At 39.8% G+C, this 72089-nt stretch overlaps 1 protein-coding gene and 1 long non-coding RNA gene across 2 annotated transcripts; one reads left to right on the forward strand and one right to left on the reverse strand.

Moving 5' to 3' along the window:
- Positions 1–18400: 18400 nt before the first annotated feature.
- LOC107831545 (photosystem II repair protein PSB27-H1, chloroplastic-like) lies at positions 18401–19194 on the reverse strand. Its single transcript, XM_016659326.2, has one exon. It carries the CDS (start codon positions 19092–19094, stop codon positions 18579–18581), a length of 516 nt encoding a protein of 171 aa, XP_016514812.1. The 5' UTR covers positions 19095–19194; the 3' UTR covers positions 18401–18578.
- A 5171-nt stretch (positions 19195–24365) lies between these two features.
- Positions 24366–25988, forward strand: LOC142164916 (uncharacterized). Its single transcript, XR_012696002.1, has 2 exons — positions 24366–24698; positions 25546–25988. It is a non-coding gene; the product is annotated as an uncharacterized LOC142164916 (long non-coding RNA).
- Positions 25989–72089: the final 46101 nt, after the last annotated feature.

Consider the following 72089-nt stretch of genomic DNA (forward strand, 5'->3'; position numbering starts at 1 on the left):
ACGAAATTATAATCGTCATCATTATAATGAGAATAATAAGGATTGTCAAAATAATCCTTCACTCTATGAAAGTAATGTTTTTCATTGATTTGACATGAGATTTTGTAAAGCACATATAGATGATTATGGTCCATTCATGATGTGAATGTGACAACATCTGATTTATGAACACATATTCATTCTTGAAAGAATACAAACATGCTTGTTGTAATGGATATACCACAGTCACCTCTAGAAGGAGGTTTGAGATGAAATAAGAAAATAATATCATTATTATGACATGAATGGTCATTGATCAAGTACCTATTGTGATTATGCCAAAATATAATGGCAATGTGATTATTACAGGGCAAAAGTAATAGAAGCAACATATCTTGCCTATAATAATTTTGACCATGACCATAACTTTCTCCTTGAAAGAGATATTCACTATATGGATGCTGATGAATATGTGACAGTACAAAATTAATTGAAAGCTTTAGAAGAGCCAATTATACCACTTTGAAGAAATAAAATTGATTATCAATAAGACAATGTGTTGTAGTAAGTCTCAAAGAAACTCATTGAGTTTCTAAAGTATTCGCGAAAGCGATTAGTTACATTGAGACTATAAATAAAGGAAAAATTTAATATCTTATATTACTACAACTTGTAGCGGGGTGATATGTATGTGAAAAGCTGCCCGCTTTATTCTCCAGTTTGTACTACACAAACAAAAGAATGCCACAATAAAGTAGAAGTTTATTGATATAAAAACTCATATCATAATAAACTTGGAGTGTATTCATAACTGCACACGTCATGGTGTAAACCTGAAGTTTATCAATATTCATAATTTCTCCAATTGGCATAATTAGTTTAGCCATTAATTTAAGTATGATGTGCAAAATAAAAGAGAATTTATATGGGTAAATATTAAAGAGCTAGAAAGTTCTTTTCTCTTATGTTGTTTGTTCTCATTAATTAATAGACCAATTAAAATTAGGATTGAATACCATGATTACTGGATATATCAAAGGTGAATATGGGCCCATTCACCTGCCATGTATACCACATAATGTTGTTTGTTCTCATTAATTAATAGACCAATTAAAATTGGAATTGAATCCCATGATTACTGGAAATATCAAAGGTGAATATGGGCCCATTCACCTTCCATGTATACCACATAAGATGCATCTATGAGATGGTTATATGTGCGATTATTATTAACCTACAACCTGGTATTTGCGAGGCAACTGCTCAATAATTTAATTTAGAGCATAATTTCTAGATTTTCTATTCAAGAAAGTTTATTGGTAAGTTGGTTTACATCTCAGTTGATTTAGAAAAATAATTATTGAGTGCCTCCACTTAATAGATAAACTATTACTTATGAGGACAAAGTTATCTATATCAGCTTGATATAGGTTATATACTGTCACGACCCGGAACTTTCATCCTCGGAAGTCGTGATGGAACCTACTCATGAAAGTTAGGCAAGTCGAGTATTATAGATTCATTAACCTTTTTACTTAACCTTTTTAACGGTTCAATATAACAGGTGATCAACAGCGGAAATATTATAATAAACAGATATGCGGAAGACGAAACTAATAGTTTAACCATACACTATGCAAAATCCAACATACAATTCTACCCAGAATTTAGTGTCACATTGTCACGGACTATCTATGAATACTACAAACAGTGGTCTGAAAGATAAATACAAAGTTGTCTCTGAAATACATAAAGGAAATAGAATGGAAAGATAGAAGGAGATGTCAAGGCCTGCGGACGCCTGCAGGACTACCTTGGGTCTCCGCCACTGGATTGAAGGCAACAACCTCACTGTGGTCCAAAAGCTGCAGCACCGGGATCTGCACACAGTTTAGAGTGTAGTATCAGTACAGCCAACCCCATGTGCTGGTAAGTGTCTAGCCTAACCTCGGCGAAGTAGTGACGAGGCTAGAATAAGACTACTAAATAAACATGTGTAGTTATATCCTATACAGCAAGTAATAATGACAGAAACTATCAGTTAAAGATGGGAAGGGGAAATATGCTGTGGGGAATATCATGTACAACAAAACCTTAGTAAAGAAGTGAAAGGAACACGACAATCCAATTGTAATAAAAAATGAGGAAATCTATGACAAGTGCACGGCATCACCCTTCGTGCTTTTACTCTCGTCCCCACCATAAGAATCAATATAATCGGCACGGCATCACTCTTTGTGCTTTTACCTCACATAAGCATGGCACAAAATTATCTTTCGTGCATTATCACTCATATCATGGCACATTATACATCGTGCAACACGACATCACCCTTCATGCTTTTATCTCACAATATCATCACGGCATCATCCTTCATATATTAACACTCTCAAAATCATGCACGGTATCACCCTTTGTGTTTTACACTCTTCCCTACCCAAGCAAAAATCACAAAGCAATTTGGGCAAGGGAATCGATAATATCACAATAAAATCCCGGCAAGGGAACAATAGCATAACAACAATATCCCGGTAAGGGAAACAATATCATGAGTAATAACATTCCGGCAAGGGAGATAATATCAAAAGCAATAACATCCCGGCAAGGGAGACAATATCATAAACCTTTTCTCTTTTCCACAATTACTTCAAAACCCAATTCTCAACTTGAGCCAATGCTTTACAATGTTCAATTACCAATAATACTTCCACAAGCCTTGTTCAACAATAGAAATCATCATATAAAGCATGAACAATACGAAACGGAGTCACATCAATCATAGTATAAGAATCACGGGCATGCTTGACACCGATGTATAGATACTCATCACCACACCAATACGTCGTACTCAACAATTAACACATAGCAAATAAGACATAACTCCTAATCCCTCAAGCTAAGGTTAGACCAAATACTTACCTCAATGCCACGAACATAAGCCTCAACTACCGCTTTACCTCTTGTTTCCACCACCAATTAGCTTGTATCTAACCACAATTTACTTAAAGATATCAATAAATGCTAAATGAATCAATACTAATGCATGAAAATAGGTTTTCTAAAATTTTCCAAAAAAGTCAAAAATCGACCCCGGGCCCACATGGTCAAAACCCGAGGTTCGAATCAAAACCCGATTGCCCATTCACCCACGAACTCAAATATATAATTTATTTTGAAATCGGACCTCAAATCGAGGTCCAAATCCCCAAAATTTGAAAATCCTAAGTTCTACCCAAAACACCCAATTTCCCCCATGAAAACCCTTGATTTTGAGTTGAAATCATGTAAAAAAATGTTATAGATTAAAGAAAATGAGTTGGAAATGACTTACTAATGATTTGGAGAAGTTTATGTCTTTGAAAAATCGCCCAAGATGTCTTTAGGGTTTGAAGAGTTGTAAAAATGTTGACTATGGACCCTACGATTCCGGGGATACGCCCAAGTCTCATATTTTACTACGGACCCTACTAGACCATTGGATCACGGGTCCAGGTCTATTTACTAAGAATATTGACAAAGTCAACTTTATTATATTTTAAAAGCCAATTTCCTTATTTTACTTAGTTTTCACATAAAAGCTTTCCAAAAACACGCCCGGACTACGCACGCAAATCGAGGTAAGACAACAAAGAGGTTTTTAAGACATCAGAATACAAAATGTACTTTCAAAACAAGTGATGACCTTTTGGGTCATCACATCCTCCACCTCTAAAGCAACCGTTCATCCTCGAATGGACATAAGAAAAGTACCTGAGTTGGAGAAAAAATGGGGATATCGGTTTCGCATATTGGACTCGAACTCCCAGGTCGCTGCCTCACCAGGCTGACCTCTCCACTGAACACGAACAAAAGGGAAACTCTTCGATCTCAACTGACAAACCTTCCGGTCTAAAATAGCTACCGACTCCTCCTCATAGGACAAGTCCTTGTCCAATTGAACAGTGCTGAAGTCTAACACATGGTATGGATTGCCTTGATACTTCCGAAGCATAGACACATGAAACACTGGATGAACGGCTGATAAACTCAGCGGTAATGCAAGTCTGTAAGCCACCTCTCCCACTCGATCAAGAATCTCAAACGGGCCAATGAATCTAGGGCTTAGCTTGCCCTTCTTTCAAAATCTCATCACGCCCTTCATAGGCGACACCCGAAGCAACACCCGCTCACCGACCATGAATGCCACATCATGAACCTTACGGTTAGCATAACTCTTTTTCCTAGATTGAGTTGTACGAAGCCTATCCTGAATGATCTTAACCTTGTTCGAGGCATCCTGTACTAGATCCATACCCAACAACCGAGCCTCTCCCGGCTCGAACCACCCAACTGCCGACCGACACCGCCTCTCATATAAAGCCTCATAAGGAGCCATCTGGATACCTCACTAGTAGCTGTTGTTGTAGGCAAACTCTGCTAAAGGCAAGAATTGATCCCATGAGCCTCCAAAGTCAATGACATAAGCTCGAACTGCCCGTCCGTCTAAGGATGAAATGTTGTGCTCAACTCGACCTGTGTGCCCAACTCACGCTGAACTGCCCTCCAGAAATGTGAGGTAAACTGTGTACCTTGGTCCGAAATGATATACACAGGCACACCATGAAGACAAACAATCTCCTAGATATAGATCTCAGCTAACCTCTTAGAAGAATAGGAAACTGCCACAGGAATGAAATGTGCTGACTTGGTCATCCTATCAACAATAACCCACACTGCATCGAACTTCCTCTGAGTCCGTGGGAGTCCAACAATGAACTTCATATTGATACGCTCCCACTTCCACTCAGGAATCTCAATCTTCTGAAACAAATCACTAGGTCTCTGATGCTCGTACTTTACCTGTTGACAATTCAAACACCAAGCCACATATGCAACAATATCCTTCTTCATCCTCCTCCACCAATAATGCTGTCACAAATCCTGATACATCTTAGTGGCGCCTGGATGAATAGAGGGCCTCCTCTAAAATCAACTCTCGAAGTCCATCCATATTAGGCACACAAATACGACCCTGTATCCTCAAAACTTCATCATCTCCAACTGTAACCTGTTTGTCACCTCTGTGCCGCACTGTGTCTCTAATGACAAGAAAATGAGGATCATCATACTACCGATCTCAGATACGCTCAAATAATGAGCGATTGTGCAAGCTAACACACGACTGGGCTCAGAAACATCCAACCTCACGAACTGATTGGCCAAATCCTGAACATCCAAAGCAAGCGGTCTCTCACCGACCGAAATATACACAAGACTGCCCATACTAGCTGACTTTCTACTCAAAGCATCGCCCACCACATTGGCCTTTCCTGGATGATATAAGATGGTGATATCATAGTCTTTCAATAGCTCCAACCACCTTCTCTGCCTCAAATTTAGCTCCTTCTGCTTGAACAAATACTGTAGACTCTTGTGATCCGTGAACACCTCACATGCCACGCCATACAGATAATGCCTCCAAATCTTCAGCGCGTGAACAATGGCTGCTAACTCCAAATCATGAACTGGATAATTCTTCTCATGAATCTTCAACTGTCGCAAAGCATAAGCAATGACCTTACCATCCCGCATCAACATCGTACCAAGTCCAATACGATATGCGTCACAATAAACTGTATATGGCCCTAAACCTGTAGGCAATACCAACACCGGTGCCGTAGTCAAAGCTATCTTGAGCTTCTAAAAGCTCGCCTCACACTCGTCCGACCACCTGAACTAGGCACCCTTTTGGGTCAACCTGGTCATCAGGGCTACAATATATGAAAACCCCTCCATAAACCGACGGTAATAGCCTACCAAACCCAAAAAACTCCGGATCTCTGTAGTTGACGCAGGTCTAGGCCAGTTCTTGACAGCCTCTATCTTCTTCGGATCCACCTAAATACCCTCTGCTGAAATAACATGACCCAAGAATGCAACTGAGCTCAACCAGAACTCACACTTTGAAAACATAGCATACAACTGACTATCTCTCAAAGTCTGAAGAACAACTCCCAGATGTTACTCAAGCTCCTCCCGGCTGCGGGAATAGATCAAAATATCATCAATGAAGACTATCACGAACGAATCCAAATAAGGCTTGAACACTCGGTTCATAAAATCCATGAAAGTTGTTGGGGCATTTGTCAACTCAAATGACATCACCAAGAAATCATAATGCCTATACCAAGTGCAGAAAGTTGTCTTAGGGACATCGGATGCCCTAATCCTCAACTGATAGTAGCCAGATCTTAAATCAATCTTCGAAAACACTTTGGCACCCTGAAGCTAATCAAAAAAATCATCAATCCTCGGCAATGGATACCTATTCTTGATTGTGACCTTGTTCAACTGCCGGTAATCTATATACATCCTTATCGATCCGTCCTTCTTATTAATAAACAACATCGGTGCACCATAAGGTGAGACACTAGGTCTAATAAAGCCTTTATCAAGCAAGTCTTGCAACTGCTCCTTCAATTCTTTCAACTCATGCGGGGCCATACGATATGGCGGGATAGAAATCAGCTGACTTCCCGAAACCAAATCAATGTAGAAGTCAATATCCCTGTCGGGTGGCATACCCAGCAGGTCTAAAGGAAATACCTTAGGAAACTCACGAACAACAGGCACAGAATCCATATAAGGAACCTCAACACTAGAATCACGAACATATGCCAAATAGGCCAAACACCCCTCCTCGACCATACGCCGAGCCTTCATATATGAGATAACCCTACGGGTAGAATGACCGGAGTCCCTCTCCACTTTAAACGAGGTAAACCCGGCAAGGCTAAGGTCACAGTCTTGGCATGACAGTCCAAGATAGCATGGTAAGGTGATAACTAGTCCATCCCCAATATGACATCAAAATCAACCATGTCCAGAAGTAACAAATTTACTCGAGTCTCAAGACCCCCAGTCACAACTATACATGAATGATGGACACGATCTACCATAATAGAATCACCCACCGGTGTAGACACATATACAGGAGCACTCAAAGAATCACTAGGCATGACCAGATACGGTGCAAAATAAGATGACACATAGGAGTATGTAGATCCTAGATCAAATAGAATTGAAGCATCTCTACTATAAACCAGAACAGTACCTGTGATAAGTGCATTGAAAGCCTCAACCTCAGGCCTGGCTGGAAGAGCATAACATCGGGGCTGGGCCCCACCACTCTGAACTACATCTCTTAGACGCCCTCCTACTGGCTGACCTCCACCTCTAGTGGCCTGACTTCCACCTCTAATACCTCTACCTCCACCTCTAGCTGGCAGAGTGGGCGGTGGAACACTCGGTGCCTGAACCATGGCACGGGAACCCTGATGTTGAGAGCTGCTCGGTGCTTGAGGGAAAAATCTAGAAATATGCCTCGTATTGCCACAAGTATAACAAGCCATTGGCTACTGATACTGATGACCCTGACGGCCTAAATAACTACTCCAAAAACTTTGGAACGGAGGTGCACTGATAGGAGCTGGCGGTGCACTGTAGGGAAGTTGATCAAAATATTGCATATAAGAACCACGACCACCTGGAGCACTATGTGAAGCCTGAAGTGCTGAATGAAATGGCTTGGAAGGATGGCCCCTACCAAAAGAATCATTGCCTCCAGATGAGGCACCACTGAACCGGCCCGAATGACGAGGCCTCTTGTCAGACCCCTGACCACTCCCCTGTGATAGAACCATCTCAACTCTCCTGGCCACATTGGTTGCATCCTGAAAAGAAATCTCGCTCCCCGTCTCCTTAGCCATCTGCAATCGAATAGGCTGAACGAGTCCCTCAATGAACCTCCCCACTCTATTTCTCTCAGTGGGAAGTATAAGAAGAGCATGACGGGCCAAGTCAATAAATCTGGTCTCGTACTGAGTAACAGTCATAGAACCCTGCTGGAGACGCTCAAACTGCCTCCGATAGTTCTCCCTCTGAGTGATAGGAAGAAACTTCTCCATAAATAGCTGAGAAAACTGATGCCAAGTCAAAGACGGTGACCCAGCTGGTCTAGCCAAACAATAATCTCTCCACCAAGTCTTGGCGGATCCAGACAAACGAAAAGCAGCAAAGTCGACCCCATTGGTCTCCACTATCCTCAGGTTCCGTAGAACCTCTTGACAGCTGTCCAAATAATCCTGGGGATCCTCAGAATATGTACCACCAAAAGTATTAGTGAAAAGTTTGGTGAATCTGTCCAACCTCCACAAGGCATCTGAAGATGTAGTTGATCCATCACCGGTCTGAGTTGTCGTTCAGCTGAAGAAGCGGTACGTACCCTCGCCATTCATGAAAGAACAAGAGTAGAGGGTTCAATTTAGCAGTGAGAGAGCAAAATCGCACGATAGAAAAGAATAAATGTGAAGTTTTTCCTAACTCTGTAGCCTCTGGGGGATAAATACAGATGTCTCCGTACTGATCCCTCGGACTCTAATAAGCTTGTTCGTGAATTGTGAGACCTAAGAAACCTAGAGCTACGATACCAACTTGTCACGACTCGGATTTTCCACCCTCGGAATTCATGATGGCGCCTACTCATGAAATCTAGGCAAGTCGAGTATTATAGATTCATTAACCTTTTTACCTAACCTTTTTAACGGTTCAATATAATAGGTGATCAACAGTGGAAATATTATAATAAACAGATATGTGGAAGACAAAAACTAAACGTTTAACTATACACTAGTGCAGAATCCAAAATACAACTCTACCCAGAATTTGATGTCACGATGTCATGGACTATCTATGAATACTACAAACAGTAGTCTGAAAGATAAATACAAAGTTGTCTATGAAATACACAAAAGAAACAGAATGGAAAGATAGAAGGAGACGCCAAGGCCTGCGGACGCCTGCAGGACTACCTCGGGTCTTCACCACTGGACTGAAGGCAGCAACCTCACTGTGGTCCAAAAGCTGCAGCATCGGGATTTGCACACAATGCAGAGTGTAATATCAGCACAACCGACCCCATGTGCTGGTAAATTTCTAGCCTAACCTCAGCGAAGTAGTGATGAAGCTAGGACAAGACTACCAAATAAACCTTTGCAGTTATATCATATACACCAAGTAACAATGATAGAAACTAGTAGTTAAACATGGGAAGGGGAAACATGTTGCGGGGAATATCATGTACAATAAAGCCTCAGTAAAAAAGTGAAAGGAACATTACAATCCAACTGTAAGCAAGAATAAGGAAATCAATGACAAGTGCACGGCATCACCCTTCATGCTTTTACTCTCGTCCTCACCATAAGAATCAATATAATCGGCACGGCATTAACCTTCGTGCTTTTACCTCACATAATCATGGCATAGAATTATCCTTCGTGCATTATCACTCATATCATGGCACGGCATTGTACATCATACGGCACGGCATCACCCTTCGTGCTTTTACCTCACAATATCGGCACGGCATCACCCTTCGTCCATTAATACTCTCAAAATCATGCACAGCATCACCCTTCGTGTTTTACACTCTTCCTCACCCAAGCAACAATCACAAAAAAATTTGGGCAAGGGAATCAATAATATCACAAAAAAATCCCGGCAATGGAACAATAGCATAACAACAATATCCCGGCAAGGGAAACAATATCATGAGTAATAACATCCCAGCAAGGGAGATAATATCAAAAGCAATAACATCCCAGCAAGGGAGATAATATCATAAACCTCTTCTCTTTTCCACAATTACTTCACAACCCAATTCTCAACTTGAGCCAACGCTCTACAATGTTCAATTACCAATAATACTTCCACAAGCCTTGTTCAACAATAGAAATTATCATATAAAGCATAAACAATACGAAACGGAGTCACATCAATCATAGTATACGACTCACGGGCATGCTTAACACCGACGTATAGATACTCGTCACCATACCTATATGTCGTACTCAACAATTAACACATAGCACATAAGACACAACTCCTAATCCCTCAAGCTAAGGTTAGACCAAACACTTACCTCAATTCCACGAACATAATTCAAGCCTCAACTACCGCTTTACCTCTTGTTTCCACCACCAATTCACTTGTATCTAGCCACAATTTACTTAACGATATCAATAAATGCTAAATGAATCAATAAATGCTAAATGAAGCATGAAAATAGGTTTTCTAAAGTTTTTCCCAAAAAGTCAAAAATTGACCCCGGGCCCACATGGTCAAAACCCGAGGTTCGAACCAAAACCCGATTATCCATTCACAAATGAACTCAAATATATAATTTGTTTTGAAATCGGACCTCAAATCGAGGTCCAAATTCCCAAAATTTGAAAATCCTAAGTTCTACTCAAAACACCCAATTTTTCCCATAAAAACCCTTAATTTTGAGTTGAAATCATGTAAAAAGATGTTATAGATTGAAGGAAATAAGTTGTAAATGACTTGCTAATGATTTGGAGAAGTTGATGTCTTTGAAAAATCGCCCAAGATGTCTTTAGGGTTTGAAGAGTTGTAAAAATGAATGAAATCCTGTCAAAATCCAAATTAACTGGTCTCAGATGTCGCAATTGCGACCAAGGTTCGCAATTGCGAACCCCTTCAAGACTTGTTGCCTTCGCATTTGCGAGGGATTAGTCGCATTTGCGACACTGCCCTTTTCGCATTTGCAATAAAAAGGTCGCATTTCCGACCAAGGCCTGCCCAGGCTAGGTTCGCATTTGCGACGCTTGGGTCACAATTCCCATGCCTGATGACTTCGCAATTGCGAAGCCTGATCTTGCAATTGCGAGATCAGAGGCCTGGGCAAAAGTCCCAGATACCAGCAACTTTTCCTAAGTCCAATTTCACTCCGTCGCCTATCCAAAACTCACTCGAGCCCTCAGGGATCCAAACCAAACATGCACACAAGTCCAAAAATATCATACGGACTTGCTCGTGCAATCAAATCATCAAAATAACATCAACAAACTATGAATTAAACATCAAATTTATGAAATTACTCAAGAATATTGAAATTACTATTTTCTCAAATAAAGGTCCGGTTTATACCAAACAAACTCTGATTCTTAACAAATTTCACAGATTCAACTTAATTATTATTTCAAACTTATACCGGGTTCCGAAACCAAGATACAGGCCCGATACCATCAATTTCAAACATTTTTTCTTTTCCAAAACTCTTATAATTTTAGTTAAACAATTTCTTTCAAAAATTCATTTCCCGGGCTTGGGACATCGGAATTCGATTTCGGGCATACGCCTAAGTCCCATATTTTACTACGGACCTTACAAGACCGTCAACTCATGAGTCCGGATCCGTTTACCAAAAATATTGACCAAAGTCAACTTTATTCAATTTGAAAAGCCAATTTTCTTATTTTACTTAGTTTTCACATAAAAGCTTTCCGAAAACGCACCCGGACTGTGCATGCAAATCGAGGTGAGACAAAAAAGAGGTTTTTAAGACCTCGGAACACAGAATTTACTTTCAAAATGAGTGATGACCTTTTGGATCATGACATATACGAAAGTATATTACATTCTCCCTTTACAAGTGGTTTATGGTCGGCAACCAAATAATTCCATCTTAATATTATTGTTGATGTGTGGTGTATATTTTGATTAACACCATAATGCACAAAGATGGATTTTCAAAGTTGAGGAAGCAGGTTAGTTTTTCTAACATGAGAGGGAGACATGATAAACAGTTGAGAAAAAATTACGTGGAATGAATTATCATTTGTACCTCTAGATCCTCGAAGATAATATGAACGTGAAGTTCACAAAAAAGATAATTCATCTGCAATATATTGTAAAGCATGCCAAACGTATTTGTTGACTCAAAGAAAGTAACTATATTCTCAACTGTTGTATGCTCCTATTAGAATAATTCTTGATAAAGAAGATGAGCAAATGATCAAAATGATCATAATAAGGAGGCAAATGATCTAGAAGATACATGACATAATACTTCATAAAATCTCAGGACAGGTTCAGGTATCTAAAAATATGAATGAAGAGATCTCTATGTTATGTCTTCATGAAAAATAAGGAGGTTGGAACCGATATAAAATGTTCGTCGACGACATCTACGATAGCGCTAAATATATATGAGGATCTTAAGTCAGGAGAAACAATTTCGAATAGAATTGGTTTCATATGAAAGACATGTAGTTTTGAACATGTAGTTCAAATATTTGAAAGTATAAAGTCAATGGTATGTGCAATCAGTTTTCAATATCTTATTTGTCTAGCATGACATGAAAACTTGATATGCATCTAATTAAAGTCTATTATATGACTTATATGACAATCCTTGAAGGATTTAAATCGCTTGAAGCATATACAATTCTTGGTTCTAAAGTACAATATCCTAAGTGTTATTTACGCACATATGTATCTTGCTATAACTATAAGCATGATAATGTGATAGCGAGGATTTTCAAGGTGCAACATATTTATTAGAGCTAGTATGACTATTTTATTCATCAAATCTCTGCTGACGCCAACCTTCAAGAAGCTAGTGCACAAGATTGAAATGTGAAGGCCCAAGGATGCAAATTGATGCTCTCATCAGGGGGAATTAATACGCGTTGTACTCTTTTTCCCTTGCAAGGCTTTGTCCCACTGGGTTTTCCTTGGAAGGTTTTTTAACGAGTCAACCAAAAGGCCTATTGTTAGATATGTGTACTCTTTTTCCCTTCATTAGAATTTTCTCCCACTGGGTTTTATTTTAGTTAAGGTTTTAATGAGACACATTATCTATTGAATAAACATTCAAGGGGGAGTGTTATAAATAGAATTCTATTTAAGGTAAATGTCTATATTTAGAGAGATTGTAGAGATTTTACTTGGTGGTTAAATCACTCTTTTCCTATAAATAGAGAGGTCTTATTCCATTGTAATTAATCCCAAATCAATAAAAATTTTGTCTCTACTTTTCTCTGCAATGCTATTCTCCTTTTATTGCTTTATAACAAAGCAATTATTGTTTGATTTGGACAGAGTATTTTGCCATACATGTTAGAATCCTTCACTGTCTCTTTTACTTTTAGTGCTAAATTTGGAATCTTAACATTATATAGATAAATGCACACACAGATTTCTTTTGAAAATATCTTGACCTGGCAATAAAAATTGCCGAATTGGAATCCTCCCCTTATAATTTTGATGTTGGGAAAGGATATGAATCCTTGACTGCAAATTCAGTACATTTCTCAGAATTAGATTCCACGACACAGCAATTACCGCATATTATTCTTTTGACCAGTTTCTCGATTCTTCATTTTTCTTTTTTTCGTTCTCTCAGAAACAGCCAACTTTACACATAGCCTTTCTTGCAAAAGGACGTTTCAAATCACGGTCTAAATCCTTTTTGAGCAACTAAAAATCTGACGATGAAACGTTAGACAACAATCTAAAACTTTGTAAGTTATTACAAATATTAGACCTCAACCTAATGTTTTGTGAGCAAATTAAAAAGTATATGAGCAAATATTAGACCTGAGTCTCACGTCGTTGGAAAGAAGTAATTTCACTTGAGCTATATTTGCACAAATTTTTAAAATATGGACTAAATTTAAACAGTAGCCTCAAAAGGTACATTTGGGAAATTGATAGATGCAGATCAGCTTCGTCGGCCCATCAAAACTAATCTATATCTATGTATTATTAAAAGGAAGGAAGTCTAACCCACAATTATGACAATTGAAAGCATAGGAGAATGCCGTGTTAGTTTTTAGGACAAAACTTATTTAATTAGTTAATTAGTTATTAGTTTTTAATTTTAAATTAAAATATTTAAAAATTTATTATTTGAAGTAGGGGTAGTTATTTACTCAATTCAAATAAGTAATTAATAATTAGGAAGTTACCATTAGAAATAAAACTTCCATGGTTGCATAAGAACCTAAAATTAAGGAGCACATCTCACGAACTCCCACCCCCAAAATGTGATCTGCTTCCCCTCTTTTTTTTTAGCCGTGAAATTTCTTAATACATTAACTAAGTATCATTCTAAAAGATATTACAGATTTTTTACATTAACTTTTTAAATTTAAAAATAACTTTTAGTTATACTTTTTAAATTAAAGACAGTTACAACTTCTATTCATGTTTTAGGATTATACACAATCTTCTCTACTTGAAGAAAATTGTAGGCTTCCTTCTTATGTTGCTAGATAATAGCATTTATCAAGAATTTTTAGCAACATAAGGTTAGATATTCTTCTCTAAAAAAATCTCTTAATTAATCTTTGTTATTCCTCTATCATTAGATTTGATTTTATATTTAATTTGAAATTATTGTCCAGTATTTAGCACCATGATATTTAATTTTTGTCTGCAAGAAAAATAAACTTACAACCAAAAGATATCCTTAATAAGTTGGTAACCTATATAGATTGTTCCTTTTAGATTATTAGGTGAGGTGCGTATACTATTTACTTACAAAAAATTTCAAATATAAAAGTCTTTCTATTAAAAGTTTATTTTTCTTCTTGATACTATTTAAAATATACATATATGGAGTAATATCTTTGTAGTAGCAAAATGGATTATGTTCTGTTGAAGAAAACATAATAAATTCAATATATTTTTTCGGGTTATTTAGGTGTATTAGTATTGTACAAAATAGGCTATCAGAAATAGTCTTTCTATTCTACAAAGGTAAGGGTAACATTTGCGTACATCTTACTCTCTCAAGACTCCATTTGTGGGATTACACTAGCCATGTTATTGTTATTATTGTTTTAGTATTAGGGTGTTTAAGTTATTGGTTAATAGTTATACATTGTTACCTTCCTAAAAAAATTATCCGTGAGTGTTATTATAGTTAGCTTTTGAATTAGTACGATCAATTTTTAATTTGTGTGATTGGAGTTATTTTTATTTAGAATAAGATGATGGATAGCGGTGGTAGATTTGTAATGCATTAGCTTGCAATATAAATTTTTGAAATGCAGAAAATGCAAAAAGTCATCAAGAATGTTTCATGCTTCTTTTATATTTTTTTGCTATTAGTTGAACAAATTTAGTGGTGGCATTAATCATAATAGAATAGAAGTTCATATAATATATATTTGCTTAATCCGATTGAACACTTGCTTGGCGATATGCTTAAGACCAAGTAAGTTATTTCGATTGCCCTTCTCACGTAAAGAATGTACACAATCTTTTTTAATTGGGTTTTACCTTAAATACTTTGAAATGTGCTGAACTATATTGTATACATACAGAGTGCGGTTACAATGACTACTTTAACGTCTATTTGTGTCTTTTATACAAAGGTACGTTCTCTTTCTTTTTTCTTTGATTTGTTTAAAAGTTCAACGCTAATAATAATTTATCATTTTTCAATATTTTTGTCGGAGTACATTAATTAAGGAAAGAGGTAAAGATATGGACGAGAAGATTTTGCGACGCAAATAGATAAATAAACGAATTTTGATTACAATTGTATTCATTCAACATGAAAAGAGAAATTGATTCTTCTGTATTAAAATTTTGAAATTCGTCTTGGTAATAGAAGTTCTAAATCTGAAATAAGAGTTCTCGCAGCTGACTGCATGCTTTCATGAGCCAACAAATTTCAGAACAAAAATAAAAATATTTTTTTCATTTCATTTGAACTGTAAACATTATATTTCATTTAGCCTAAATTGTTATGCATGCACTTACTGAAATTTGAGTGCTAAAAGGAATGATTGTAATATTACACGATATGCTATACACGAGATAGCATATTTTTAATTTTATACAATAATTGTGGTTGTCATGTGAAATTTTCAAGTCATCAAACTTTTGTTCTGCTTTCTCTTATTGATTGTGTTGTCTTACGATCGACACGTATTCGGATTTTAAAAAAGGCTTAATCTTTATCAAGAAATTGATTATTTTTTTTCAAATGCTATTTAGTAGTAGATGTTAGTGTTATTTTTTAGCATTGTCTTTTGTAAGTTTTGTCCTTATGGGTTAGTAGTTTTAGCAATTCAAGATGGAAGTGAGGTGTTGTGAAATTTGCAAAGATGACAAAATTAGAGTGGCTTTGATATGATTTCTTATATTTTCTTCTTTCTTTGTGTATCGTCTTGGCTTTTACTTTGTTAAAGACACTATCCATTCATTGTGTAATTTTCAAGTTGTCATGTATAGAAAGGTAACGGGTAATGACTATACTTTATAGAAGTAATTTATGTGTCATTTCATATGGCTCATCAACTATATCAAATTTATAAAGTTGATCTATTTTATAAACTTACGGATGAAGAAAAAAATTTGTGATACTTACACCAAACAAAAGTCATATTATCAGTGCATGAATTGGTTGGATTATTCTTTTTGCAACAACTGATTAGCTTTCACTTTATGATTTCTTCATAGAGAAGGTTACCAAATTTTTTAACATTAAGCATGGATCAATTCAAATTCGCATTTCACATAGGTTTTTGTCAAAAGAACTAGGATTGTTATCTCATATTGTAGAATTAAAGTCTTAATTAGATTTTAAATATCGTATTATTTAAATTATATGTAACTAACTGAAAAAATAATCATCGATAAATAGGAAAAATGCACAAAACATGAGATAAAAATAATGGCGATGTTATATTTTAATTTTAAAAAAGAAAGATGAAGTAAATAACACAAATAAATATTATTGATTATTGATAAATGATCGTGGAAATTTACTGAAACAATACAATTCAATATGTTCAAATAAATCGGATTACAATTTAATATTCTTTGATGTGATCATCGCAATGGCGCGGGTACATATACAAATTTCATCTAATAATATTGTCGTGAATTGTTCATTAATAATGTGAATATCAATATATATTAACTCGTCCTTGTCCGTATGATGGAGATTGCTGTAAAATGGTTTTGAAAGGCAAAAGATTGGGACATAAGTTTAAACCATCCATCTCATGTGATTAATTTATTGATTTTGAGTTAAGTTTGTTATAATTAATAATATATTTTAGAATAGTTGTTGGCCGGTTCTAGTTTGTTCTTAACATCGCTGGGCCTTAATTAGTTACACCTTTGCACAGAGGCTGAGCTCTATGCTGATACATAACGCCCGTATTAATTTGTCAGTTCATACATAGTGTCTTCGTCCAGTAAACTAGAAGTGGATTCGTTTATTTTTGTGAATAATTTTATTTCCTATAAATATTTGAATTTAATCAAAAATGAAAATTGTATTAGATATCTTTGTAATACTATGGGTATGTTTGGTATGAAGGAAAATATTTTTCAATTTTTTCATATTTGATTGGCTTAAATATTTTAGAAATTGTTTTGGGGGAATGGGGTATAAGGAGAGTAGCATAAAAAAATATTTTTTACTCCCTAACCAAAAACTAGAAAATATTTTCGGAAAAAGTTTTTCACTCATCAACCAAACAAGGAAAAATAAGTGATAAAACCACTTATTTTCCATGAAAACATTTTCTATGAAAACATTTTCCTTTCCTACCAAACATACCCTATATCTTTTAGATTCAAATTACTACATTTTTTTCACTTCCTATATCTCAAAATGGTTGTCAGATTCATTTCCTGAAAGTCAATTGAAGATATCTTTCACTTCAATCTTTTAATTTATTTTCTTATCCTTTTGATATGAGAAAAAGAAAAACTAAAACACCTTTCATTCAATTCCCAAAAGTGTAACTATTAATTTATGCTCGGTTTACATCTAAACTTATGTCCAATAGACTCTTCCTAAACAAGTTGTGACAAATAAGTTTAGACGATCAAATAGAGTAGCTATTGGTAGTTTGCTACAAAAACAAAATATTAATACTACCCTTTGTCGATTATGTAGTCGATTACAAGATGATTATAGTCCTGTTTTATATTCTTCTTACAAGATATTAGTAATACAATGCAACTATGCAATCTAGATTATAAGCATAAAGTCAAACTTGTAATTCTATTACAGTTATTTTTGTACAAGTTTAACTCAGGAAAAAAAAATAGCCAGATTTATAACTAATAATTGAAAAATAGTTACAGTTTCAAACTAGTTGAAATTTAGCCACTTTTTTATGTAAAAGTAAAATCTGAACAAAAATACCCTTAAAATCCGAAAATATTCTAGCATAATATGCTGAAGTTCGAATTCCAGCATAATTTGCTGGAATTTCAAATGTGCTGGAATTCCAACATAATATGTTGGAAGTTTACACGTAGGAACTCCATATAGTCCCCCAAATTATACTGGAATTTTCCATATCAACTAAACAGTGGCTATTTTTTAGTGACTTTACAAACATTGTCTATTTTTCGATTACCGATCAAAAGAATGGCTAGGCCATGCTATTTTCACGATTAACTCGGAATAGGTTTGATGTTCGTCTAGCATTCGAGTCAAGTTTGAATTTCTCATAATTCAGCTCAAATCGACTCGACTAAACACCAATTGAATACAATTGATCTCTTAGCAATAATAAATAGAAAAGAGAAATAAGAAGAATTTATCTAAATTACGACTAACCTTTTACTTAGTTTTATAGTAACAAGGAACATAACTTGGAATCAAATAGTGAATCCTCATCTTTATACTTCCAATTTCATAGTCAGAAATTTAAATATAGAAATTTCAGAATTATACCAAAAAAATCACCAAACATCTACAAAAGTAGCTTTCTCTTTTATCTTCCCCTCTGTAAAGCCTTCTCAGCAGTGTCCATCTCTTCCAAGATTCTCTGCTTTCTCTTAGCCGGAATGGGTGTGGTCGGCCCAAAGCTAACATAATGGCCCGAAACAGCATTGAGGGCCGAGTAAATGTCACGGAATGAGGCCCGGCCCAATAAAGCCTTCTCTCTTCTGTACTTAGCAACCCAATAATTAGAAGCCTCTCTCAACTCAGTAACAGAATCAGCTAAGTTCGGATCACTTTTCTCCATAGAGAGCGTGGACCTCACTTTCTTAATCACTTCCGAAGCTTCCCTCACGTACTCCTCGTCGGAAGCAGCGAATGCTGACGTGGCAGGTAGGAGCAATGCCGGAGTAAGGATTCCGGCAGCCAGAGAGAGGAATTCACGGCGGCGGGTGGATGAGACAGAGGTTGAGACGGTGGCGGTGGTGGTAGAGGAGAGTTTTGATCGAATAGGGGTAAGGGGTTTTGGGGTGGAGGTGGATGGGGTTATTAGGGTTGGAGAAGCCATGGTTTTGTTGTTGTTGGAGAAGGAAAGTTGATGAAAGAGAGATTGTTGTAGTTTTGGTGTAAAGGGGAATGATGAATGGAGATGGTTGGATTAATGACACGTTGGCTTATCATCTTATCTAAGATATACTATAGTTTATGGATGAGAAAAGGTCTAATGAGATTGTAGTATGATATGGAATGACCTGGAAATTAATCTGGTCTCAACGAAGTTCTGGACCCATCTTTTTTCATGAAATAAATAGGGTAGTACAGTAGCTTTTAGGAGATCAGACATTTAAATTCAGTCATTTGAAGGGGGTTTTGGCATTGGAGCAATAGTTAGAAATTAACCGATGAATCTTGCATCAGGATAGACGGCCTATATTATACCTTTTGGGTACTATCTTTCCCAGATCCTGCGTAAATACATAATGCTTCGTGCAAGAGAACATTTAAACTCAGGGATATCATGCTTAAAATTTTAATCCATTAGTCATTAGTAGTGGTGATAAAATGAATAAAATAACCAGTTATTCTTACATATTATCCACTAAAAATGTGTTGGATAATGGACTTTTTAAAAACGGGTAAAAAATGGATAAGAACTATATTATCCACTTAGAAAATGGATAACTAGTGAGTTAATTTTTACATTCGTAATGACTCAAATTATGGATTCCTCAAGTTTGGGAAGCTAGGAAATCTCTCAAAAGTGATCATATTCAATAAGATCCATATTATCGGTCGGTAACCCATTTATTATCCATATTAAATATGGGTCGGATCGGATAATTTATCCACTTTATATTACTCATTTTCAACCTGTCTATATCCGACCCGATCTTCCACTTTGTCAACCCTAGCCATTAGATATCAAAAACATTAACCCTGTTATGAATAGTTTGTACATTGGATACTATATTGGATGTCCATGTTGTGAATAACTTAAAGATTAAATTTCCTACTTTATGTCCATCATCTTTACTTTTTATGCTTATAAAAGGCCATGTAATTGCAATGGAAAAATACACCAAAGTGAAAGAAGAAAACATTTCTCCCTTCTTTCTATCTCTTCTTATTTACATTTTACTGCATTACTTTTATTTTATTACACGTTATCAGCACGAAGCTCTAATTTTATTCTTAACTTCCGCTAAGTTGAGCCATATTTTATTAAGGTATGTATCATTATAATCATCTTATTTATGGCAGTACATATCATATGCCCACTGTTTGCAGATTAATGTGCGCTTGGGCATCTTAAATAGTTTAAGTACATTGCAGTGATTAAATAACTATTTCCTTCCGTGCTCAACTCTTAGAGGACCTCAAAGTCATCAAACTAGCTATGCACTAATGTCATGGACTCCCTGGATCAAAACATATCTTTAAGGCATTTTGAAGAACTGTGAGAAATGAATTGACAAGCAATAATTTTTTAATTACTTTATATTTATTGGAACATATAAATAATGTTAGTCACGTTCAATTCTATTAACACATATATATATCAATAATATAAAGTGAAATGAAATATATCAATAATATAAAGTGAAATGAAAAAAGTATGTAATTTCTACTTTATGGCAAGAATAAAATGAAATAGTAGATTGTTAACATGATATAGCTTTATTTTCATTTCTTTTACCTTAATCATTTTGTTTTCATTAATTATTTATTATTATAATTATTTCTCTAACTTATTCATCTTTTATGATAGTTTTCACTATGTCAAATTTATCAAACTTGAATTTGTGGCACTTGACATCATCGGAAGGAACTATTTATCATGGGTTCTTGATGCTCAAATTCACCTTGACGCTAAAGGTCTTGGAAATACTATTATACAAGGAAATGAAGCATCAAATCAGGATAAAGCGAAGGCCATGATTTTCCTTCGTCATCATCTACATGAAGGGTTAAAAACTGAATATTTAACCGTAAAAGATCCACTTGAATTATGGATTAATTTGAAGGATCGATATGACCACCTAAAACTTACGGTATTACCAAAAGCTCGGTATGAGTGGATACATTTAAGGTTGCAAGACTTTAAAACCGTAAGTGAGTATAATTCTGCTATCTTTAAAGTAAGTTCTCTATTAAAATTATGTGGAGACACTATCACAGATGAGGACTTATTGAAAAAAAAAATTTCTACTTTTCACGCTTCAAATGTGGTGCTACAACAACAATACCGTGAAAATGGTTTTAAAAAATATTCTGAGTTAATCACATGCTTACTTGTGGCTGAGTAGAATAATACTCTATTAATGAAAAATCATGAAGCTCGTCCCATCGGGTCAGCTCCATTTCTGGAAGTGAATGTTGTAGCAACATATGATAAGTTTGAAATAAAATAAAATAATTACCGTGGTCGTGGACATGGTCATAAACGTGGACGTGGCGGGGGCGAAACAATTATCGTCATTATGGTGGAAATAAATTGGAGAACAATAAGGGTTCTCAAATTAATCATTCAAAATGTAAAGCTAGTATGCGTCACCGATGTGGTATGAGAGGTCATTGCACACGCATTTGTCGTACGCTAGAATATTTTATCAAACTTTATCAAGCCTCCCTCAAGAAAAAAGAAAATAATGTGGATGCACACTTGACCTTTCAAAATAATGATGATGAAGCAGGTCCCTCAAATAAATATGATTCTAAGGCACATCTTGCATATAAAGATGATGATTTTGAAAGCCTAACAAATATTACTCATTTAGAAGTTGGAGACTTCTTTGAGGATATTGACTGAAGAACTAATCATCTTACTGGGGAATGAAGCTATAAAAGTTGTTATTTTTATGTTTGCAACTAGTTTATTTTTTTTGAGTGTATTTTCCTAATGCATCATGTGTTGCTAGTTTCTACATTCCTAATGTATTTCTTAATATATTTTTTTCCGCTTGTCTTTCATATTTCTTACGATGTATTATTTGTTTTTTTATGAAGAATATGAAAATTCTCCAGTCTTCAGTTGGACTCAAGATTAATAAAGATAATATATGTCTTCCGGATAGCGCTACAACACATACTATTTTAAAAGATAAGAGATATTTCTCTTATTTGGTAATGAAAGAAGCGAATGTTAATACAATATCCGGTAGTACAAGATTAATTGAAGGTTCTGGAAGAGCCAATTTATTACTACCAGGAGGAACAAATTTGGCTATTGATGAAGCACTATATTGTAGTAAATCTCAAAGAAACTTATTAAGTTTCAAAGATATTCGCCAAAATGGCTATCATATTGAGACTACAAATGATGAAAAGATTGAATATCTTTATATTACTACAATAATGTCCGGTAAGAAATATGTGCTTGAAATGTTACCTGCTCTTTCCTCCGGCTTATATTACACAAGTATTAGCAGGATTGAAACACATGCCATAGTAAACGAGAAGTTTACTAATCAAGATAATTTTATTATTTGGCATGACCGGTTGGGCCATCCTGGTTCTAATATGATGCGTAAAATAATTGAGAATTCACATGGACATGCAATGAAGAATCAGAAGATTCTTCAATTTAAGGAATTCTCTTGTGCTGCATGTTCTCAAGGAAAATTAATTATTAGACCATTAACTATTAAAGTTAGGATGGAATCCCCTGCATTTCTGGAACGTATACATGGTGATATATGTGGGCTCATTCACCCTCCATATGGACCATTCAAATATTATATGGTTTTGGTAGATGCATCTACAAGATGGTCACATGTGTGCTTACTATCAACTCGCAGTATGGCATTTGCGAGATTGTTGGCTCAAATAATAAAGCTAAGAGCACAATTTCCAGATTATGCAATTAAGACAATCCGTCTTGATAATGTTGGTGAGTTTACATCCCAAGCCTTTAATGATTATTGTATTTTAACTGGGATAACAATTGAGCATCCGGTTGCTCATGTTCATACACAAAATGGTCTAGCAGAATCATTGATCAAACGCCTCCTATTAATTGCTAGACCAATGCTTATGAGAACAAAACTTCCCATTTCAGTATGGGGTTATGCTATTTTGCACGCAACAGCACTTGTGCAGATAACGCCCACAAGTTATCATAAAGTCTCCCTATTGCAATTGGCTTTTGGTCAGGAGCCAAATATTTTCCATCTTAGGATCTTTGGTTGTGCGATATATGTTCCAATTGCTCCACCACAACGCACAAAGATGGGTCCTCAAAGAAGGTGGGGATATATGTTGGATATGAATCTACTTTTATTATTAAATATCTAGAGCCAATGACTGGAGATTTATTTACGGCAAGATTTTCTGATTGACATTTTGATGAATCAGTATATCCAACATTGGGGGGAGAAAATAAGCAGCTGAAAAAGAAGATAGATTGGAATGCATTATCACTGTGTCATTTAGATCCTCGAACAAATCAATGTGAACAAGAGGTTCAAAAGATTATTCATTTACAAAATATTGCAAATCAATTGCCAGATGCATTCACTGACCTACCAAGGGTGACTAAGTCACATATTCCAGTTGCTAATGCTCCAATTCGAGTTGATATCCTGGCAGGACAATTAAGTAAAGCAAATAAGTCTAAGTCATGCTTGAAACATGGTAGACCAATCGGTTCTAAAGATAAAAATCCTTGAAGAAGAAAATGAGCAAGTGATCAAAGTGAACATAACACAGAGGTAGTGGATCAAGAAGAGCCCCAAGACGTAACAAATGATAAGACCTTAGGAGAGGTCCAGGTACCCGAAAATAATGAAAATGAAGAGATATCAATAATGTTACATCTCGCGATTTTCGTACGATAAAATTTCGTTTTCAGTTAACCAGCGTAGACTCGGGGATGAGATTATCTTGAGGTTAACGTTCTTACGCTATTTATAGCAAGCGATAAATAAGTGTTATGAAGGATAAGGGGGTACACGGATTAAAGAAAACGAGTTTCGTTGGAAGTGGTCAATTTGGAATAAAATACGGATCGAGCGATAATACCCGATAATTATGAACTAGTACTATGTAAGGTACCATATGACCACGGTAGTATAATATATAATGTATATATGAAGTATTTAAAAAAAATAGAATTTTAAGTAATTTGTTGTAATTTTTAAATTATGCGGGTAATTGGTTAATTACCGGGTAACAAGACATTACCCTATTAATAAATAAGCGGATAAAAATTTAATAATTATCCCTAATCAACGTGGCAAGAAGCCACCAAAATGAAGAGTGACTAAGTAGTCACTTATTGCCACCTAGCCATAAATAAGAATTGGTGGCTAACTAAATAGTCTGCTAAGATCCAAAATGAACAAAATGAATCCAAGAAAGGTTATTCTTTCAAAACCAAAAGAACCAGAAACGTTTTTCCTTTCAAGACTTCAAGGGAAACAATTGTTTGAAGTCTTGATTTTACACTTTCTTGGTTCAACGTTTTTTTGGCTTAGTCTCAACGTTTTTTTGTGGTTTCAAAGCTAACATCAAGATTAAATCCATTTCTGCACAAAAACGTTAGAAGCAAAATCAAAAGTTCTTCCAAAATTTCAAATCCAAAACAAGTTCGTTCCAATTTCAAGGAAAATCCGAGAATAAATTTCGTCCATATTTCGCAAAAGTAGATTCGTTGATATAATTCAAGAAACAGGTATGTTAAGGTTATCCCTTCTATTCTTTTGGCATGATCCATACGATACGAACGAAACGTGGAAATGCACAAATTTCATTAATGACTTTATTCATAGAAGTATTAGAGATATCCATGTTCTTGAATTTTCACGTGCCATAATATTTTATCATCTGTTCATGGGTCTCAGAAAAATACGAAAGTTGAAAAGAGTTTACTTTATGATATTACTCAGAGGAAAAATGGTCTTATGACATTCCGAATGATTTTATTGACGTGCTTTTCATGCATTGCATTCATGTACATTGACCCATGACCAGATGGCGTTATATACGCGTATATATTTATGTATATATATATGGGATATGGGAAAGGCTACGGCGTTATATACGCACCACTACCTGATCAGCTGGTATATGATGATAATGTTGCCCACAGTGGCTGAAATATGATTCAAACGGCGTTATATACGCGTATATATGTAAATATGATTCAAACGGCATTATATACACATATATATATATATATGGGATATGGGAAAAGTTATGGCATTATATACGCACCACCACCTGATCAGCTGGTATACTATAATGATTTTACCTGCAGTGGCCGATATGATATGATGGGATGCCATCAGAGGCTGATGATGTTATGAAATATGTACCTATGCACGACATGACATTCATACGCATAAGCATGACGCTAAGAGTAATTTATGATTTACAAAGTTATTCAGACTTACAGGTTGAGTCATGTACTATATATGTCTTCCATGTCTTTTATGTATTTATTTATGTGCCTTACATACTCAGTACATTATTTGTACTGACGTCCCTTTTGCTTGGGACACTGCGTTTCATGCCCGCAGGTCCCAATAGACAGGTCGAGAGCCCTCCATGTAGGCTATCAGCTCAGCGGAAGATGTTGGTGCACTCCATTTGCTTTGGAGTTGCTTGTTTGGTTAGTATGAGTTAGACGTATATTGTTTGGTATGGCAGCACTCTGTCTCGATCTTTATGATATTTATGTATTCTTAGAGGCTTGTAGACATATGTCGTGTACGTGAAAGATTGTACGGCCTTGTCGGCCTATGTTTTGATTTTATAAATGATTATGTTGGCCTATTAGGCCCGTATGTCACATGTATATAATGATGTAATAAGAAAGACGCGTTACGTTGGTATTCGGTTGAGTAAGGTACCGGGTGCCTATCGCGGCCCATCAATTTGGGTCGTGACAAATAAGTTATGTCTCAACCGGGAAAAGATGGAACCGAAATAATATTGTTATCGATAACATTTTTGCTTATAATGTTGCTGTTGAAATAATGCAACAAGATGAGGATCTTGAACCAAAATCTGTCAATGAATGTAGACAGAGAAATGATTGGCCAAAATGGAAAGACATTATCCATGCAGAGTTAACTTTACTTGGAAAACGTGAAGTCTTCGGACCCATAGTTCGAACACCTGAAGGCATAAAGCCAGTAGGTTATGAATGAGTTTTTGTGCGAAAACGAAATGATAAAAATGAAGTCGTTAGATATAAAGCGCGACTTGTGGCACAAGGGTTTTCCCAAAGGCCTGGAATTGATTATATGGAGACATATTCTCCTATAGCGGATGTTATCACCTTCAGGTATCTCATAAATATGGCAGTGCAAGAAAAACTTGATATTTATCTAATGGATGTTGTTACAGCCTATTTGTATGGATCATTAGACAACAAAATTTTTATAAAAGTACCTGAGGGATTTAAGTGCCTGAACCATATAAAAGTTTTCGAGAAACTTATTCAATAAAGCTTCAGAAATCTTTATACGGATTGAAACAATCAGGTCGTATGTGGTACAATCGCCTGAGTGAATACCTATTGAAAGAAGGGTACAAGAATGATCCAATTTATCCTTGTGTCTTTATAAAAAGGTATGGATCTGAATTTGTTATAATCGCCGTATATGTTGATGATTTAAATATCATTGGAACTCCTGGGGAGCTTCCAAAAATAGTAGACTGTTTGAAGAAAGAATTTGAAATGAAAGATCTTGGAAAGACAAAATTTTGTCTTGGTCTACAAATTAAGTATTTGAAAGATGGAATATTTGTCCATCAATCAACATACACCGAAAAGATTTTAAAGCGATTCTATATGGATAAAGCACATCCATTGAGTACCCCGATGGTTGTGAGATCACTTGATATAAAGAAAGATCCATTCCAACCTCATGAAAATGATGAAGAGCTTCTTGGTGCCGAAGTACCATATCTTAGTGCAATTGGTGCATTAATGTATCTTGCCAATAATTCCCAACCATATATAGCTTTCTTAGTGAGCTTATTGGCAAGATTTAGTACTTCGCCAACACAAAGACACTGGAATGGTATTAAACATATATTCAGATACCTCCAAGGGACCATTGATATGGGTTTATTTTATTCAAATGAATCCAATCCATCATTGATTGGTTGTACAGATGCAGGATATTTGTCTGATCCACACAAAGGTCGATCTCAGATAGGCTATTTATTTACAAGTGGAGGTATAGCCATATCATGACGTTCGACAAAACAAACTATGGTTGCTACTTCTTCAAATCATGCAGAGATAATAGCCATTCACGAAGCAAGTCGAGAATGCGTTTGGTTAAGATCTATAACTCAACACATTCAGCAAACATGTGGTCTTTCTTCGAAAGAGAATATTCCAACAATATTGTATGAAGACAATGTTGCATGCATAGCTCATTTGAAAAGAGGATATATCAAAGGAGATAGAACAAAACACATTTCACCGAAATTCTTTTTCACTCATGATCTTCAGAAGAATGGTGAAATAGATGTACAACAAGTTCGTTCAAGTGATAATTTGGCTGATCTGTTCACTAAGGCATTACCAACCTCAATATTTGAAAAGCTGATATATAAGATTGGAATGCGTCGTCTTCGAGATATTAAGTGATTTTTCATCAGGGGGAGTAACTACACGCTGCACTCTTTTCCTTAACCAAGGTTTTGTCCCACTGGGTTTTCCTGGTAAGGTTTTTAATGAGGTAGCAAGCAATGCATATTATAAATAACTATGTACATCCCAATATTTTTTTTGTAAGTTTATAATGAGGCACATTATCTTGCATGGACATCCAAGAGGGAGTGTTATGAATAGTTTGTACATTGGATGCCCATGTTGTGAATAACTTAAAGATTAAATTTCCTACTTCATGTCCATCATCTTTACTTTTTATGCCTATAAAAGGCAATGTAATTGCAATGGAAAAATACACCAAAGTGAAAGAAGAAAACACTTCTCCCTTCTTTCTATCTCTTCTTATTTACATTTTACTGCATTACTTTTATTTTATTACAAACTCATCATTGTTAGGGACAATGTGCATATGCTTTTAGTAAATTATAACTTGAGAAAATGTATAAAGACCTCATTCAATATAAAATCAAGTAACAAAAATACAGTTTTTAAGGTGTAATAATAACCAAATTTCAATTTTTTCTTGTTGCATGTGTTGTCACTTGTTATGTCGGGGTCTAATAGTAACTATTAATCCTTAATTACTTTATTTTCTACTACGTTAGGGTATTTTAATGTCTTTTGTACTTGTTACACTGAGGTATTTTCATGGTGAAAAAATCTCCATAGATAAGTTACATTCCTTTTCAAAGGAGGATTATGTTGGTGGGTTGATTACTGATTATATTGATGCCAATGTTGATATGTTCTCATATTTTGAGTTTCTAGGTTATGTGAAAGAGTTTGGGTACAATAGTTCTTTTGTTGTTATTTATGTTAGACTGCCTAATTGTCCTGGTTTAGTAGTAATTAAGGTTGATAGGGACCATATGGGTATTTGTGAAAAGATAAAAAGTGGAGATATTTTGGAGGTATATGTAGATCACATGGTTGATGATCCTACTAACAGAAACAAGCTATGTATCAAAGTTATTGGCCAAAAGGTTCAACGAGAGGATAAAAGAACAACCTAACATTAGAATACTCAAGTTTTACGAGTTGATTAGAAAGAAATTGGGATTGTATGTTGGGAGGACAGTTTGTAGGAGGGCAAGAAATATTGTATTGAATGAGATATTTTGGCAGCAAGGCAGAAGACTATAGTTACAATGCTTAAAGAAATAAGGGTGAAGATTATTAACATAATAGGTCAACTCAGGCAGTTTGGAAACACTTGAATTACTGATTTTTCACCAACGGCCATGAAAGTCTTGGAAGAGAACACAGAAAGGTCAATGAAATGTAACATTTTCTGGAATGGTGAGTTTGGATTTAAAGTGAAACAAGGATTAGGTGCAAGTGAAGTGAAGTATCTGTTGGACATCAATAGGCAAACATGCACCTGCAGAGCTTGGATGTTAAAAGGAATACCACGTGCTCATGTTGTTGCTGCCCCACAGTATAAAAATCTGGAGCCTTTAAGCTATATTTCTCACTGGTACAGTAATGCCACTTACATGAAAACATACAGTTACTTTCTTTAGCCTGTTTTGGGTATGAATATATGGCCAAAGTCACAAAACCCAACTGTTATACCACCTCATGTCAAGAAGATGCTAGGCAGGCCAAAGAATGTTAGAAGAAAAGAGACAGGTGAAAATAAGACAGGAAAATTATCCAAAAGTGGAGTGGAAATGACATGTAGCAATTGTCATAACAAGGGTCATAACAAGAGGGGGTATCATAAAGCTGCTGGAAGTAATACTGTTGCTACTTCAGCAAGTTCTGTGCCTGCAAGTGTTGGTAGTTCAAAGACACCAAAACAAAGTACTGGAAGAGGAAGGGGTAGGCCAAAAGGCTCTAAAGAAAAGGTGAAGTTCTTCTCTTTAATGTCTTCTCTCTTTTTTTTTAAATAATTAACAGATTCTTACTTTTAATTGGTTGAGGTATGATGTTGGTATTAGCAGTGATGTAAGAACACAATATAACAGGCCAATGATGATTGGGATAGGAGTTTATACACTCAAAGTGGCTTCAAAATTAAAAGGCAGAATAGCCTGGGAGACACCTGTACTTTTGTAGAAGCGAAACCGCAGAAGCGGTCACCCGACCGTAGATGCGTTCTTCGTGTTGTTGCCGTGTGTTTACTTTAGGACTACGGGACAGTATCCCGAGAGATTCCCATGCATGTTTACTTTGGGACTACGAATTAGTATTCCGGGAGATCCCCCTTACACTTTTATATTTGAACTACGGGACTGCACCCGGTAGAATCCCCCAGTACTGGGTATTTACATTTGGAACTACGGATCGGTATTCTAGGAGATCCCCGCGCACTATGAGTTGGACTACGGGATGGCACCCGAGAGATCCACTGAATATTTATATTTTGGACTACAGGACGGTATCCTGGGAGATCCCCGGTTGTTACTTCTGTGTTGAGCTGTATTCTTTTTGTGATTATTTTGGCTCTGTAGTAGTTGTTGTTGTTCTTACTATCCTGTGTTACTTCTTACTATTTGTACTTAATTATATTGTCTTATTCTATAGTGTTATATCTTGTTTTTCATAAAAACTCAGTAGGGTCCTGACTTTCCTCGTCACTACCCGACCGAGGTTAGGCTTGACACTTACTGAGTACCGTTGTGGTGTACTCATGCCCATTCTGCTCATGTTTTTCATATGCAGATCCAGGTACTTCGACTCAGCCCTACTACCCTTGAGGCAAGGCGATTCTCCAGAGACTTCGAGGTATATCTGCCGCGTCCGCAGACCGAGGAGTCCCTTTCCATTCTCCCTTATAGTATCAGCCCTTCTGTATTTACATTTGTTTATACATTCTGAAGTTAGACACTTGTAGTGATTTCATGAGATTCTAGGTTTTGGGAAATGTAGTTTCAATTGAGAGTTGTATTGTATATGCTGAGCGGCATCTTTAAACCTTCATTATGTTTATTCCGCAGTTTTTATCGATTATTTTCCCTTTTTCCGCAATCGTTAGGCTTACCTAGTCGTAGGGACTAGGTGCCTTCACGATAGTTCATGAAGGGCGAACTAGGGTCGTGACAAGTTGGTATCAGAGCTCTAGGTTCATAGGAGTCATGAATCGCAAGCCAGTTTTCTAGAGTCTCGCGAATCGGTACGGAGACGTCTGTACTGATCTACGAGAGGCTATGTAACTGTTAGGAAAAATTCCACTTCATTTGACTTCCTTGTCGTGCGAGATTTTTATATTACAATTCTAAACTTCTGTTTTCTATTCTCTCATAGATGGTGAGGACACGTGCTACCAGAGATGATCAGGCATCCGCGCCCCCTACTAGAGCCGTCAGAGGTCGGGGCCGGGGTAGAGGCCGAGGACATACACATGGTGCAATAGAGCACCCATGCGAGATGCCACCAAGGTGCCACCAACAGTTCTAGCCGGAGTCCAGGCACTTGATACGCCTACTGCTACTACTACTCCAGCTCTTTAGGAGACTCTTATGCAGTTCATGAGCATGTACACCACTCTGGCTTAGGCAGGGTTTCTTCCCCTTGCTGCAGCTACATCTCAGGCTGGGGGAGGAGCACAAACTCCCGCTGCCCGCACTTCTGAGCAGCGAGTGCATATTGATCAAGTCCCAAAGATTATTACTGTAAAGCTTGCAGTCCCAGATCAGCCCGAGGATAGGGCAGCGGCTTCTGAGGATGAGCAGTTGAGGCTTGAGAGGTTCAAGAAGCATAAGCCTCCTGTATTCAGTGGTCTAGCATGAGATGATGCTCCAGGATTTCTAGATGAGTGCCACCATATTCTTCGTACCATGGGTATAGCAGGATCGAGCGGGGTTTCCTTCACTACTTTCCAACTTTGACGAACCGCCTATGAGTGGTAGCGTACCTATGAGTTAGACAGTCAAGATGAGGCAGCTTCCCTGACTTGGACTCAGTTTTTAGATATGTTCCTGAGAGAGTATGTTCTTCAGAGCCTCAGAGATGCATGGCGTGCAGAGTTTGAGCATTTGCGTCAAGGTGCTATGACTGTCTCGGAGTATGTTATCCGTTACACTGGCTTGGCTAGACATGCCCCAACCTTGGTTTCTACTATTTGCGAGAGGGTTCGTCGGTTTATTGAGGGGATTATTCCTAGCATAAGGTCTAGAATGGCACCTGCGGTGGAGATGGATATTTCTTATCAGCAGGTGGTGATAATTGCTAGGAGGATAGAGGGTATGCATGCTAGGGACATAAAGGAGAGGGAGGCCAAGAGGTCTCGAGAGTCAGACCATTATTTTGGTGCCCGTGCTCCAGCTGAAGTTCGTCATGGTACGGGTTATATGAGTCACCCCGTCCATTCAGCTCTTCTAGCAGCCAATAGTATTCCAGCTCCTCCTAGGAGCCTTGTTATGCACCTCCAGTATCTAGTGCACCTCCTACGCGGGGTGCTTTCAGTAGTCAGTCCAGCAAACCTGGCCCGAGCCAGTCACAACCGCCATGTCCTCCCAAAGCTTGTTTTGAGTGTGGTGACACACGCCATATTGTGAGGGATTGCCCTAGACTTAGGTGGGGTGCACCTCCACAGACTTCTAAGTCACACCGTGCCCGCAGAGTTCTTAGGCTATGGTTACAGCTCTAGTTGCTACCCCACCTACTCATCTAGCTAGAGGTGGAGGTCGGGGAGGTAAAGGTCTCCCTAGAGGGGGAGTCCAAGCCAGATATTATACCCTTCCTGCCTGTACCGAGGTTGTCGCCTCCGATTCTATCATCATAGGTATTGTCCTGGTTTGTCATAGAGATGCATCAGTTTTATTCAATCCAGGCTCCACCTATTCTTATGTGTCTTCTCATTTTGCCCCGCATTTGAGTATATCTCGGGATTCTTTAAGTTCCCCTATTTATGTTTCTACTCTTGTGGGAGAACTCTTATTGTGGACCACGTTTATAAGTCGTGTGTGGTTGCTCTTAGTGGTTTTGAGACCAGAGCCGATTTATTATTACTCAGCATGGTAGATTTTGATGTTATCTTGGGCATGGACTGGTTGTCGCCCCATTATGCTATTCTTGATTGTCATGCCAAAATCGTAACGCTGGCTATGCCAGGTGTACCGCAAGTAGAGTGGAGGGGTACCTTAGATCATATTTCCAGTAGAGTTATTTCATTCCTTAAGGCTCAGCGTATGATTGAGAAGGGGTACGACGCGTATCTAGCTTATGCGAGAGATGTCAGTATTGATACCCCTACAGTTGATTCAATCCCAATAGTACATGATTTTCATGATGTGTTTCCAGTTGTGGGCATGCCACCCGATAGAGATATTGATTTCGGCATTGATCTATTGTCGGGCACTCAGCCTATTTCTATTCCTCCGTATTGTATGGCCCTCTTGAGTTGAAGGAGTTAAAGGATCAATTACAGAAATTGCTTGATAAGGGTTTTATTTGGCCAGTGTATCACCTTGGGGTGCTCCTGTCTTGTTTGTGAAGAAAAAGGATGGTTTTATGCATATGTGCATTGATTATCGCTAGTTAAACAAAGTTATAGTGAAGAACAAATATCCTTTGCCTCGTATTGATGATCTGTTTGACCAGTTACAGGGTGCACGAGTGTTTTGTAAGATTGACTTGCGTTCAGGTTACCATCAGTTGAAGATTCGGGAGCCAGATATCCCGAAGACTGCTTTCAGGACTCGGTATGGTCATTACGAGTTCCTTGTTATGTCATTTGGGCTGACCAATGCCCCAGCAACCTTCATGCATTTGATGTATAGTGTGTTCCGGCCATATCTTGACTCGTTCATCATTGTCTTTATTGATGATATTCTGGTGTATTCCCGAAGTGGGGAGGATCATGAGAAGCACTTGAGGACAGTGCTTCAGACTTTGAGGGAAAAGAAGTTATATGCAAAGTTCTTGAAATGTGAGTTTTGGTTGGATTACATGGCATTCTTGGGCCACGTGGTATCGAGTGAGGGTATTCAGGTGGATCTGAAGAAAGTGGAAGTAGTGCAGAGTTGGCCCAGACCATCCTCAACTACAGAGATCCGTAGTTTTCTTGGCTTGGCGGGTTATTACCGTCGATTTGTTGAGGGGTTTTCATCTATTGTAGCCCATATGACCAAGCTGACCCAGAAGAGTGCTCCATTCTAGTGGACGGAAGAGTGAGGCGAGCTTTCAGAAGCTCAAGACAACTTTGACTACAGCCCCAGTTTTGATATTGCCTACAGGTTCGGGGTCTTATACTATCTATTATGATGCCTCGAGGATTGGCCTTGGAGCAGTATTGATGCAGGATGGTAGGGTGATTGCCTACGCGTCCAGACAATTGAAAGTATATGAGAAGAATTATCATGTCCATGATCTCGAGTTAGTTGCTATTGTTCATGCCTTGAAGATCTAGCGTCATTATTTGTACGATGTGCCTTGTGAGATTAATACTAACCACCGGAGTTTGCAGCATCTGTTCAAGCATAAGGATCTTAATTTGCGTCAGAGGAGGTGGTTAGAGCTGCTGAAGGACTATGATATCACTATTTTGTATCACCCGGGCAAGGCCAATGTGGTGGCCGATGCTTTGAGTCGCCAGGCAGAGAGTTTGGGGAGTTTGGCTTATTTACCAGCAGCGGAGAGGCCTAATAACTAGGGATTATGATGCATTTAACACTCCTCCTTGCTTAAGTTTTGATTAGAAATGTGTACAAAATAGTCCCAGAGGCTCACAAGTTGTGCTTGATTGCAGGTTTGATCAACAAAGTGACAAGATGTCAAAAACCCGTCCAAAAAGGAGTAAAACTTGCACAAGTACCAAGATAAGATCAAGCTCAGTCAAATAGGGCCAGTGAGGCTGCACACCATTCTGTGCGGTCCGCAAAGATGAAGTTCAGAGAGGATGCTTTTCAGGACATAAGGCAATGCAGCCGCAAAGGGTTTTGTGCGATCCACATTGGGTTCATTGCGGCCGCACTCGATTTCGTGCGGTCCACAGAGCCAAGGTTCAGAGAGCAGATTAATCAAGCCAAGAGCCTTAGTACGGCCGCACTCGATTTTGTGCGGTCCGCACTAGCCCCACAGGGGCATTTTTGTCCAGAATTTTCAGCCTAGTATAAATAGTTTCTTTTCCCATTTTTAGGTCATCAGATAGATTTTGGATAGAGCTGCGCTCGTGACTTCTTCTCTTTTACCATTTTGAGTAATTTTAGCTTAGTTTCAACATTGAATATTCAAGTTTTATTTAGTAATTAATTATTATGGGCTTTTCTTCATCTATTGCTTTGTTTTCTTCTCTAATTATGAGTAGCTAGACCCATTAGCTAGGGTTGTGGCTCAACCCTAGTATGAGTTATTGATGAGTCTTGTGTTTTGATGTTTGATTGTCTATGGGTGTTTGATATTTGGGCTAATGTAGGGTTTTAATGTGGAATTAGTGGTTGCAAACACTAGTTTATGCCTAGTAGACTTTGGCTCTTCTTGAGAAAGAGAGCCTAAGTCCATGAAATTAGTCCAACAAGGAATTGGGGCATATTCAAGAGATTGATAGCCCCAATTAAAGGATTAAACCTAGAGATAGTAATACCCGATTCGAACCTTGATTGCTTGCACAAATTTGCATACCCAATTGGTCTTGAGAAAGTCAATTCGGGCAAAATCACTCGAACCACCGAGAGGGGTAGAGTGAGTAGAATCGTGCAATGGTTATATCATATTCCCCAAATGTGACAATTTAGCCTTAGACTCAAGAATCCGTCAATTAGCCACCTTGGAGAAAGTCACCACCCTAGTGCCTTTTATCTATTTGAACAACTTATAATAGTTTAATCTTAACATTACTTAGCCGAATTTAGCATTGTAGCATTATAAAATTAGGATTAAATCAAACCCAAAAATGTTTAGAAGTGCAATTAGGAACAAATACACAACTCCACTTTAGATAGAAACTCAACTCCAATATCTAGCTCCCTGTGGAAATCAATCCCGACCTTCTCGGGTAAAAGCTGCTTCGACCTCTCTTGCTACTCAATAGTAGTACATGGTTGACATCGATCACTTTTTGGCACCGTTGCCGGGGAGCTAACGGTTTTGGCTATCTATCTAAATAGTTTTGTGTATTGTTCTTCTTTCCTTCTTTGTTACTAATTTGTGTGTGTCACAACTTCAGGAACTAAATGGCAGCAAACTTAAACAACGCACCTCTTGGAGATCTTCCACCGGAGGAGGAAGTAGATGACAATGTTGAAGATGACGTACCTATTGTACCTCAAGGACAAAGGAGAGGCCTCCAAGCCAACGATAATATTCCAGATCCTCCCTCGCCACCTCCATGAGTGGCTCCTCGAGTGCTTCCAAACCAAGGCTATGCAACTGCAATTGTCCCACCCAAGATTCAGGCGGGCAATTTTCAAATTACAATGTGATGATGACATTGTCGGAACAACGTGGGTATTTTATGGGCGCTGCCAATCAAAGTGCTTACAAACATCTTAAGGGGTTTATGGATACTTGTTGGGGGAGCAAGCAAACTAATATGTACGAGGATGCACTCCAGTTGAGATTCTTCCCATTCTCACTTAGAGGGAAGGCATTGGATTGGCTTGAGCAACTTCCCAACCATTCCATCACTACTTGGGATGAGTTGGCAGACAAGTTCAATGCAAAATCTTTCTCACCGGGGTATATGGAAGCATTAAGAGATGAGATCTTGGCTTTCAAGCAGGAGCCCACTGAACCTTTGGATGAGACTTGGGAGCGCTATAGAACAATGTTAAAGGAATTCCCCAACAATGATATGACTGAGGCGATGATCCAACAGAATTTCTACCGGGGCATTAACACAAAAAACCAATGCATAGTGAACCAACTTGATGGGGGCAACTTCTTGAAGCAGCCTTATGATGAGGCTTGTGACATTCTTGACGAGATGACTGACACTTCTTCTGCTGGGCAAAGTAGAGCCAATGTGCCCCAGGGTGACCCCACGATCACTCATTTGCATAAGGAGTTACATGGCCATGGGCAGGCTATAACTGAGTTGACAACTATAATGAACCAACTAGCAAAGGCACAGTTGCAAAAAGTTCAAAATCCTCGCCAAGTGAATGCTATGGAGGGTGTCAACATGCTAGTCAACAAAAGAAGACAACAAGGGCAACAGAAACAAGGGAATTCAGAGCAATTTGACAATGATTGTGGTGGATTCCAAGATGATAGTTATGATGGGGAAAGTGAAGAGGTACAATACGTGAACAATTATCAAGGCCAAAGGGGCAATTCTTCCAACCAACAACAATGGAGACCCTAAGGCAATTGGGGCAATCAACAATAGCAAGACAATGGTAAATAGGGGAACAACAACCAAACTCCAATTGGGGCAATCAGAATAATAATCAGAACAATCAGGATAATTGGAATGGGAACAACAACAACTAGGGTGGTAACAACAATCAAGGTGGGTGGAACAATGACAACCAAGGAAACCGGGGGCAAGGCTTTCAAAGGCCCCTAATGTACCAACAACCAAACAATCTGCCCCCATTTCCATCCCAAGGCCCTAGTTCTTCCAACAATGACATGGGGAGAATTGAAATGATGTTCGAACAGATGAAGAAAAAGAGTGCGGATTCCGATGCTCAATTGTCTTCCCACAATACTTCAATTAGAAATTTGGAGGTTCAGTTAGGCCAAATCTTACAGTCCTTGAATACTCGCCCTAAGGGTTCTCTACCAAGTGATACGGTAGTAAACCCGAAAGGTAGGAACAATCATGTTATGGCGGTAACTACAAGGAGTGGACGAGGCGGTGATGTGGATGCCTCCAAACAAAAGCAAATTTTGAGTGATGAAGTTGAGTTGCAAGAAGATGAAGTTCCTTTGATGGATGAAAATGTGATTGATGAGAATGTGAATGAAGAAGTGAGGATTTATATTCAAGATGCCGAGGTGGAAACTCAAAATGACGTGAACCCGTCTAGGGAACACGTAATAGACATGCCGCAGCTAGTTGTGCCGAAAGCCAAGGCTCCTTTGCCAAGGCCACCTCCACCTTATCCTCAAAGGCTCGCGAAGCAGAAAAATGAGAATCAATTTAAAAAGTTCATTGATATGATGAAGATCTTATCCATTAATGTGCTTTTGGTGGAGGCTCTTGAACAAATGCCGGGCTATGCTAAATTCATGAAGGACTTGGTGACAAAGAAATGATCCATGGATTGTGAAACTATAAAGATAACTCACCAAGTTAGTGCAATAGTGCATTCAGTGGCCCCGAAGATTGAAGATCTCGGTGCTTTCACCATTCCTTGCACCATTGGGAGTGCGGACTTTGCTAAAACTCTGTGTGATTTGGGGGCAAGTATCAACTTGATGCCCTACTCAGCTTTCAAGACTTTGGGTATTGGAAAACTTAGGCCAACTTCCATGAGATTGAAAATGGCGGATAGAACGATGAAGAGACTATTGGGTATTATTGATGATGTGCTTGTTCGGATGGATAAATTTATCTTGCCATCTGATTTTGTGATCTTGGATTGTGAGGTGGATTATGAAATTCCAATCATATTGGGGAGACCTTTCCCTGCTACTGGGAAGGCCTTAGTTGATGTGAAAGTAGGGGAACTCACCTTCCGGGTGGGTGATGAAAAAATGGTCTTTCATGTGTGCAAGTCAATGAAACAACCCAACAGTTTCGAGGTGTGCTCTTTTGTGGACCTTGTCACGACAGTGATAGTTGATGATACCAATGCAATGATCAATGTGGAGGACACTCTGGAGGCCGTATTGTTGAATTTTGATGTCAATGATAATGAGGGCCGAGTGGAGTATGTGAATGCTTTACATGGGATGGGCTCTTACTCTTATGATCCTAGAAAACTATCTTTGGACCTTGAGAATCAGAAGACTCCACCAATAAAACCTTCAATTGAGGAGCCTCCGGTGTTGGAGTTGAAGTTGTTGCCTCCACACCTTAGGTATGAGTTCTTAGGCCCTAATTCTACTTTGCTAGTTATTCTTTCCTCTTGTATTACTAACATGCAGGTTGATGCCATATTGCTTCAAAAGCGGAAAAAGGCAATTGGATGGACTCTAGCTGATATTCGGGGGATAAGCCCTACATTCTGTATGCACAAGATTATTCTGGAAGATGATGCACAACCCTCCTTGGAACATCAAAGGAGGTTAAACGAGGCAATGCAAGAAGTTGTGAAAAAGGAGGTGATCAAGAGGTTGGATGTCGGGGTTGTGTACCCCATCTCTGATAGCTCTTGGACTTCACCGGTGCAATGTGTACCAAAGAAGGGTGGCATGACCGTGGTTCCAAATTCACAAAATAAGTTGATTCCTACCAGAACCGTCACCGGTTGAAGGGTATGCATGGACTATCGCAAGTTGAATAAACTGACCCGTAAAGATCACTTTCCATTGCCTTTTTCTTGACCATATGTTAGACCAACTTGCCGGGCATGCCTTCTACTGTTTCTTGGATGGGTATTCTGGATACAACCAAATCTTGATTGCTCCGGAAGATCAGGATAAGACCACATTCACTTGTCCATATGGCACCTTTGCTTTTTCTTGGATGCCTTTTGGGTTGTGTAATGCACCGGCTATGTTTCAGCAGTGTATGATAGCCATTTTCACCGATATGGTGGAAGATATTTTAGAGGTGTTCATGGACGACTTCAGTGTTGTGGGTGATTTATTTGATGAGTGTTTGAAAAATCTTGATAGAGTTTTGGCCCGTTGTGAAGAAACCAATCTTGTTCTTAATTGGGAGAAATGCCACTTCATGGTGGAAGAGGGCATAGTTCTTGGGCGTAAAATTTCAAAGCACGGTATTCAGGTAAACAAAGCAAAAATTGATGTGATTTCAAGGCTCCATCCCCCTACCTCTGTCAAGGGAGTTAGAGGTTTTCTTGGGCATGCGGGGTTCTACTGGAGATTTATCAAAGACTTTTCGAAGGTAGTAAACCCCTTGTGCAAGTTATTGGAAAAGGATGCCAAGTTTGTATTCGATGAGAGATGTATGCAAGCTTTTGAACTTCTCAAGCATAAGTTGACCACCACTCCTATCATTACTGCACCTAATTGGAGCTTGCCCTTTGAGTTCATGTGTGATGCAAACGATGTTGCAGTTGGGGCGGTTTTGGGTTAAAGAGTGAACAAAATGTTTCATCCGGTGTACTATGCGAGCAAGATAATGAATGATGCTCAAGTGAACTACACGGTGACCGAGAAAGAACTTTTGGCTATTGTATTCGCAATGGAGCAATTTTGGCCATACCTTATGGGTGCCAAGGTCATAGTCCATACCGATCATGCCGCACTCCGGCACTTGATGACGAAGAAGGAATCCAAAGCTAGACTGATGCGATGGTTCTTGCTACTTCAAGAGTTTAATTTGGAGATTGTGGACCGGAAGGGTAGTGAAAACCAAGTGGCGGACCACTTGACCCGCTTGGAGGAGGTGGGGAGGCCTTGTGATGGCCTAGAGATCAATGACTCATTTTCCGACAAACAACTCCTTTCGATGTCGGTGAATGGTATGCCATGGTTTGCGGACGTTGCTAATTTCCTTGTGACTAGAATAATCTCATATGAGCTCTCTTCTAACTAAAGGAAGAAGCTCAAATGGGATAGTTAGGATTTCTATTGGGATGAGCCATACTTGTTCAAGATTTGCACGGATGGTGTGATCCGAAGGTGTGTTCCGAAGGAAGAGCAATTGAGTATCTTGGAGGCTTGTCATTCCTCTCCCTATGGTGGCCATCATGGCGGGGCGAGGACAACTTCCAAAGTTCTTAGTTGTGGGTTTTATTGGCCAACTTTGTACAAAGATGCAAGTGAAATTGTGAAGAGGTGTGACGAATGTCAAAGAGCGGGTGGAATTTTGAAGAAAGATGAGATGCCTCTCAATACCATTCTTGAGGTTGATATTTTTGATGTATGGGGCATTGATTTTATGGGCCCGTTTGTTAGCTCGTGTGGGAATACATACATTCTTGAGGCGGTTGACTATGTTTCAAATTGGGTTGAAGCCGTGGCTTTACCCAACAATGAGGCCTGGAGTGTTGTTGCATTTCTCAAGAAGAGCATTTTTACAAGGTTTGGCACTCCTCGTGCAATCATAAGTGACGGGGGGTCTCATTTTTGCAATAGAGCTTTTGACACTTTTCTTGCAAAGTATGGTGTCAACCACAAAGTTTTTACTCCCTATCATCATCAAGCAAGTGGCCAAGTTGAAGTTTTAAACAAGGAAATCAAGAGTATATTGTCAAAAACGGTCAATGCAAATAAGACCAATTGGTCAAAGAAGTTGGATGATGCTCTATGGGCTTATAAGACTGCTTACAAGACTCTGATTGGTATATCTCCGTATCGGTTGGTGTTTTGAAAAGCTTGCCATCTATCGGTTGAGTTAGAGCACAAGGACATATGGGCTTTGAGGAAATTAAATCTTGAATGGGATGTGGCAACAAATCTTCATGTGGAGAAACTTAATGAACTTGACAAATTTTGATTCCACGCGTACTCCAATTCGTCCTTGTAGAAGGACAAGATGAAATACCTTCATGATAAATATAATCGTTGCAAGGAGTTCAAAGTGGGTAACTTGGTTCTCTTGTTCAACTCTCGGTTACGTCTGTTTCTGGGAAAGCTTAAGTCAAAATGGAGTGGACCTTTTGAAGTGGTGTTTGTGACCCCATTTGGTGCACTTGATTTGAAGAACAAAAATGGGGAAGTTTTCAGAGTGAATGGGCACATGGTCAAGCGCTACTTGGGAAAAATTGATGGCAGCCACGTGGTTCCACTTCTTCATCTCAAATGATTTGATGGTAACCTGCGTCGTGCCATGACGTTAAATCAGGCGCTTTTAGGGAGGCAACCCATGTGTTTTTCTTCTTGTTTTTCTTTGATTTTCATTGTAGTATAGGATTTATTTTTGGACTGACTGGTTGTGAGATGCTGTAGGATTGTGTTGATGCAGTGCAGGAAAAAAATTGGAAAAATGACCACTCTTTGAAGTTGTCAATGTGGACTGCACTACCATTTTGTACGGCCGCAAAGACATCATTGCGGGGGCAAGAAATCAATGCGGACCGCACTAGTGATTTCAGTCTCAGGTTCCCGAGCATACAGAGGACCTAGGGACCACTCAGGATCCCATGCTGACGGATGGCCTATAGGGAGTTTCGGTATCCTCTTTCCTCTATTTTTGGTGCTTATTTTGCTTAGTTGGCATTGAGGACAATGCCAGCTTTCATTTGAGGAGGTAGGCCCTATTTGGATTTGGATGACTGTATATATGAATGATTTCTTTTTTTTTTTATCTTTGGTATGTATATAATTTCAGCGTTTCATTACATTTTTCGCACTTTTTACCTTGGGCCTGTATATAAAAGTTATGTTCCATTGTATATATTCATCTTCCCTATTTTATTTTTTTTTATCTTCAAAGTCAAGAAGTTAATAGCTAACTTTTTTTTTTTTGGCAATCCACTAGGCAAGCGCCTAGGGCTAGTTTTTTATTAATAAAAGAAAAGAAAAATACAACAATTAGGAAAAGTACAAATAAGGGGGACAATAGCACCGGTATTGTTACCCATATGCCTTGGCTATATAATCACTCCTCTGCGCCTCACATTGCCTTATGATGACAGCCTCATGTAGAGGATTCATGGTGTAGCTGCCGGCATAGTCTCACGAGGGCATATAATCTCATAGCCGTGTGGATATTTTTCCAAAGGCATAGGATCAAGGCAACACAGACCGTGCTAAACCTTACCTTACTAATCCTATTGAGGCTTTGAAAAAGCCTCATTTTCTAACAAGCATGTAAAAAATAGGAACTTGAAAGTACCAAGTACTCTATGATCGCCACAGAGTTTATAACACACTCTATGACGCTATTACAAGTGATGATGCTTTTAAAATGAAAAACTAAAACAATATAGAAATTTGAGTCTTGCCCCTCATTCGTCAAACTTGTGAGTTGTTCAATGTGAACTTCCTTAAAATCCCCTGTAATCTTCAAATAATCTTCAAAATTCTTCATTTATTCTCTGATCTATTGTACCTCGTAGATATTGAGGGGGCAACCCCTTTTTGCTTTGCCGCTCTCATTGGGAGTTGCCTGAGTGTTATTTCTTAGGTCCCCTTCTTTTTTTCACTTTGCAAATCTCCAATTGTAGCCACCCTTTCCAGACATGATTCAATCAATTCATCTTCTTCCGCTTCATCGGAAATAGCAACAAGTAAATTGAGCTCTAGTTTTTGATTTGTTTCTTCTTGTATAACCATCCATAATGGTTTATGTCTCTTCGTTCTCTTTGCACTACAAGGTTCTTGCCTCTTTGCCACTGAAACTTTCTGCTTTTGTGTATTCGTTTTCGAGCTACTTGAGTATACATATCTATGAGGTTTTGGACTGGTCAAAGCATCCAATAGAGCCCGGTCATGGTTTGAAATCAAAGCAATGTTTGAAATCTCACCTGAATGTTTAACAGTGTCCAATTCTACTGCTGCATCACCTGAAGTGTGATGTTGATGTTGTGGTGGACTGCCTGGAGTATGCTTCTGCTGTCCAGCCATGAAACTTATAGGATGCTGCTGTCCTGCATTTGGTAGATATTCACCTTGAGTGCATGCACGTTTGTGTTGCTGTGCAATAGATTTACCCACTTCTGAGATAGCTTCTGGACTGTTTGTACTATGTTGCTGCTGCCCAGATTGAGTAACGGCTATGGTGGTTGTAAAATTTTGCTGCTGCTGCATAACAGGTGTAGGTGTTATTACAATTTGACTTGTAGTATAACTTGCAGTGGCCTTCTTGGATTCTACAGCTTGAATCAATCTTTCAGCTGCACTATCCAAATTTCCAGCAGCTTCTGCGTTTTACTGAATAGCACTTGGAAGTGCTGCTGCTATTTGCTAATGTTGCTGTTCATTGAGTGTAGCATATATTGCAGCAGTTGACAGCTTTGCAATTTCCTGTTGCTGTTCAGTAGCTGCTGATGCTACTACATTTTGCTCCTGTGTGTTTATAGTTTGCTCCTGCTGCCCATGCCTATTTGTTCCAGATTTAGGCATAAAAACTGTTGCTTTTGCATTCAGTTTGCTGCTGGATTTTATCATAGTAGAGCTGCAATGTTTTGGTACAGAGGGTGATCCAACTGATATCAACTCTTCATCTTCACTCTCTTGATTTTCATTCTTACTCGAACTCATCATTGCAACAACTGCAGGTGCAGCCTGCTCAATTCCAGCTGCAAATTTGTTCGACTGCTCAGCTTTCTCCAAAGCTGCCCTAACACCTGAAACATCTGTACCTTGCCCCTCATCATGTACGGCATTAGCACCTGCTAGTTTTTCAACTGTTGTAGTAGATCTAACACTCTTTGCATCTAGAGACTTAGGAGGAGTTGTTTGTTGCACTGTAGTCTGCCCTACTGATGCAACTCGATCAAATTCCTTACCATCATGCACAAAAGCATTATCAACCACTGGGACAGTAGCAATCCCTGTATCATCAGTTGCACCCATAGCAACAGTTCGATCAACTGTAAACTTCAATGGAAAAGTAGCTTCCAGATTTGACACCACACAAGTTAACTGTTTTCCAGGTACTACGATAGGCTGCCGAGCTGCAATTGGTATAGCATCATTTGTAGTCTGAGAATTAATTTGTTGCCCAGCTTCATTTGTATCAACCACTAAACACAATTGTCCATCCATTGGTGATGATGTATCTTCAACAATACCAACATTAGTGCTCCTAACGTATTTATTCATTTTACTTTCTGCACTTTTTCTTTCTTAGATTCTTATTTATGTTCGTAGCTTCTTGTTTTGGATTTTTGCAATAAGCCTTTGGTTTTCTTAATGTTACGGTTCTTTCCAAAGGTGAAATTTGTATGAACCAGGTGGCTCTTCCCGATGATGGATGGCATGACAACCTTCTTAAGGGTTTGATTCTATTTCTCTTTTTTTTCCAGCTTTTAGTAGTTAATGGTAAGGGTGCCTCAAGCAAAGCTTCACTTGGACCTAACACATTTGCCTTTGATTCTATGGTCAAAAACAAATCGTTGTGTATAGGATGGTGAAAGTTGTGACTTTGAGACTCTTGTGTTGGCCGATAATCATCAAGTGATTTTTTGGGACTATTATTGCTCAAATCTTATCTAAGGTTGTTATGGGCCCCTGATTCTGTGTCTTTAGCGATCCCATAGATTGTGTGGTGAGAAATTTCATTGCAAGTCCAAGTCCCAAGCCATTGGTCTAGAACTTCTTATGAATGTTTGTCTAGGCGAAATCCTAAGTGTAATTTGACTTGAGACATGATTATAGTCTCTTGTTAATACAAATAATAGCTTGAACACTTCCATAGCCTACCAATGATAAAATCTCTAGTCAACCCTTTTGAGCCTTCGACCTTTTTCCTTCAAGAACCATGATACAAGCCTTTACCTGTTCTAAAATATACCCTCTCTTGGCACCCGATCTTTTCTTAGCACATGGCAAAAGTATAAGTTTGGGGGGAGAGACGAGGATTTCAACAAAGTGGTAAAAAGGTACAAAATGAAGAAAAAGAAAGGCAATGAAGAAGAAAGAAAAGCAAAAGGACGAAAAGAATGTTCAAAGTAGAAATGAGTAAAGGGATTCAATAAAAGCAAAGAATGAAAGGTGTGAAAAGTTGAGAAAGGAGAAAAGATTTGAAATGAACAACAAAGAGTGGCAGTGTGTCTCTCTAACCCCTTAGAAAGAAGTGAAATGACTTAAAAAAGGCAAGTGAATGTGCGCCAAAATGAAGCAAAAGAAGTGCTAAAGGGAATATGGAACCTACTTAGACCAAACATTTTCTACCCTAAACCAAAAGCCTTCACTATGTCTTCACAAAAGGCCTATATAATCTTGAGTTGAATGAAACTTTCATTAGTGGTGTCTTACATAAGGGGCAAACATATGGTACTTAGAGCCGGACTTGTGACTTTTCCTTGAAAGAGATGAGTGTAGTTCCATTAATCTCGTTCTGAGTGCCACTATCCTAAAGGTGAGGTTTGCTTAGGGAGAGCTGAGGATGTGTGAGTTTGGGTTCCACAATGACCAAAGTAATAGAAAGAGTTTCTTTGATATGTTGAGTCAACTCTTGATCCTCTTGTGTCACACTAAATCCATGGTGTTTAAAAGAGTGAATGTTGTTAATGGTTCATTTGAATTGAGGGCAATTGTTAGACCTAATTGATACTAGATGAGGTCACTTTAGGACAACTGAATTTTCTTGGATTTTCTCTTAAGGAGTGGGTCTTATTTTGTTTGCTTGAGGACAAGCAAAATCTTAAGTTTGGGGGAGTTGATAACTAGGGATTATGATGCATTTTACACTCTTTCTTGCTTAAGTTTTGATTAGAAATGTGTACAAAATAGTCCCAAAGGCTCACAAGTTGTGCTTGATTGCAGGTATGATCAACAAGGTGACAGGGTGTCAAAAACCAGCTCAAAAAGGAGTGAAACTTGCACAAGTACTAAGACAAGATCAAGCTCTGTCAAATAGGGCCAGTGCGGCCGCACACCATTCGGTGCGGTCCGCAAAGATGAAGTTTAGAGAGGATGCTTTTCAGGCCACAAGGCAATGCGGCCGCAAAGGGTTTTGTGCGGTCCACATTGAGTTCATTGCGGCCACACTCGATTTCGTGTGGTCCGCAGAGCCAAGGTCCAGAGAGCAGATTAATCAAGCCAAGAGTTTAGTAGGGCCACACTCGATTTTTTGCAGTCCGCACTAGCCCCGCAGGGGTACTTTTGTCCATAATTTTTAGCCTAGTATAAATAGTTTCTTTTCCCATTTTTAGGTCATCAGATAGATTTTGGACAGAGTTGTGCTCGTGACTTCTTCTCTTTTACCATTTTGAGTAATTTTAGCTTAGTTTTAACTGTTACAACCCATATCCACACGCGTTAGTTCATGCCATATATTAGTTAACATAAATTCAAGAAGGAATTACCTTTGAGATGATAAGAAGTTAATCCTATTGGTCTTAAGTGATACAAGGGTGATTAACAAGTATTAAAAGTTAAACGAATCAAGGATGTTGTAACTCGTATTTTTAGGTAAACCTAGAGGTTCTTAATACACTCAAGGTCATGTATTAAAGTGTTTTAATCATATAATATCCGTATCATAAGTCTTAAAATCAAACGAGTTATGAAACAAAAGTCGACAAACGTTGTCGCAACTTAGGTTCATAATTTTACTTAAACATTAGGTTAAATGTTTCTAAGTTTTTCTCCTAATTTACAAGGAATTACGGGGTGATCTACCCACCAAATTAAATATCTACGAGTCTAGTTTCCAACGCATTAAACCATTTGTCAATACGATCTCGGAGTATAGAGATATTCATATTTTTGCAAGCCTGCGCAAATTGGTAGATGACAAGTAGGTGCATCACCTACTTGCCAAAATGATAGGACAAAATTAAAAGACCTAAGTCGGCCAAGAGAGGAATTTTAAGGGGTTATGAACTCAGTTATTTCATCCATATTTCAGACCCTCAAAACCAAAGTTAACCCCTGCAACTCCTCCCCAAAAATCCCAACCCTAATCGATTTTCCCTCTCTTTCAAGTTCTATTTGAAGGTAAAACCTAGAGTTTGAAGAACCAAGGGAAGGGCTGAGTTATCCAACAAGTAAGGTAAGTTACTGCCATCTTTCATACATTTTTTTCTACTGTGAATTCATGGTAATTCGTTCTATACATGTAAGAACTCACGGGACGGTGATCGGAAGCCGTGAGTTCGAGTTATTCACTTGTAGCAGACTGTTTTGTGGACTATTTTGTGTTGCTATTGGGCTGCATGTTTTACTACTATTTTGTGGAGTTTTGGAGGTGTAAGGGTGTGGAGGAAAACCATATATATGTAGGTTTGTGGGCTGATAGTGATTCGTAACATTTCCGGGTCGTTTGACATGACTACGGTGGTCGTCGTATGTATGATATAATTAGGTTGTGCGTAGACTATTTTGGGAAGATCAATATGTTTATTATTGATGTTGTTTGGGCTGTTTGGTAATTTTTTGGAATGGTGTGAAGTCATATATATAGGGTAGGTGTTGTCCGTTTCAACGCAAAATAGGTTGTGGTCGATACATAATAGTTATGACGCTTAAATGATAACGATAATATCGTTTCTCTTATTGTAGACTAAGGAGTTGTGAAAATTTCATAGCTTGTGATTGGGGCAGTAAATACAAGGTATGTGAGGCTATCCCTTTTCTTCTTTTTCACGATTCCGATTGTACATAATATAATGAACGAGCTTCCAAAGATACTCTACTCTTAGAAGCTAGCAGTACTTACATTGCTTTCCCTCTTATGAAACGATTGATGTTAATGTTGCTTCTCTTATTCTTATGTTACCAATGTTGTTGGTACTTCCTGATTCTTATAAGATTCGTAATGAAGAGTTGGTCCTAATAACGTGTACAGAGGATACCGACCTTACATCACTCTGAAAGGTTTAGAATGTGATTCCATGAGTCGAGCATGCATTATGTATATGTATCTATTTTACTCTACCGAGCCACGCTATAGTCGGCCGGGTACGGCACATATTGTGCAACCACTGATCAGTTGGGTTTTACCGAGCTCCACATGGCCGGGTACGATTCTACCGAGCCTTATGACGGCCGAGTACGTTTGTACCGAGCCTATTATGGCCGGGTACGATATGATGATGATGATGCCCACAGAGGAGTATGTTTTAAAAGTTTATGTATACATACATATTTATCATGCATTTCATGTCAGTAGCCCTCAGAGGTACTCAAATGTTCCAGGTTGTATATTCTCTATCCCTACTTACATTACTGTTCATATTTATGGTTCCCTGCCTTACATACTCAGTACTTTATTTGTACTGACGTCCTTTTGTTTGTGGACGCTGCATATCATGCTGCAGGCACTAATAGACAGGCAGGTGCAGCTCCCCCACCACAGTAGGTTGTCCAGTTCAGTAGTGATTGGCGAGATCCCTTCTCCGGACTTGTCGTGGTCTTGGTATGCATTTTTGTTATATACATTATGGGTATGTCGGGGCCCTGTTCCGGCTATGTTGCAGCACTTATGTTCATTTAGAGGCTCATAGACAAGTGTCGACTCATGTATAGTCTTTCATGGTAGCGTGGTAGCTCGTACCTTATATGTAGTTTTTTGATTGTCTGGTCATCCCCTGCTATGTATGTTCATGCCATCATATTTTATTGCTGGATGTCCATGATCCAGGTCTACCATTTATATTGATCTCGTCAACCCTAAAAGATATTATAAAAAAAGTTTAGATAAAATGTACGTTGGTGCTCGGCAAGTATGGTCGGGTGCTAGTCATGGACCTCCAGTTTGGGTCGTGACATCAACATTGAATCTTCAAGTTTTATTTAGTAATTAATTATTATGGGCTTTTCTTCATCTATTGCTTTGTTTTCTTCTCTAATTATGAGTAGCTAGACCCATTAGCTAGGGTTGTGGCTCAACCCTAGTGTGGGTTATTGATGGGTCTTGTGTTTTGATGTTTGATTATCTATGGGTGTTTGATATTTGGGCTAATTTAGGGTTTTAATATGGAATTAGTGGTTGCAAACACTAGTTTATGCCTAGTAGACTTTGGCTCTTCTTGAGAAAGAGAGCCTAAGTCCATGAAATTAGTCCAACAAGGAATTGGGGCATATTCAAGAGATTGATAGCCCCAATTAAAGGGTTAAACCTAGAGATAGTAATACCCGACTTGAGCCTCAATTGCTTGCACAAATTTGTATACTCAATTGGTCTTGAGAAAGTCAATTCGGGCAAAATCACTTGAACCACCAAGAGGGGTAGAGTGAGTAGAATCGTGCAATGGTTATATCATATTCCCCAAATGTGAGAATTTAGCCTTAGACTCAAGAATCCGTCAATTAGCCACTTAGGAGAAAGTCACCACCCTAGTGCCTTTTATGTATTTGAACAACTTGCAATAGTTTAATCTAAGCTTTACTTAGCCGAATTTAGCATTGTAGTATTATAAAATTAGGATTAATATCAAACCCAAAAATGTTTAGAAGTGCAATTAAGAACAAATACACAACTTCACTTTAGATAGAAACTCAACTCCAATATCTAGCTCATTGTGAAAATCGATCCTGACCTTCTCGGGTAAAAGTTGCTTCGACCTCTCTTGCTCCTCAATAGTAGTACAGGGTTGGCCTCGATCAAGGCCCATGACGATGGATGTTCAGGCCTTAGCCAACCAGTTTGTGAGATTGGATCTTTCGAAGCCCAGTCGAGTTCTAGCTTGCGTGTTTTCTCGGTATTACTTATTTGATCGTATCAGGGAGCATCAGTTTAATGACCCTTATTTGCTTGTCCTCAAGGACAAGGTTCAGCACAGTAATGCCAGAGATGTGACTATTGGTGATGACGGGGTATTAAAGATGCAGGGTCGAATTTGTGTACCCAATGTTGATGGGCTTCGGGAGTTGATTCTAGAAGAGGCCCATAGTTCATGGTATTCCATTCATCTGGGTGTCACGAAGATGTACCAGGATTTAAGGAAGCACTACCGGTGGAGGCAGATGAAGAAAGATATAGTTAGGTTTGTAGCTCAGTGTTTCAATCATCAACAAGTGAAGTATGAGCACCAGAGACCGGGTGGGTTGCTTCAGCTGATAGAGATTCTAGAGAGGAAGTGGGAGCAAATCACCATGGACTTCGTAGTTAGACTCCCATGGACTTTGAGAAAGTTCGATGTCATTTGGGTGATTGTGGATCGGCTGACCAAGTCCGCACACTTCATTCCTGTGTGTACTACCTATTCTTCGAAGCGGTTGGCAGAGATTTATATCCGGGCGATTGTTTATCTGCATGGTATTCTAGTTTCCATCATTTCAGATAGAGGTACTCAGTTTACATCGCGGTTCTGGAGGGCCGTACAACATGAGTTGGGTACTCGGGTGGAGTTGAGTATAGCATTTCACCCTCAAACGGACGGACAGTCCGAGCACACTATTCAGATTCTTGAGGATATACTCCATGCGTGTGTGATTAAGTTTGGAGGGTCTTGGGATCAGTTCTTGCCATTGGGGGAGTTTTCCTACAACAACAACTATCAGTCCAACATTCAGATGGCACCGTATGAGGCTTTATGTGGTAGGCGGTGTAGATCCCCAGTGGGTTGGTTTGAGCCAGGTGAGGCTAGACTATTGGGCACAGACTTGGTTCAGGATGCTTTGGAGAAGGTTAAGGTGATTCAGGATAGACTCCGCACAGCCCAATCCAGACAGAAGAGTTATGCGGACCGGAAGATTCGTGATGTTTCCTATATGGTTGGAGAGCGGGTTCTGCTTTGGGTTTCGCCTATGAAGGGCGTTATGAGATTTGGGAAGAAAGGGAAGTTGAGTCCGAGTTTTATTGGTCCTTTTGAGATATTGAGACATGTTGAGGAGGTTGCTTATGAGCTTGCCTTACCTCCCAGCTTGGCAAGAGTTCATCCGGTATTTCATGTTTCGATGCTCCGGAAGTATCACGGTGATCCGTCGCACATGTTGGATTTCAGTTCAGTCCAGTTGGATAAGGATATATCTTATGTGGAGGAGCCAGTGGTGATATTGGACAGGCAGGTTCGGAAGCTGAGGTCCAAGAATATTACATCAGTAAAGGTTTAGTGGAGGGGTCAGTCGATAAAGGATGCGACCTGGGAGATCGAGCAGGATATGCGCAGCCGTTACCCTCATCTTTTCACTACTTCAGGTATGTCTCTATGCTCATTCGTGGACGAACGAATGTTTAAGTGTAGGAGGATGTAACGACCCGGCTAATCATTTTAAGAATTAATGCCCCGATTCTTTATTAACTGCATTCCCCGTGTTTGTTTCTGCTATTGTGAGTTGTCAGGAGTATTTATTTGGAGTTTCGAAGAGTTTTAGGACACTTAGTCCCTAAATGAGAGTTTATGTTTTAGAATTTGGACCGTAGTTAGAATAGTGTGAAGACGGCCTTGGAATAGAATTCCGTTAGTTCCGTTACCTCTGTTGGGTGATTTCGGGCTTTGGGGCATGTTCGGATTGTGTTTTACAGGTCCATAGCTTATTTAGTCATGAAATGCTGAAAGTTGAATTTTTGAAGTTTCTGGTTCGATAGAGAGATTTTGATCTAAGGGTCAGAATGGGATTCAGGAAGTTGGAGTAGCTCTGTAGTGTTGAATGTGATGTGTGTGCAAAATTTCAGGTCATTCGGACGAGGTTTGATAGACTTTTTAATCGAAAGCGTAATTTGAGAGTTTTTGGAGTTTTTAAGCTTGAATCAGTGGTTAATTCGATGTTTATGTGTTGTTTTAGGTGTTTTGAGGCTTGGTATAAGCTTGGATAGTGATCTATGACTTGTACATGCTTTTGGTTGAGGTCTCGGGGGCCTCGGGATGATTTCGGATGGTTAACGGGAAGTTTGGAGTTGGGAATTTGCAGCTGAAGCTGCTAAGTTTGTTGTCATAATCGCACCTGCGGCTTGGGGACCGCAGGTGCGAGCCCGCGGATGCGCCTGGAGGACCGCAGGTGCGGTCTGAGGCATTTTAGGATTCGCCGCAGATGCGGCCTAGGCACCGCAGAAGCGGCACTACATCTGCACAAAGGAGATCGCAGGTGCGGAAGTTGATGTTTTATGAATTGTCGCAGATGCGACTTTAGTTCCGCAGAAGCGGAACTGTAGGTGCGGTCCCATGGCCGCAGAAGCGGATTTGCGGGGCAGAACATATAAATAGATGCCTTCGCAAATTTGAGTTATTTTTCATCTCTTTTCAAATGGGAAGAAGCTTTTGGGGAGCATTTTCAAGGGAGATTTTCAGAGGGATTCATTGAGGTAAGGTCCTTGGCCCTTAAGCTCGTTATTGTGGTAATTTTTATCATTTTAAGCATGAAATTTGAAGGAAAATCAGTGGTAAATTGAGGGTTAGGGTTTGGCTAATTGGAGAGCTTTGAGTGGTGATTTGAGGGACCATTTGAGGTCTGATTTTGGTACTTTTGGTATAACTGAACTCGTGAGTGTGTGAGGATTCTGAATTTGTAAATTTTACCTGATTTCGAGATGTGGGCCCGGGGGCGTTTTGGTCATTTTTCCTTATTTCATGTATTAGCTTAGAATTAATTAGTGGAATCAGTTACTTGAAGTTATATTTACATTATGCAATTGATTTGAATAGATTTTGGCCATTTGGAGTCGAGTACTCGTGGCAAGAGCATGGTTTCGGGTTGATTTTGAGCCGGATCGAGGTAAGTGGCTTGCCTAACCTTCTGTGGGGAAAACTCCCCTTAGGATTTGGTATTGTTGAGATTTGAGATACCTTGTACGTGAGGTGACGAGTGCATACTTGTGCTAATTGTTGAAAATCTTGTTTTTATTAAGTAACTATAATTGTTTTTCCCTTCTTGTTTATGCTATTTGCAATTTAAGCCTACTATTAGCTTAGGAAAGCATGTCTAATTGACTTAATTGTTTTACTTGCTCGAACTGCCTTATTTGAATTATGTGCAGCATGCTAGGTTAGAATACCTGTTTTACCTTGGTATGAAATTTGAATTGAATTGAGTATTCTTCGTGTTGTTGTTGTGTGTTTACTTTGGGACTACGGGACGGTATCCCGGGAGATCCCCCTGCATGTTTACTTTGGGATTACGGATTTATATTCCGGTAGATCCCTCTGCACATTTATATTGGAACTACGGGACTGCACCCGGTAGATTCCCCTAGTACCGAGTATTTACATTTGGGACTACGGATCGGTATTCTAGGAGATCCCGCGCACTATGAGTTGTACTACGGGACGACACCCAGGAGATCTACTGGATATTTATATTTTGGACTACAGTGCGGTATCCTGGGAGATCCCTGGTTGTTACCTCTGTGTTGAGCTATATTCCTTCTGTGATTATTTTGGCTCTGTTGTAGTTGTTGTTGTTCTTACTATCCTGTGTTACTTCTTACTGTTTGTACTTAATTATATTGTCTTATTCTATACTATTATATCTTGTTTTTCATCTAAACTCAGTAGGGCCCTGACTTTCCTCATCTCTACCCGACCGAGGTTAGGCTTGGCACTTACTGAGTACCGTTGTGGTGTACTCATGCCCTTTCTGCTCATGTTTTTCATATGCAGATCTAGGAACTTCGACTCAGCCCTACTACCCTTGAGGCGAGGCGATTCTCTAGAGACTTCGAGGTATATCTGCCGCGTCCGCAGACCGAGGAGTCCCTTTCCATTCTCCCTTATAGTATCAGCCCTTCTGTATTTACATTTGTTTAGACATTCTGGAGTTAGACACTGTAGTGATTTCATGAGATTCTGGGTTTTGGGAAATGTAGTTTCAGTTAAGAGTTGTATTGTATATGCCGAGCGACATCTTTAAACCTTCATTATGTTTATTCCGCAGTTTTTATTTGTATTATCTGTTGTTTTCCCTTTTTCCGCAATTATTAGGCTTACCTAGTCGTAGGAACTAGGTGCCATCACGATAGTTCACGGAGGGCAAACTGGGTTCGTGACACACCATTGAAGGAGCAGTAAAATAGGTCAAAAACATAAGATGGGTATTCTGATTTGCTGAAGTTTGAGCTAAGTGTTTTGTAGTTAGTTGGGAATATTCATGTGGAGAAGTTGTGGACGATCTGATTTTGTTTGGTTTAAAATTTTGTATGGATCGAAATATCTTAAGCAAAAATGAAGAAGCATTGAGGAGGAAGAAGAAGCAACCTTTTTGGGATTTTTTTAAATTGTTGATTTAGTAAATAAGTGTAATAAATAAAATATATTTTATTAAATAGTGACATGGACTCTTACGTGGCACTTTAATAAATGCAATAACTAAGTTATTATTAAAAGTGGTGATATGGACTCCACCTTGGCATTTTATTTGGTGGGACCTGCTGACTTGGCAGTTGACATGGATAAAATTGAGGGGGTCAGCTACCACGGTGTAGATCCATTAGGATTAGGGATAATTATGCAAACTTTGTTAACGATAGGGAAAGATTTGGATGAAAAGTATGACGGGTGGCAGAAGTAAACAATATACTATAGTAGATGGGCAATTTTGAATCTTTTCCCTATTAAATAAGAGCTTGATTTATGGATTTTGTCTCCCTGACTTTAGTTATAAACATAGGAATTTGAACTCATTGTAAGTGCGAAACATATGTACGTAAAAAATGCTAAACTTGCTCTTATTGTAATATTCTTTCTGACCTATACTTTGTTTTTGTTCTTTCTTGCTTCCAGAAAAGCTCACTACACAACCAAGCTTGTGTTTTCTTCAAGATTATTTAATTTATTCATTTCAGTTCTTTGTTACTTTATATTTTTGGATAAAATTAATTCACATGTATGTAAAAAACGTTACAAATTCAACCGTACCTTTTTACGGATAAATAATGAAATCTCTCCATTGGTATTCTTAAATAAGAAATTTAACAAAAGAAGGTTGGAGATGTTTTTTGATGTTCATAAATGTTTGGACAATATCCGAGTTGAAGTTAATAAAAGAATTTTAAAGTTGAAATCGAGAAAAAGTTTATAGCAATTGAAGTTGTATTTAAACACGAACTTTACTTAAGAAGAGTTTCGCAAATATTATAACATGTTAATGAAAACTAGTATTTTATCAAAATACATCGTCAGATCAGCATCTTAATATTGTACTTGAAGTTCAAATACGGAAATAGTGTGTGTGAGTTGATGTAGAACCTTGGCCAAGATACCAAAATGTGACGACCCAGCCAGTCATCTCATGAGTTACCGCTTCGATTTCCCCATTTCTGCTTCTTTATGCTTTGTTTATCCATGTTATGTGGTATCGGGTTGGTCAGATCAAATCCGGAATGATTTTGGTAAGGTTTGAGACACCTAGTCTCTTTTGAAGAAGCTTGAGTTGGAAAAGTCAAACGGATATTGACATATGTGTTAGAGGGATCGGATGTGAGTTTCGATGGTTCAGATAGCTTCGGGAGGTGATTTGGGACTTAGGAGCGTGATCGAAATGAGTTTTGGAGGTTCGGAGTAGATTTAGGCTTGAATTGGTGAAGTTGATATTCTGGCGATTTCCGATTGGTAGGCAAGATTTTGATATAGGGGTCGGAATGGAATTCCGAGAGTTGCAGTAGTTCCGTTGAGTCATTTGGGATGTGTGGGCAAAACTTTAGGTCATTCTGACGAGGTTTGGTTGGGTTTTTTATGAAAAGTGGAATTTGAAAGATTTTAGAAAGTTTGGCTTGAATCCGATGTGTTTTGGTTGATTTGATGTTGTTTGAGACGTTTTGAAGATTGGAACAAGTTTGGATAAGGTATTGGGATATGTTTGTGCCTTGGGTAGAGGTCCCGAGGGCCTCGGGTAAGTTTTGAGGGGTTGAACGGATCATTTTAAGTTAAGAAAAATTGCAAAAAATGGTTTCAGCTGTTGCAGGTATTTTGGTCTTCGCGTTCGCGAAGGGTCGGGAAGGGAGGATTCAGGTTTAGCCTTCACATTCGCGAAGGGGCGGATTAGTAATCATCGCGTTCGCGAGAGGCTTGGTCGCATTCGCGTAGGTTGGTGAGGCTGAGGCATTGCGTTTGCAAAGGTGGGGTCGCACTCGCGAAGAAGAGTTTTGGTCAACGGGATTTTTGTGCTTCACGAACGCGAGGCTTTGACCGCAATCGCGAAGAAGGAAATCAGACCTGGGCAGAAGGTTTAAAAGGTCGTCTTGTCCGCGAATGTGGGGTTATTTCCTTCCATTGTTGGTCGTTTTTGGAGCTTTTTGAAGGGGATTGAAGAGGGATTCAAGGGGAATCACTTGGAGGTAAGATTCTTGGACTTAAAACTCGATTCTATTGTGAATTCCGCCTAAATAATCATGGAACAATAAGCCAAAAATTGAAGAACTAGGGCTTGGAAATTTAGACATTTGATTTAGGATTTGATGGACCATTTGAGGTCGGATTTCAGAAATTTTGATATGTATGAACTCGTGGGGGCATAAGGAATCTATTGATGTAAAAATTATCGAATTCTAAGATGTGGGCCCGGGGTCGGGTATTGGTAATATCAGGATTTGTGTCATATTTTGATTATTTTCGCTTGGGCTTCGTTCCCTTAGCATATTTTGACATCCTCGTTCTGATTTTGGATATATTCGATGCGAGTGGAGGCCGATGAGGGGAAAAGGCATTGTGAGCTAGAGCTTTGACCGGTTCGAGATGAGTAATGATTGTAAAGGATGTTCTAAGGGTTTGAAACCCCGGATTGCACATCGTAGTGCTATATTGAGGTAACGCACACGTTTGATGATGAGCGTGGGGTCGTGCACTATTGGGAATTATGACTTAGTCCGTCCCGAATGACTATTTTACCGCGTATTTGACTGAAATCCATTTGCTATTATCATGATTTGGGTTGAATGTCATATTTGGGCCTTGTGCCAACTATTTGAACCCTTCGGAGATTTTTACTGATATTTTCTCATTGATTTGACTTTATACTTGAACTCAGTCATGTTATATTTCACTGTTTTCGTACTCAGCCATGTTTACTCTGTTTTAAATACTTACATGATCTTTTAAATGATATTTTTGGGCTGAGAATCATGTTTTACTATTGCCCAAGTGGCTTGTGAGGATTTTGATTGAGTAAGGCCGAGGGCCTATGTTGTGAGGCAGCATTTGATACTGATTATGAGACCGAGGGCCTGAGATATGTACGCCATGAGGTGACTTGATTGATATGAGGCCGAGGGCCTAATGAGGATGCCACGAGGTGGCTTGATATTGCAGTTGGGCCGTAAGGGGCCCCTTTAGGAGTTTGTACACTCCCAGTGAGCGCGGGTACCCATTATGATGTGAGATTGAGCCCGAGGGGCTGATATTGTTCTATGTGATTGTTTGAGGGGCTGGTACTGCTCTGAGATGTTGTCCGAGGGGAGAATTTGTTGATACTGTGCCTGAGGGGCGAACCTTTACGTGTTTATTTTTCCTTAATTACCTGTCAACTATCTGCTTACTTGTTGAAAAAAGATTTTACTTATCTTTTAACTGATTTACTGTTTTTAATTGGTTTTACTGCTTCATTAGAGAATGCCTTGTGCCTTACGTATTTTCTTGCTTTCAGCCTTAATTTACGTTTGTTACTCACTGAGTTGGAGTACTCACTTTACTCCCTGCACCCTGTGTGCAGATTCAGGCGTAGCTGGTCTTGCTCTCTGGTGCTAATCATTTCCAGGTTCAGGCGGATCTGAGGAGTCTTTAGGTAGTTGTTGGTGTTCGCAACCCGAAGCTCCTCCCTCTCTCTTTTCCTTTATGTCCTTAGTTTTGTACTAAACCTTGTAGTTACTTTGGGATATTCTATGTTGTTAGAGGCTCGTGACTTGTGACACCCCGGTATCGGGCTGTGTTTGGGCTGTATTCCGCACATTATACTATCTTTTGCTTAGACTTTGGTTTATTAACTCATGCTTAGACTATTTATGATTGTTTAATTGTTTATAAAGTGAATTTGGTTTAATTGGCTGGCCTTGTCTTCACGAGAGGCGCCATCACGACCGAGTTCGGGTTTAGGGTTGTGACAAGTTGGTATCAAAGCCTAGGTTGCATAGGTTTCACGAGTCATGAGCAGGTTTAGTAGAGTCTCGCGGATCGGTATGGAAATGTTTGTATTTATCTTCGAGAGGCTGCAGAACCTTTAGGAAAAACTTCATATTCTTAAAATTCTTGTCATGCGAATTTGTTGATCCGAGTACTAAACTTCTATTGTTCTATTCTCTCACAGATGGTGAGGACACGCGCTATCGGACAGGATGGACGACCACTAGTACCACCAGCCGTGGCCACTAGAGGACGAGGACGCGGTCGTGGTCGTGTTAGGGGCAGAGCAGCTAGGGAAGCACCTGTAGATCCACCAGCTGCCGTAGTTTAGGATCAGGTCCCAGTTATGGACGCTCCAGCAGCACCAGGTCAGGCACCAATTGTGCCCATTGTGATTCTGGGTCTTCAGGAGGCCTTGGCTCAGATCTTATCAGTTTGCACTAGCCTAGCTCAAGCGGTTTCAGCCACTACAGCCGTAGCTACTTCTTAGGCCGGGGGAGGCAATTAGACTCCCACCGCTCGCACACCTAAGCATGTCATGTTGGGACTTCAGATGCCGGGGCACATCCAGCCCAGCTAGTTGCAGCTGCTCAGGGCTATGTAGTTCCTGCTATGCCGGAGGATGAGCAGCATAGGTTGGAGAGGTTTGGTAGACTGCAGCCTCCGACCTTCAGTGGTGCAGAGGGCGAGGATGCCCAGGGTTTCTTAGATAAGTGCCAGAGGATGCTTTGTACAGCGGGTATACTGGAGACCAGCAGGGTCGCTTTCACTACTTATCAGTTTTCTGGAGTTGCCTTCACTTGGTGGGAGGCTTTTGAGAGGCGTAGGCCTATTGGTGCAGCACCCCTTACCTATCAGTAGTTCTCTGTTCTCTTTCTGGAGAAGTATGTGCCGCAGTCCTGCAGAGAGGAGCTGTGTAGGGAGTTTGAGTGGTTGCGTCAGGGGGAGATGACTGTGATGCAGTATGAGATGAGGTTCTCCGAGTTAGCTCGTCATGCTATTTGGATGGTTCCGACAGATATAGAGAGGATTAGAAGGTTTGTTGATGGCCTCACTTATCAGCTTCGTATTCTCATGACCAGGGAGAGATTGAGTCTGTTCGTCGCTAGGAGCGAGAGGAGAGGGAGGCCAAGAGGCCTCAAGGATCTGGTAGTTACAGTGGTACTCCTTCGAGAGGTCAGTTTCAGCACGGTAGAGGCCGTCCATTCAGGCATGCTTAGCCAGCTCGCCCAGGTTATTGTGCGGCGTCATCGGGTCATGGTTATCACAGTTCTCATCAGGGCCAGTCATCACTTAGTTCCCTTCCAACTTAGAGTTCATCCTGTGCTCCATCAGCTCAGGGCTCTTCTATGCCAAGTGCATTTGCTAGTCACTCCGGTGCGAGGGTTTCCCTTCAGTCCCCTTCTCCAGCACCTGGGATTTGTTATGAGTGTGGTGAGATGGGTCATATATGGAGGCAGTGCCCTCATCATCATGCAAGTTCATCTCAGCAGAGGGGTCAGTCATTGGCTTCAGCGCCAGTTACTTCACCACCACCCGCCCAGCCAGCTAGGGGTGGAGGTCAGTCATCTAGGGGTCGCCCCAGAGGGGGAGGTCGATTAGATGGCCGGTCAGGACCATTTCTATGCACTTCCAGGCAGACCCAAAATTGTTGCTTTAGATTCCGTTATTACAGGTATTGTTTCAGTCTACCACAGAGATACATCTGTATTATTTGATCCCAGTTCCAAATTTTCATATGTGTCATCATATTTTGCTCGTTATTTGGGTACGCCCCGTGAGTTTCTTGCTTCACCTATTCATGTGTCTACCCTGGTGGGCGATACTGTTGTTGTAGACCATGTGTACTGGTCGTGTGTGGTGACTATTGGAGGTCTGGAGACCTGTGTGGATCTTTTATTATTGTGTGTGGTGGACTTTGATGTCATTTTGGGCATGGATTGGCTATCTCCGTGTCGTTCTATTCTAGACTGTCATGCTAAGACAATTACATTGGCTATACTGGGTGTGCCACGGATCGAGTGTCGAGGTGTGACTGATTATGTTCCCAGTAGAGTGATCTCATTCATGAAAGCCCAGCGTATGGTTGGGAAGGGTTGTCTTTCATATCTAGCCTTTGTAAGGGATATCGGTGCTGAGACTCCCAGTATTGATTTTGTTCCAGTTGTGAGGGATTTTCCCAATGTGTTTCCTGCAGACCTATCGGGCATGCCACCGGATAGGGACATTGATTTTGGTATTGACCTGGTGCTGGGCACTCAGCCCATTTCTATTCCGCTGTATCATATGGCACTAGAGAATTTGAAGGAATTAAAAGAGCAGCTTCAAGAACTCCTTGATAAAGGGTTCATTCGGCCTAGTATGTTACCTTGGGGTGAACTGGTCCTATTTGTGAAGAAGAAGGATGGCACTCTGAGGATATGTATTGATTATAGGCAATTGAACAAGGTAACAATTAAGAACAAGTATCCTTTGCCTCGTACTGATGATTTATTCGACCAGCTTCAAGGAGCGAGAGTGTTCTCCAAGAATGATCTCCGTTCAGGTTATCACTAGTTGAAAATCAGGGACTCGGATATTCTTAAGACAACTTTAGGACCCGATACAGTCATTATGAGTTCTTGGTGATGTCTTTTGGGTTGACCAATGCCCCAGCAACATTCATGCATTTGATGAACAACATTTTCTGGCCTTATCTTGACTCGTTTGTCATAGTCTTCATTGATGATATTCTGGTATATTCACGTAGTCAGGAGGAGCATGCGGAGCATTTGACAGTTGTGTTGTAGAAATTGAGAGAGGAGAAGCTTTATGCAAAATTTTCCAAGTGTAAGTTTTGGCTCAGTTCAGTGGCTTTCTTGGGGCACGTGGTGTCCATCGAGGGTATTCAAGTTGATCCAAAGAAGATAGAGGCGGCACAGAGTTGGCCCAGACCGTCCTCAGCCACAGAGATTCGCAGCTTTCATGGTTTGGCGGGTTATTATCGTTGTTTTGTTCAGGGATTTTCATCTATCGCATCGCTCTTGACCAAGTTGACTCAGAAGGGTGCTTCATTTGTATGGTCGGACGAGTGTTAGGAGAGCTTTTAGAAGCTCAAGACAGCTTTGACCACAACTCCAGTGTTAGTTTTGCCATCAGCTTCAGGTTCATATACCATGTATTGTGATGCTTTGAGAGTTGGTATTGGTTGTGTACTGATGCAAGAGGGTAGAGTTATTGCTTATGCTTCTCGTCAGTTGAAGCCCCATGAGAAGAACTACCCCATTCATGATTTGGAGTTGGCTGCCATAGTTCACTCATTGAAGATTTGGAGGCATTACTTGTATGGTGTATCTTGTGAGGTGTTTACTGATCATCGTAGCCTCCAGCACCTTTTCAAATAGAAGGATCGCAATTTGAGGCAGCGGAGGTGATTAGAGTTGCTTAAGGATTATGATATTACTATATTGTACCATATGGAAAAGGCTAGTGTGGTGGTCGATGCTTTGAGCCGAAAGGCAGTGAGTATGGGAAGTTTAGCATATATTCCAGTTGGGGAGAGACCTCTTGCAGTTGATGTTCAGGCCTTGGCCAGTCGGTTTGTGAGGTTAGACATTTCGGAGCCCAGTTGGGTATTGACTTGTGTGGTTTCTCGGTCTTCCTTATATGATCGCATCAGAGAGCGCCAGTATGATGATCCGTATTTGCTTGTCCTGAAAGCCAGAGTTCAGCATGATGATGCCAGAGATGTGACAATCGGTGATGATGGGGTGTTGAAGATGCAGGGCCGAATTTGTGTGCCCAATGTGGATGGGCTTCGGGAGTTGATTCTGGAGGAGGCCCATAGCTCGCGATATTCCATTCATCCGGGTGCCGCTAAGATGTATCAGGATTTGAGGCAACACTATTGGTGGAGAAGAATGAAGAAAGATATTATGGGATTTGTAGCTCAGTGCCTCAATTGTCAGCAGGTGAAATATTAGCATCAGAGACCGGGTGGCATGCTTCAGTAGATGGATATTCCCGATTGGAAGTGGGAGAGGATCATTATGGACTTTGTAGTTGGACTTTCATGGACTTTAAGGAAGTTCGATGCTATTTGGGTGATTGTGGATCGGCTGACCAAGTCCACGCATTTCATTCCTATGTGTACTACTTATTCTTCAGAGCGGTTGGCAGATATATATATATATGGGAGATTGTTCGGTTGCATGGTGTCCCAGTTTCCATCATTTCGAATAGGGGCACTTAGTTTACATCACAGTTTTGGAGGTCTGTGCAGCGAGAGTTAGGTACTCAGGTTAAGTTGAGCACAGCTTTTCATCCTCAGATGGACGGGCAGTCCGAGCGCACTATTCAGATATTGGAGGACATGTTGCGTGCCCATGTCATGATTTCGGAGGGTCATGGGATCAGTTTCTGCCGCTTGCAGAGTTTGCTTAACAACAGCTACCAGTCGAGTATTCAGATGGCTCCATATGAGGCTTTGTATGGGAGGCGGTGTAGATCTCTAGTTGGTTGGTTCAAGCCTAGTGAGGCTAGGCTATTGTGGACAGATTTGGTGTAGGATGCTTTGGAGAAGGTGAAGGTGATTCAGGAGAGGCTTCGTACATTTCAGTCGAGGCAAAAGAGTTATGCTGACAGGAAAGTTCGAGAAGTGTCCTACATGGTTGGCGAGAAGGTTCTGTTGAAGGTTTTGCCCATGAAGGGTTTTATGAGATTTGGGAAGAAAGGGAAATTGAGTCCGCGGTTCATTGGGCCTATTGAAATGCTTCGGAGGATTGGGGAGGTGGCTTATGAGCTTGCCTTGCCACCCCGCTTGTCGAGTGTGCATCCGGTATTTCATTTTTCTATGCTCCGGAAGTATATTGGAGATCCGTCCCATGTTTTGGATTTCAACACGGTTCAGTTGGATGATGATTTGACTTATGATGTGGAGCCAGTAGCTATTTTGGGTTGTCAGGTTCGAAAGTTGAGGTCCAAGGATATAGCTTCAGTGAAAGTGCATTGGAGAGGTCGGCTCGTAGAGAAGGCTACCTGGGATACCGAGCGGGATATGCAGAGCAGATATCCTCACCTATTTGATGCTTCAGATATGTTTCTTGATTCGTTCGCGGACGAATGTTTGTTTAAGTTGGGGAGGATGTGACGACCCAGCCAGTCGTCTTATGAGTTACCGCTTTGATTTTCCTATTTCTGCTTTTTTATGCTTTGTTTATCCGTGTTATGTGGTATCGGGTTGGTCGGATCGAATCCGGAATGATTTTGGTAAGGTTTGAGACACCTAGTCTCTTTTGAGGAATCTTGAGTTGGAAAAGTCAACTAGATGTTGACTTATGTGTTAGAGGGCTCGGATGTGAGTTCCGATAGTTTGGATAGCTTCGGGAGGTGATTTGGAACTTAGGAGCATGATCAGAATGAGTTTTGGAGGTTCAGAGTAGATTTAGGCTTGAATTGACAAAGTTGATATTTTGGCGATTTCCGATTGGTAGGGAAGATTTTGATATAGGGGTCGGAATGGAATTCCAAGAATTGCAGTAGTTCCGTTGAGTCATTAGGGATGTGTGTGCAAAATTTCAGGTTATAAGGACGTGGTTTGGTTAGGTTTTTTATCAAAAGCGGAATTTGGAAGAATTTAGAAAGTTTGGCTTGAAACCGATGTGTTTTGGTTGATTTGATGTTGTTTGAGGTGTTTTGAAGATTGGAACAAGTTTGGATAAGGTATTGGGATATGTTTTTGCCTTTGGTTGAGGTCCCGGGGGCCTCGGGTGAGTTTCGAGGGGTTGAACGGATCATTTTAAGTTAACAAACATTGCAGAAAATTGTTTCAGCTGTTGCAGGTATTTTGCTCTTCGCATTCGCGAAGGGTCAGGAAGGGAGGCGTCAGGTTTGGCCTTCATGTTCGCGAAGGGGAGTTCCGCGTTCGCGAAGGGCCATATTAGTAATCATCGTGTTCGCGTAGGTTGGTGAGGCTGAGGCATCGCGTTCGCGATGGTGGGTTCGCGTTCGCGAAGAAGAGTTTTTGTCAACAGGATTTTTGTGCTTTGAGAACGCGAGGCTTTGGCCGCGTTCGCGAAAAAGGAAATTAGGCATGGGCAGGAGGTTTAAAAGGTCGTCTTGTCCGCGAATGTGGGGTTATTTCCTTCCATTGTTGGTCGTTTTTGGAGCTTTTTGAAGGGGATTGAAGAGGTATTGAAGGGGAATCACTTTGAGGTAAGCTTCTTGGACTTAAAACTCGATTCTAATGTGAATTCCACCTAAATAATCATATAAAATATGCCAAAAATTGAAGAACTAGGGCTTGAAAATTTAGACCTTTGATTGAGGATTTGAAGGACCATTTGAGGTCGGATTTCAGAACTTTTGATATGTATGAACTCGTGGGGAGATAAGGAATCTATTGACTTAAAAATTATCGAATTCTGAGATGTGGGCCCGGGGGTCGGGTTTTGGTAATTTTGGGATTTGTGTCATATTTTGATTATTTTTGCTTGGGCTTCGTTTCCTTAGTATATTTTGACGTCCTCGTTCTGATTTTGGATAGATTCGATGTGAGTGGAGGCCGATTCGAGGGGAAAAGGCATCGCGAGCTAGAGCTTTGACCGGTCGAGGTGAGTAATGATTGTAAATGATGTTCTGAGAGTTTGAAACCTCGGATTGCATATCGTACTGCTATATTGAGGTGACACACACGCTTAATGACAAGCGTGGGGTTGTGCACTATTGGGGACTGTGACTTAGTCCGTCCCGAATGACTATTTTACCGCGTATTTGACTGAAATCCATTTGTTATTATCATGATTTGGGTTGAATGCCATATTTGGGCCTTGTGCCCACTATTTGAACCCTTCGGGAATTTTTACCTATATTTCCATACTGATTTGACTTTATACTTGAACTCAGTCATGTTATATTTCATTATTTTCGTCCTCAGCCATGTTTACTCTGTTTTAAACACTTACATGATCTTTTAAATGATTTTTTTGGGTTGAGAATCATGTTTTACTATTGCTCGAGTGGCTTGTGAAGATTTTGACTGAGTAAGGCCGAGGGCCTATGTTGTGAGGCAGCATTTGATACTAATTATGAGGCCGAGGGCCTGAGATATGTACGTCACGAGGTGACTTGATTGATATGAGGCCGAGGGCCTAATGATGATGCCACGAGGTGGCTTGATATTGCGGTTGGGCCGTAAGGGGCCCCTCCAGGAGTCTGTACACCCCAAGTGAGTGCGGGTACCCATTGTGATGTGAGATTGAGCCTGAGGGGCTGGTATTGTTCTATGTGATTGCCCGTGGGGCAGATTTGTTGATACTATACCCGAGGGGCGAACCTTTATGTGTTTATTTTTCCTTAATTGTTTGTCAACTATCTGCTTACTTGTTGAAAAAGGATTTTACTTATCTTTTAACTGGTTTGCTGTTTTTAAATGGTTTTACTGCTTCATTAGAGAATGCCTTGTGTCTTACATGTTTTCTTGCTTTCAGTCTTTATTTACATTTGTTACTCACTGAGTTGGAGTACTCAGTTTACTCCCTGCACCCTGTGTGCAGATTCAGGCGTAGCTGGTCCCACTCATGAGTGCTGATCATTTCCAGCTTCAAGCGGATCCGAGGAGTCTTTAGGTAGTTGTTGGCGTTTGCAGCCCGGAGCTCCTCCCTATCTCTTTTCCTTTATATCCTTAGTTCTGTACCAACCTGTAGTTAATTTGGGACATTCTGTGTTGTTAGATGCTCGTGATTTGTGACACCTCGGTATTGGGCTGTGTTTGGGCTGTATTCCGCACATTATACTATATTTTGCTTAGACTTTGGTTTATTAACTCATGCTAATACTGTTTATTACTGTTTAACTGTTTAAAAAGTGAATTGGGTATATTTGTATGGCCTTGTCTTCACGAGCGGCGCCATCACGACTGGGTTCGGGTTTAGGGTCGTAACACAAAACTAAAAACGACCTATTGATAGAATAAGTTCTAAATCATGCCAATTTTTTTAAATGATCTAGATAAATTAAACTAAAAAACTATCATTCTATAAAAAAGGACAACCTAGTGCACTAAGCACTCACTATGCATGGGGTCCGGGGAAGGGCCGGACCACAAAAATCTATTGTAGATGGTTTCATCAAGCTAGTAAATGGTTGTTTTAGATAAAATTATAAACAATGGTGACTGGTTACATCAGTGGCTTTCTTGGGGCATGTGGTGTCCATCGAGGGTATTCAAGTTGATCCAAAGAAGATAGAGGCGGTACAGAGTTGGCCCAGACCATCCTCAGCCACAAAGATTCGCAACTTTCATGGTTTGGCGGGTTATTATCATTTTTTGTTTAGGGATTCTCATCTATCGCATCGCTGTTGACCAAGTTGACTCAGAAGGGTGCTTCATTTGTATGGTCGGACGAGTGTTAGGAGAGCTTTTAGAAGCTCGAGAAAGCTTTGACCACAACTCCAGTGTTAGTTTTGCCATCAGCTTCAGGTTCATATACCGTGTATTGTGATGCTTTGAGAGTTGGTATTGGTTGTGTACTGATGCAAGAGGGTAGAGTTATTGCTTATGCTTCTCGTCAGTTGAAGCCCCATGAGAAGAACTACCCCATTCATGATTTGGAGTTGGCTGCCATAGTACACTCATTGAAGATTTGGAGGCATTACTTGTATGGTGTATCTTGTGAGGTGTTTACTGATCATCGTAGCCTCTAGCACTTTTTCAAACAGAAGGATCGCAATTTGAGGCAGCGGAGGTGATTAGAGTTGCTTAAGGATTATAATATTACTATATTGTACCATATGGAAAAGTCCAATGTGGTGGTCGATGCTTTGAGCCGAAAGGCAGTGAGTATGGGGAGTTTAGCATATATTCCAGTTGGGGAGAGACCTCTTGCAGTTGATGTTCAGGCCTTGGCCAGTCGGTTTGTGAGGTTAGACATTTCGGAGCCCAGTCGGGTATTGGCTTGTGTGGTTTCTCGGTCTTCCTTATATGATCGCATCAGAGAGCGCCAGTATGATGATCCACATTTGCTTGTCCTTAAGGACAGAGTTCAGCATGATGATGCCAGAGATGTGACCATTGGTGATGATGGGGTGTTGAAGATGTAGGGCCGAATTTGTGTGCCCAATGTGGATGGGCTTCGGGAGTTGATTTTGGAGGAGGCCCATAGCTCGTGATATTCCATTCATCCGGGTGCCGCTAAGATGTATCAGGATTTGAGGTAGCACTATTGGTGGAGAAGAATGAAGAAAGATATTATGGGATTTGTAGCTCGGTGCCTCAATTGTCAGCAGGTGAAATATTAGCATCAGAGACCGGGTGGCATGCTTCAGTAGATGGATATTCCCGAGTGGAAGTGGGAGAGGATCACTATGGACTTTGTAGTTGGACTTCCATGGACTTTAAGGAAGTTCGATGCTATTTGGGTGATTGTGGATCGGCTGACCAAGTCCGCGCACTTCATTCCTATGTGTACTACTTATTCTTCAGAGCGGTTGGCAGAGATATATATCTGGGAGATTGTTCGGTTACATGGTGTCCCAATTTCCATCATTTCGGATAGGGGCACTTAGTTTACATCACAGTTTTGGAGGTCTGTGCAGCGAGAGTTGGGTACTCAGGTTGAGTTGAGCACAACTTTTCATCCTCAGACGGACGGGCAGTCCGAGCGCACGATTCAGATATTGGAGGACATGTTGCGTGCCCATGTCATTGATTTCGGAGGGTCATGGGATCAGTTTCTGCCGCTTGCAGAGTTTGCTTAATAACAGCTACCAGTCGAGTATTCAGATGGCTCCATATGAGGCTTTGTATGGGAGGCAGTGTAGATCTCCAGTTGGTTAGTTCGAGCCTAGTGAGGCTAGGCTATTGGGGACAAATTTGGTGCAGGATGCTTTGGAGAAGGTGAAGGTGATTCAGGAGAGGCTTCATACAGTTTAGTCGAGGCAAAAGAGCTATGCTGACAGGAAAGTTCGAGATGTGTCCTACATGGTTGGCGAGAAGGTTCTGTTGAAGGTTTTGCCCATGAAGGGTTTTATGAGATTTGGGAAGAAAGGGAAATTGAGTCCGCGGTTCATTGGGCTTTTTGAAGTGCTTCGGATGATTGGGGAGGTGGCTTATGAGCTTGGCTTGCCACCCCGCTTGTCGAGTGTGCATCCGGTATTTCATTTTTCTATGCTCCGGAAGTATATTGGAGATCCGTCCCATGTTTTGGATTTCAACACGGTTCAGTTGGATGATGATTTGACTTATGATGTGGAGCCAGTAGCTATTTTGGGTCGTCAGGTTCGAAAGTTGAGGTCAAAGGATATAGCTTCAGTGAAAGTGCATTGGAGAGGTCAGCTCGTAGAGAAGGCTATCTGAGATACCGAGCGGGAGATGCAGAGCAGATATCCTTACCTATTTGATGCTTCAGATATGTTTCTTGATTCGTTCGCGGACGAATGTTTGTTTAAGTTAGGGAGGATGTGACGACCCAGCCAGTCGTCTTATGAGTTACCGCTCTAATTTTCCTATTTCTGCTTTTTTATGCTTTGTTTATCCGTGTTATGTGGTATCGGGTTGGTCGGATCGAATCCGGAATGATTTTGGTAAGGTTTGAGACACCTAGTCTCTTTTGAGGAAGCTTGAGTTCGAAAAGTCAACTGGATGTTGACTTATGTGTTAGAGGGCTCGGATGTGAGTTCTGATAGTTTGGATAGCTTCGGGAGGTGATTTGGAACTTAGGAGCATGATCAGAATGAGTTTTGGAGGTTCGGAGTAGATTTCGGCTTGAATTGACAAAGTTGATATTTTGGTGATTTACGGTTGGTAGGGAAGATTTTGATATAGGGGTCGGAATGGAATTCCAAGAGTTGTAGTAGTTTCGTTGAGTCATTAGGGATGTGTGTGCAAAATTACAGGTCGTAAGGACGTGGTTTGGTTATGTTTTTTATCAAAAGCGGAATTTGGAAGAATTTAGAAAGTTTGGCTTGAAGCCGATGTGTTTTGGTTGATTTGATGTTGTTTGAGGTGTTTTGAAGATTGGAACAAGTTTGGATAAGGTATTGGGATATGTTTTTGCCTTTGGTTGAGGTCCCGGGGGCCTCGGGTGAGTTTCGAGGGGTTGAACGGATCATTTTAAGTTAACAAACATTGCAGAAAATTGTTTCAGCTGTTGCAGGTATTTTGCTCTTCGCGTTCGCGAAGGGTCAGGAAGGGAGGCGTCAGGTTTGGCCTTCGTGTTCGTGAAGGGGAGTTCCACGTTCGCGAAGGGTCAGATTAGTAATCATCGCGTTTGCGAGAGGCTTGGTCGCGTTCGCGTAGGTTGGTGAGGCTGAGGCATCGCGTTCGCGATGGTGGGTTCGCGCTCGCGAAGAAGAGTTTTTGTCAACAGGAATTTTGTGCTTCGAGAACGCGAGGCTTTGGCCACGTTCGCGAAGAAGGAAATTAGGCATGGGCAGGAGGTTTAAAAGGTCGTCTTGTCCGCGAATGTGGGGTTATTTCCTTCCATTATTGGTCATTTTTGGAGCTTTTTGAAGGGGATTGAAGAGGGATTCAAGGGGAATCACTTTGAGGTAAGCTTCTTGGACTTAAAACTCGATTCTAATGTGAATTCCACCTAAATAATCATGGAAAAATATGCCAAAAATTGAAGAACTAGGGCTTGAAAATTTAGACCTTTGATTGTGGATTTGAAGGACCATTTGAGGTCGGATTTTAGAACTTTTGATATGTATGAACTCGTGGGGAGATAAGGAATCTATTGACGTAAAATTATCGAATTCTGAGATGTGGGCCCTAGGGTCGGGTTTTGGTAATTTTGGGATTTGTGTCATATTTTGATTATTTTCGCTTGGGCTTTGTTCCCTTAGCATATTTTGACGTCCTCGTTCTGATTTTGGATAGATTCGATGTGAGTGGAGGCCAATTCGAGGAGAAAAGGCATCGCGAGCTAGAGCTTTGACCGGTCGAGGTGAGTAATGATTGTAAATGATGTTCTGAGGGTTTGAAACCCCGGATTGCCCATCATAGTGCTATATTGAGGTGACACACGCGCTTAATGACGAGCGTGGGGTCGTGCACTATTGAGGACTGTGACTTAGTCCGTCCCGAATGACTATTTTATCGCGTATTTGACTGAAATCCATTTGTTATTATCATGATTTGGGTTGAATTCCATATTTGGGCCTTGTGCCAACTATTTGAACCATTCAAGAATATTTACCTATATTTCCATACTGATTTGACTTTATACTTGAACTCAGTCATGTTATATTTCATTATTTTCGTACTCAGCCATGTTTACTCTGTTTTAAACACTTACATGATCTTTTAAATGATATTTTTGGGTTGAGAATCATGTTTTACTATTGCCCGAGTGGCTTGTGAGGATTTTGACTGAGTAAGGCCGAGGGCCAATGTTGTGAGACAGCATTTGATACTGATTATGAGGCCGAGGGCCTGAGATATGTACGCCACGAGGTGACTTGATTGATATGAGGCCGAGGGCCTAGTGATGATGCCACGAGGTGGCTTGATATTGTGGTTGGGCTGTAACGGGCCCCTCCAGGAGTCTGTACACCCCCAGTGAGCGCGGGTACCCATTGTGATGTGAGATTGAGCCTGAGGGGCTGGTATTGTTCTATGTGATTGCCCGAGGGGCCGGTACTGCTCTGAGATGTTGCCCGAGGAGCGGATTTGTTGATACTGTACCTGAGGGGCGAACCTTTATGTGTTTATTTTTCCTTAATTGCTTTTCAACTATCTGCTTACTTGTTAAAAAAGGATTTTACTTATCTTTTAACTGGTTTGCTGTTTTTAAATGGTTTTACTGCTTCATTAGAGAATGCCTTGTGTCTTACATGTTTTCTTGCTTTCAGTCTTTATTTACATTTGTTACTCACTGAGTTGGAGTACTCACTTTACTCCCTGCACCCTGTGTGCAGATTCAGGTGTAGCTGGTCCCGCTCCTAAGTGCTGATCATTTCCAACTTCAGGCGGATCCGAGGAGTCTTTAGGTAGTTGTTGGCGTTCGCAGCCCGGAGCTCCTCCCTATCTCTTTCCCTTTATATCCTTAGTTCTGTACCAAACCCTGTAGTTACTTTGGGATATTCTGTGTTGTTAGATGCTCGTGACTTGTGACACCCCAGTATCGGGCTGTGTTTGGGTTGTATTCCGCATATTATACTATCTTTTGCTTAGACTTTGGTTTATTAACTCATGCTTAGACTGTTTATTACTGTTTAACTATTTAAAAAGTGAATTGGGTATATTTGGCTGGCCTTGTCTTCACGAGCGGCGCCATCACGACTGGGTTCGGGTTTAGGGTCGTAACACAAAACTAAAAACGACCTACTGATAGAATAAGTTCTAAATCATGCCAATTTTTTTAAATGATCTAGATAAATAAAACTAAAAAACTATCATTCTATAAAAAAGGACAACCCAGTACACTAAGCTCTCACTATACGTGGGGTCCGGGGAAGGGCCGGACCACAAAAATCTATTGTAGATGGTTACATCAAGCTAGTAAATGGTTCTTTTAGATAAAATCATAAACAATGGTGACTGGTGAACCAAATACCCAAATTGAATTCGAAATAGTGAGAATTAGGAAAGAAAAATGGGCCAATGAATAGCAGGTGCAAATCAGCTAATTAGCCCAACTAGGCATCTATAACACTCGGGTAGGTCTAAATGTTCACAAGCCTAAATAGACAAAAGATGATAGTCTGTATACAAGCCCAACTCAGCTTCTCCCTGCAATGAATAGGACTTTCAACACATTTGTTTATGAGTTCGTATCCTAATAGTCTTTTACCGTTTAATTTAAATACTTTATTCTCGTGTTAACTACATGAAAAGTTTAAAAGAAGTAGTTTTATTTTCCTTTATAATTTTAGTTCCTTG

This window comes from Nicotiana tabacum, chromosome 10, assembly GCF_000715075.1.
Source record: "Nicotiana tabacum cultivar K326 chromosome 10, ASM71507v2, whole genome shotgun sequence".
NCBI lineage: Eukaryota > Viridiplantae > Streptophyta > Magnoliopsida > Solanales > Solanaceae > Nicotiana > Nicotiana tabacum.

Bases quoted from the DNA above. Each gene is read 5' to 3' on its own strand.
- LOC107831545 (XM_016659326.2), bottom strand. From the start codon at position 19,094: ATGGCTTCTCCAACCCTAATAACCCCATCCACCTCCACCCCAAAACCC.